General features: G+C 47.5%; 1 protein-coding gene across 2 annotated transcripts; it reads right to left on the bottom strand.

Annotated features, from left to right (window-relative positions):
• Positions 1-30994: 30994 nt before the first annotated feature.
• On the bottom strand, positions 30995-71638 carry C1QTNF12 (C1q and TNF related 12). 2 transcript variants are annotated; one of them, XM_005292899.4, is made up of 8 exons: positions 71335-71638; positions 54748-54867; positions 53120-53231; positions 51829-52010; positions 46368-46476; positions 44505-44595; positions 33068-33146; positions 30995-31361 (listed from the first exon to the last, which is right to left on the bottom strand). In XM_005292899.4, exons 1-8 carry the CDS (start codon positions 71503-71505, stop codon positions 31263-31265), a joined length of 963 nt encoding a protein of 320 aa, XP_005292956.2. In that variant the 5' UTR covers positions 71506-71638; the 3' UTR covers positions 30995-31262. The 2 variants fall into 2 exon arrangements, with proteins under 2 accessions (XP_005292956.2, XP_042708799.2); XM_042852865.2 differs by lacking the exon at positions 54748-54867 and having other exon boundaries at positions 31129-31361.
• Positions 71639-71882: the final 244 nt, after the last annotated feature.

Raw genomic sequence — 71882 nt, 5'->3', positions numbered from 1 at the left:
AGCTGTATCCTGGATGGATCCCTAGTGGGTTTTGCAAAGTATCTCAGGACGGGTGCAAGACGGCAGTTATAAGATGGTGATGAAAAGTGGCTCTAGTTGCTACGTTGCCCAACCTTGTTTCCATCTTTGTCCTGAAAGGCTTCTTCTCAGACACTGTGATTTGCTCTTGTCGGTTTGGAAAAGGGAATCTCTTTCCCTCCCCCACCCCATTCACCATCCCTCCTTCCCCTCCCTTCCCAACTGCTGCTAAAGAACACACACAAAGTAAGCCATGCTAGGTCCCCAGTTGGAGGAAATTGGTGGCGTTCCGTTGAATTCAATGGCACTGCGATGATGGCCGAGATTCCGTCCCAGTGATCACACAGAACAAACCCGTTGCTTGGAGCTGTCCCATTATAACCCTCTGCTCTTCTGGCTGCTGGTGGAACAGCCTCTGTGAGGCCCGGAACCCAGAGCAAGACAGATTCTTATACCTTGTGTCACAATTCAGACCTGTGCAAAATGCTCCCACTTCTGTAAGTGATTTGGCAGCATTCCACACCCCTGTTAGCCAGGTGAAATTGACTAGCTGGGGTGCCCTGCAATGGAGAATCAGGCCCCATGGTGTCTCTAGTCTGTGATCTGCTCTCAATCCCCATTATGGCTTGAACACTGAACTCATAAATTGCCCCTTTGCTGATCAGTGACAGATTTTCAGGGCCGTCCAAGTCAGTTTCCAGTAGGGTGACCAGATGTTCTGATTCTATAGGGACAGTCCTGGTTTTTGGGTCTTTTTCTTATATAGGCTCCTATTACCCCCCACCCCCACCCCCATCCCGATTTTTCACACTTGCTGTCTGGTCACCCTACTTTCCAGATCGGACCTGAAATCGGTGACACAGCATCGGGGTCCTTACTTGATGAAATATATCTAGTCACACATTTGCTTTCTGTTTTCTGCCCCAGGAGTGGTGATAAACAGCACACAGCCAAGCCCCTTTGGAAGAAACCTCAGGCACGGCACAGCAGCACTGCCCTGTCCCAAAACACAGCTCTGGTGCCCTTATCTCTCCGAGGGACCCACAAAGACCCAAGCCAAAACTGTCTGCTTCAGCTTCTCTCCCTCTTCTGCTGACTCACTCCAACTACTTCAACACACATGGAAACAGCCCCAAGTTTCCCTGGCCTGAGCCAGATACTACAGACCTATATTGATATAACTACATCGCTCAGGGGTGTGAAAAATCCACACTCCTGAGTAACATAGTTATATCAGCCTAGCATCCTGTGTAGACAGCGAGAGAGCCCGCTGACTTACCCACTGCCTCTCCGGGAGGTGGCTTAACCACACAGACAGGAGAGCTCCCTCCCGGTGGCGTAGGGCGTCTTCATTAATGCGCTGATGCAGGGTTTAAAATGTAGACGTGCCTCCACTTCCCAGCATTTGCATTCTGTCCAAATAGCTCAGCCCTGACCAGCCCGTGTGTGAGGCCTGTGTTTTCGTGACTGCTGTTGTTTCAGCTACCTCATTACTTCAGTGAGTTTAATAGCTTCTTATATTTATTCTGAGTGTTACGGCTACCAGGTTCCGCCCATCCCCCGCCATAACACTCCTAATCTATTCTGCTCTTTGGGAGTTGTATAAGCTTTTAAAAAGGTACTTAAGAAATCAGACTTCTGTTTTTATTGGAGCTCGGATAAGCCAAAAAGAGCCTCGTGAAATTTAGTTTTGAAAAAGTTCCTCCTTGTCTACTGTAGTTTCTGTCCAAAGTAAATGTGCCCCAGCTTTAAAGTTAAATAGAAGTCAAGGTAACAATCATGGTTTGCGGTGTTTTATTTTTTTCTGCATTAGTAATAAAACTTGAGATTATTAACACTGAGATGATTATTTTGACAAAAATATATAATTTGCTCCTTACATTTCAGCACGTGATGCTGCCACTGGCTGAACTGTTTACAGGCTTGGAGCCTTACTTCTGCATTTTGCTCGGTTTGCACAGTGACAATGCCTGAGCAAGCCGAGTACTGAAAACATTTGCAAATCTATTGGTGAATGAACAGCTCATGTTTGATTCACTGCCATTGTATCTCTCTCTGTGCTTTAGGGTTTTGTACTGCCACCCATCACCACAGGATCTCCTCACCATGCAGTGGCAATAGAGAAGTCCCTGTAGACTTCATGGAACCTCCGGTCCTTCTTTTTGGGGGTAAACACCCTGCTTGGGGCAGGATTTTAGATTTGGTTGGTTGGGATTTCAGGGTGGAAAGGGTTGTCAATACTCTGAGGGTCTCTCTTCACTGCAGAGTTAACTTGAGTTATACCCACTCGAATGATTCTTCTTAGAATCATAGAATCAGAGAATATCAGGGTTGGAAGGGACCTCAGGAGGTTCTAGTCCAACCCCCTGCTCAAAGCAGGACCAACACCAACTAAATCAACCAATCCCCAACTAAATCTTGAGTTAGTTTAGAGAATAACTCTCAAGCTGCTGTGTCCACACGGGTGCTGCATTTACCCATGTGTCACTAAGACGTCCAGAGGTACATCCCATGGTTCTTTGGACTGCAGTATGCAGAGCCGCTCTATGAATGCTTTCCCAGTGAAACGTGGGAGAACTTGTCTGTCCTTTCTGGGCACATGGGAAGGTGTTGGAGGACCAGCAGCACTCAAGAACATAATATTCTTATGAGTTAGGGGGCAACGCTCAAGCTATAACTCGAGGACACTTTTATAGTGGAAAGGCCTATTTCTAGAAGTGCTATGCTTAGCCTCATGTTAATCTTTATGTGCAGTTGGATTTCTTAAGTGCCTTTTTAAAAGCAATCAAAAGCAACACAGTAGATGAGACCCATTTTATTTTTGCTTATGTCAGCCGGGCTTGAGAGTCTGACAGCCAATAAAACACAGGCCTGAAAGAAAAAGGCACCAAACAGAGAGAAAATACAACACAAGGAGGAACCATTTTAGTTCTCCTGTTGTGCCTGGAGATTCCAAGGTTCTTATTCTGTATTCTGCTCCTTAGTCACCGTTTAAAAACAACTGGCTCTCGGGATTAGTAGTAAATAAAACTGAAGACTGAACAAGCCCTGCCAAAAAAAGAAGGACGTGTTTTGTTCAGAAACATCGTAACCCCGGGGCTTAACAGGAGTTTCTTTTATGCCTGTGCTCTCTCGTGTGACGTGTGTATCCAACTTGTGCACCGGGAGCCTGGTGCCTTGAATAATTGCCGAATGAGCAGCGTTTCGTTCTGGCGCTCAGAGGCAGAAAGAGTTCACCAGAGCAGGGTATTCAGAAGGGCCAACACTCACAGGAGGTGACCACCAGTGTGCCGCTTAGAGGGAGTGAGACCTCGACGAGGGCTCCGAGCTCAAAGGAGCTGAACTTTGGCATAAAAGGGAGAAGAGCTACGTTCCCCGACCCAGCCCAGCATCACAGGGGCCTCCTTGCATTTCCATCTCCCCACTGCAGCCAGCTCCTTGATACAGCCCTGGCCTGCAGCTCACCGTGCCCATCTGCCCCCATTCTCTGCTCCCCAGCTCAGTCCTGTGCTGCAGAATTGTAGACTCCAGATTCCAAGGCCAGAAGCGACTGCTGCGATCATCCAGGCTGAATTCCTGTCTAGCCGAAGCCATTCCCCCAGATAATTACAGCAGGCATCTCTTCTCTTTAGCGATGTCTCTCCTCTCACGTTGAATCTGAAATAAAAGGAGGGAGCCTGGGTCCTTCCTGCCTTTCAGACTCATCTTTCTTCAGCCCTGCTCCGGCGAATCGTTCTCATTCGCACCTCATCGGAAGAGCCCAGAACGAACTCTTGACAAACAGCAGACGGGAGATTTAGGGTGTTGCTTTGAAAGAACTCTCTTTTCGGGAGGGTTGGATTTGAGGGGGTACAAGGACGTCCCGCAGCAAAAGGGAAAAGCAGCTCTAGGCAAATATCAGGTTCGATAACGGGATTCCCCGGCTGTCCCCAACCCCCATTTTCAAGACCTCATCAAAGGACCTTGAGCAGAAGGGATCATTTTACCTATATTTCTCTCAGGTCAACCCCAAACCCTCCTAGGGTCAGCAATAACTTAGATATTAGCACTGAGAGATTACTTCCCTCTTGCCTCTGTTTCAGACACTCCCGTTGAGCTAGCTGGTCCCACTCACGGGACCCCAGCAGTCCCTCCTCCCTCCCCACCCCTTTTCAGGCCGCCAGAGCAAGCATCCTTTCAGACAAAGATTTACAGTGGCTAGTTGTTTGCCCCCCAAAGGGACAGGGCAATGTTCTCTCCAGCCTGGAAGTATCTTTGCCTCGATAAAATCAGGTCGTCTTCAGGCCCCCTTGCTCTTTATTGTGGCTCTGAGCCCCAGACGCCAGTGCCCACTGCGTGACCTTTTGGGGGATGTACAGTATCCTCTTTCAAGCTCTCACCTTATTCCCTATGAGGGAAGGCTCCGGGGTTTACACATGCCCCACTAATCTTCATGCTGCCAAGTTCAAAGATCAGGAAAGGTGTGATAAGCCTCTAGGCTCAGAGCTGGTTGAGTAATGATGCTTCACTTCCTCCCTTCAGTGGCTTTTCCTGGCAACTCCTTCGCTGGAGTCCTTCTTGGATTGCATCACCTAGTGTAGCTAGGTTCCCCTGCAGACAGACACCTGCATTTCTGTAGGTCCCCCCCACGCCAGCAAAATGTTCTTTCCTTCTCCTCTGCTGCTGCTCCAGCCCTCTTTGGGGACATGGGGACATATGAGGGCAGGGGACTGGACTAGATGACCTCTCAAGGTCCCTTCCAGTTCTATGAGTCTATGGCCGCCTTGCCCCTCTCCATCTGGCATGAAGCTAATACCATTGTGAGCTGTGATAATCCTATCAGAACGAAGCACCTCTGAGGGAACAGCCGGGCACTGCTGGAAGTGGTGGTGGAGATACATCAAGAGGGGCTGTTACCTCTAAATTATAAACCCTAGAGCTTTTGCAGAGCTGGGGCCTGCTGTGCTGCAGGAGGGGCCATGATTTGGCAGAAAGGTACAAAAGCATTTCTGACCTCTGCTGCTCATTAATGGCCCCATGGCACTTATTGTAAGAACAGCGGTGCTGACCCTGGGTCCTTGCCATACCCCAAACCAGCTAACTGCACTCTACTTCCCTACATTTCCTGGCAGTTTGAAGTGGATATAGTGCTCTCTTCACTTCCTCTTCTACCTTGCCTTGTAAGCTGTTACCAACTGGCTGTGTTACACCCCAAAGGTGGCTGCATTTTAGCGGTGAGTGAATGAATGAACCCAGAAAAACTGAGAGGGAGCTGGAATATCTGCTGAGGGGAGAGGAGGAGAGATGACGTATTGCAGATGATATCCTTGTCTTTAGCTCTGCGATGATACTAATGATAAATAACTAGTTCTCAATACTTTAAGGTTGGATATTCCTGGTATTTTCAGGGCACTGGGATTATTGTGGCTGTTTTCATAACAGTGTAAGTATTTTCACAGCACTGTGGATATTGTCGTGGAAATGTGAGTGTTTTTATGCCAGTGTGAATGTTTTGACAAGATAGGGAGTATTTTCACAACAGTGAGTGTTGTCACAGTAGCGTGAGTACTTTTAGAACAGGCGGAGTATTTGCACAATACTTTGAAGATTTTCCTGGTGCTGTATTTTCAAAATATGGTGAAGATGCTGTGGGAGTAATTCCATGGGGTATTTTTATGATACGATTGGTATTTTCACAGCACTATTTTTTCCATAGCCCTGTGGGTTCTTTTGTGGTTCTCGGAGTATGTTCCTGTTAGTGTATAACACCACGGGTATTTGGAACCATGGATATTTTTTTCTTCTATGCCAAACTCTTTCAGCGTATAGCTGTTGGAGTCTATTTCCTCTCCTTCAGTCCCCAGACACCAAAAACCTTTTCTGATTTTTCTGATCCATTTCTCCACTGATTGATTTCTCCATACCGTGACACAGGGGGCTTTACTCTGCAGCTCAGCATTCTGATTCCAGCACGTATTAAATTGCCCATTGAAGTGCTCACAAATTCCAAAAAGGATTTGCAAGTGTGTGTGTTGCAATAAAGTTGATGGAGAAAAAGGTACAGCCTCGGGACGCAGCCCAAGCGCTCATGGCGTATATCAAAAAGCAGCATTTCATTATGTAACAGCTTATTCCAGAAAGTGTCGACTTACTGCTAGAAAGCAAAAGAAAAGTGTCTGTGCACATGTATGTTTGCGCAATTTAGAGCACATGATGTCCCGCGTGTCTGATTGACATAGAAACACTTAACACTTGCATAGACGCATAGGTACACACATGCCTCTGCAGTACACACCGTGCCCTTGTGCAGTTAAACTTAGGCACTGTTATATGGCGTGCATTGGGGGCTGGTGGGACAGAAGTGAAGAACCAATTAAAACGCTAACTGAAGAGCCATGGGAAATGGTTTAGAACAAACAAACAAAATCGAGATTTGCAGAAATTGAGGGTGGTTTTCAGTGCTGGTGCACCTGCAAAATACACATACACCAGATGAACCAGCAGAACACCTGCAAGGCAATACGTGCGCATACAAAATGCGTAACTGAGTGTGCCCCACCACTTATTTGCATGCAGTACATTAGTTCCATGCCCACGTGCTGGACTGTGTGCAAATATGACACCCTGCAAGTATCCTAGGGAGAAATGCCCCATCTACTGTAAAAATAACTCTGTGTGTTCTAACAATCACCACTGATGGAAAGTAAAGCATCAGCCACTTTGAAGACTGCACGAAATCACAACGCCTGGAGGATTTCTTCTGTGCTCTAAGTGGATTACACTTTTCAGTGCCTGGGCCCGACCTGCAGAATAAAAGGTTTGATGCCCAGCACCCCCAACCTGTCAACCGCATCTTGGCTTGAAGTGAAACCAAGCAAACCCACGGGGATTGTCAGAGGCGTCACTGAGGAATGCATGAAAGAAAGTGATTGTGAAGAAAGGAATCGCGCTGGGGAAACATCGGCTTCTTAGACGTTGGGCAGGAATCGATATGTAGCCAAATGCCCAATTAACTGAAAAACGATAAGGGTTCTTAAAAAATACGCAGCCAGATTTGTCACATGCCAGAGTCCCAGGGCCACAAAATAAGCCACAAAATAAGAAGGTTGAAATATCGGAGAATGAACCCGGCAGTCATGTAGTAATAAGAGATGGGTCCTGACCCTGAGCTAGACACGGGGATTTTTCTCACCACTGGCCCTTTGGGGGAAGTTCAGAGCTGGCTCGGAGTGGCACAACTCAGGTCCCTCTCTGTGCAATGAGCCGGAAAGGGAATCCCAGATGCCGGACTTTGAGACAGGACAGATCTGGAGTTGGATTGCAAAATGTGTGTCTTGCTTGGGCCGGCTCTGCATAACTCAGGCCTGTTTCTGTGGCTATAATATGACCCTCTCTGTGGGCCTGTCTCTGATACCTTTGCTCATGAGTAACTGCACTGATTTCAGTGGGACAGCTTGTGAAGTCAGGCACTGGCCAACTGGAGGAACAGCACTGTATCCAGATCTGGCCCTGTGCTGAGAACTATATGGTATGGCCCTGAATGGTAGCGCTTTGCTACATCACTGTAGTTACTACTTTATAATCTTCTCCATCGTTGCTGGTAAACTGATAGCACAAATAAGTCTCGATCCACAGCTCCTTTCAACGGAGACTAAGCATTTCTAAAGGAAGATAACCATGGAATTCCCCTGATTTTTGATGGGGTTTTTCATAGGCATTTTTTACACGGAAGTCAATACGTCTGAGCGCCGAAACTCAGAGTTTGTGGATTTAATCCTCAGATTGGAAACCGAGTTTATGCCGCGTGACCTTGAGGCTAGAACTGGCCTGGGACTGGGGTGACCTTGGTTCCATTCCTGACTTGTCTACAGGGTGATCTTGGGCAAGTCAGTTCCCCCCGCCTGTGAAAATAGGGCTATTGATGCTGCCCTCCTTTGTAAAGTGCTTGGAGATCTGTGGCTGAAGAGTGCTGTATACAAGAGAGGTATTTCTATGCTCCGTACTGAGTCACAGCATGGTTTAGTGAATGCAGCGCTGGCCTGGCAATGCGAAATCGAGGGTGCAAGAGATAAGTCAAACTCCCTTTGGGCTGATGGGCTCTTCGCAATTTGATCAGTAAAGATCCTGGACCCATTATCAGGAGGTGATAGCCAGCATTCCTTCTCACTGAATGTTTTCACCTACCAGGCCTTCGGGATCTCTCTCCTCATCTGAGCTCTGGTCTCTTATTCCCCACACAGTTTCTTGCTACAACCCCACGCCACTCTGCTCACATTTAGTGCTGTTTTGGTCACCTCCTCTGCCTCTTGGCTATGTGCTTCCTCTCACAGAGCCCCCTACAATGCCTGCCTTCCTCATCCCCCACGTGGCTTCTCTCTCCTCCATCAACTCCCTTCTTAAAACACATCTGTTTAAGCCAGGCCTCACCCCTCCTACATACACACATCCCCTCTTTTCTCTCTCTCTTTCCCTCCGACTGGAAACTAGATCCTCGGCTGGTGTTATTTGCCGTAGCACCATTGAACTGAATGCACCTGCTCCTCCGCTGGGACAGATCTCCCCAGCTTAACTCCAGTAAGATCACTAGGCCAGCGCCTCACAGCTCCACTGACTGACGTGATTGGGCCAGATCTCTCGCTGGTGTTCATTGGAAAGCTAGGCTGATGAGCATCAGCTGAGGAGCTGGAATGCCGGGCAGAGCACGTGTCTCTTTTTATGTAGGCAAAGGGCTACGTATTCTCTCTTTATGCAGCATCTTACATTTAAAGACCAAACTGCTCGTGAACCCTGCTGAGAGCTGAGTGGTTGCTTCATTTGCCTGCACAGGCCCTGCTCTGCCAGCATCCAGTTCATTGCCCTTTGGTATTTGAGGCTGGAAGGTGCTGCAGAAAAGCACATTCCATTTGGTTGGTATTTTATTTCCACATATCTATGAGCCTCTCGCCTATGGCCAAGATTTGCTCCCACAGTCACCTCCCCCCCCCCACACACACACACAAGTGCTACAGAAACTGGCTAGGAAATGAAATGGAAGGTCAGGGTGCTTTGTTTGGCTGGTGGTTTGGAAGTGAGTGATGGCTCGTGCCAAGAAGCCAAGAGAGGTGGAGACACTCCACTCAAAATCAGATGGCTGATTGTCTCTCTCTCACACACACACACCCCGAGAGGCAGAGATATTCCTATGTCACACACACACACACACACACACACACACCCCGAGAGGCAGAGATATTCCTATGTCACACACACACACACACACACACCCCGAGAGGCAGAGATACTCCTATCTCTCTGCATCCTCAGAGTCATTTTACCTTTGAATAGTCTGGGAAGATTCTTTTCATCCTTTAGCCACCCCCATCAAGTCCAGGAGAGGATGAGGGAACTCATTATGTTAGGTAATAGCTGACTTGTTTGTATAATAGTTTTGGCCTAAGCTTTCATAGGTCAGTTCAGAGCCTGATCCAAACTCCATTGAAGTCAATGAGGAGTCTTTTCCTTTGAGTCTTTCCATCTTTACTTTGAATCAGGCCCTCAGTTCCCATGGAAGCAAAGAGTGCTAGCCCCTAGCAGGATCTGGGTTTCTAGATGTAGAATTCAAATAATTCCCTGGGGTCTGTGGGGCTTAATCATCTGAAAAGTATTTCATGGAGGCCAAAGACCATTTTACCCATCCACAGGCAATTCATATCCAGGAACAGAGATAAGAGACACCAAAGTCACCGGGGAGCATAAGGCAGAACTCGTTGGAAAATATTTTTTGTCCCACTGATATTTTAGACCAAATCCATTTTTTCCCCATTTTTGTTGAAAAAATTAAATGAATTTTTTAAAGTTTTCACACACACGCTCCCCCATTTTCCCATGAAAATGGACCCCTCCCCCCAATAAAACAATTGTTGAGTCAAAAAGTCATTTCTGGTCGTCCCCCCCCAAATAAAAGTTTTGACGCAAAACGTTCAGCCATTTAAAGGGTTTATTGACCCCATGAGAAGGTAAAAAGTCTTGCCCTGCCCCACAAACTAAGCCAGCTGGCTGGGAAAAGAACCCAGACATCCTGAGTCCAGATGAGGCTGAATATTTGAGGATTTTGTTGAATCCCCCAATGACTTACCTACATGCCTCCAGCTTTCATCCAGGACACACCACACGATCCATTGTCTACAGCCAAACTCTAAGATACAACCGCATTTGCTCCAATCCCTCAGACAGAGATAAACACCTACAAGATCTCTATCAAGCATTCTTAAAACTACAATACCCACCTGCTGAAGTGAAAAAACAGATTGACAGAGCCAGAAGAGTACCCAGAAGCCACTTACTACAGGACAGGCCCAACAAAGAAAATAACAGAACACCACTAGCTGCCACCTTCAGCCCCAAACTGAAACCTCTCCAGCGCATCATCAAAGATCTACAACCTATCCTGAAAGATGATCCCTCACTCTCACAGATCTTGGGAGACAGACCAGTCCTCGCTTACAGACAGCCTCCCAACCTTAAGCAAATACTCACCCGCAACAGCACACCATACAACAAAAACACTAACCCAGGAACCTATCCTTGCAACAAAGCCCGATGCCATCTCTGTCCACATATCTATTCAAGTGACACCATCATAGGACCTAACCACATCAGCCACACCATCAGGGGCTCGTTCACCTGCACATCTACCAACGTGATATATGCCATCATGTGCCAGCAATTCCCCTCTGCTATGTACATTGGCCAAACTGGACAATCTCTACGCAAAAGAATAAATGGACACAAATATGACATCAGGAATCATAACATTCAAAAACCAGTGGGAGAACACTTCAACCTCTCTAATCACTCAGTGACAGACTTGAAGGTGTCAGTTTTGCAATGAAAAAACTTCAAAAACAGACTCCAAAGAGAGACGGCTGAACTCAAATTAATATGCAAATTAGACACAATTAACTTAGGTCTAAACAGAGACTGGGAATGGTTGGGTCATTACACTAATTGACAGGTTTCAGAGTAGCAGCCGTGTTAGTCTGTATCCGCAAAAAGAACAGGAGTACTTGTGGCACCTTAGAGACTAACAAATTTATTAGAGCGTAAGCTTTCGTGGACTACAGCCCACATCTTCGGATGCATATGCATATGCTTATGCTCTAATAAATTTGTTAGTCTCTAAGGTGCCACAAGTACACTAATTGAATTTTTTCCCCCCCTGTTAAGTTCTCCTCACACCTTCTATGGAAGGTTTCAGAGTAGCAGCCGTGTTAGTCTGTATCCGCAAAAAGAAGAACAGGAGGACTTGTTATTAAAAAAATAAATTTGTTAGTCTCTAAGGTGCCACAAGTCCTCCTGTTCTTCTTTTTACCTTCTATGGGTCATCTCGATTATCACTTCAAAGTTTTTTCTTCTGCTGCTACTGATAACTCATCTCAATTGATTGGCCTCTTACAATTGGTATGTGTACTTCCACCTTTCCATGTTCTCTGTATGTATAAATATCTTCTGTCTGTGTGTTCCACTCTATGCGTCCGACAAAGTGGGCTGTAGCCCACGAAAGCTTATGCTGAAATAAATTTGTTAGTCTCTAAAGTGCCACAAGTCCTCCTGTTCTTTTTGCGGATACAGACTAAGGCCTTGGCTACACTGGCAATTCACAGCGATGCACTTGCTGCGCTCAGGGGTGTGAAAAAACACCCTCCCCCCCGAGCGCAGCGAGTGCAGCGCTGTAAAGTGCCAGTGTAATCAGCGCCTGCAGCACTGCACGCTCCCTCGCAGCACTGCAAGCTATTCCCCGCGGAGAGGTGAAGTACTTGCAGTGCTGGGAGAGAGCTCTCGCAGCACTGGCGGCGCGACTACACTCGGCAGCACTGTGAATCCGCGAGTGTAGCCAAGGCCTGACACAGCTGCTACTTTGAAACCAATTCAAGTGTTAACCCCACACAAAGTGAAATGGGAAAGCAGGCTTCCCGCAAACCCCACAGTGGACATCGGGGGCTCCTCTCCACAGAGCCACGCGCTCCATTTCCAGGGGAGAGAGTCACAGCAACGGAAGGGAGGGAACTCAAGGACTTTTTGCTCCCAAAGCTCAGGAGTCTGTCCCTTGAGCTAAAAAGAATCGCTGTTAGCTAGTAAGAGTACAGTGTCTATGACACACAGCTGAGGGATTTTGATTCAATCCAGTAAAGGGCAGTGACACACACACACACACACACACACACACACAAGCTAGTTCATCAGCATGATTAACCCTTGGTGGTGTTCACTGAGCCAGTCTGCAATCCAGGGATACCGCAAGCAGGAATCTGCTCATAATTGGAAACAGCAAATTTGTGGGTTTTTTTCCATTGACTTTTTTTTTTTTTTTTGGTTCTTGTACAACTTATGCTGAGAACTGTGATGCTGCGGCTTTAAAAAAGCTCCCGCAGTCATTCCCCCCTCCCTCCCACCCGCTATCAGAGTCAAAACAGAACATTCCTTGTGACCCCAAACGCCTGTGTGATTCCACTGGGCAATAAAGGAGGACTATGGGAGGAGGAGGGGGGAAGAGACTAATCCTTAAGGTTAGCTAGGACAGCTGATGGGAGGAAGTCATCTCGATAGTCCGCTGGAATCAGAACCAGTTTGGAACTCTCTGTCTTGGAGAAGATCCCGACAACAGCTTCCAACCTGTCAGTTCTGGAAACCACAATCCTGAGCCTTGCTTGTGTAGCACATGAAGTACAGTAGCTTCCTCTCACTGTCAACTGGCTGATTATGCCAGACAAGGGCTGGGGTTCCACCAGGAACCAATTCTTCCCCTTCCTCCATTTCTTCTAGGCACCACATGCGAATGTCTCGCGTGTTCATTCTTTAAACTTTGCAGATCAACCGGACTCAGCAAGGGGGTTGGTTTTTGGATGGCATCTTGTTTTCATAGGGGGGAGTTCATCGTGTCGTCTCGAGAAATGCTCGGCTCTCTGTTTTACCACTAGCGATGAAAGCGACAAGAAACAAAACAAATGTTTGGAGAGATTTAATCTGATTAGCAGTGGCTTGGAAAAGAGGGGAGGAGAGAGAGAGAAAGCAAAGGAGTGTTGGACCCTTTCGGAAGAATATGATAAACCAGCTGTGTAGTATCATCAAGACTGGGTAAGAGAAATGGTCTGTGAGGATTCCCATCTCTGCCTGAGGAGTCCATTCATTTCCATGTGGCAGACACTAGGAAGGAGTTTTTCAGTAGTCTGGAGTAGTTATTTTGGTACAACTCCCTCCCTTCCCCCCCGTGTGGACAATGATGCTGGAATAGCCATTTGGTAAATTTCCAAATGTGGACAAGCCCGAGTGCTGTTTGTAAGGGTGAGCCTGGGCAGCGATGAAGAAGGCTCCCATCACCACTGGTTGCACGTCTACCCACGCATAGCTTAGCAGCCTTTATCCACCCCCTTACTGGGATTGGCATGAGTGCACTAGACAGCTGGGTTTCCGGCTCCCCTCAGGGGTTCATGGAGTCGATGCTTCTGAGCAGGGTGCCAAAAAAAACCCCACCCCAACACTACAGCAAAGCCACAAAATCCAGGCTACCTGTTCAGATTGGCAGATACATCCCCTATATACACATGTTCAGGGAATGCCTACGGAGGAGACTGACAGAGGAAACGTACAGGAATAAACCATACCAATATAAGCCGGTCAATTCTGGTGTAACTGCATTGGTTGTCCTGATTGAACTATTTTGATTTCGAAGGCAAAATAATTAAAGCAGTATGAAAACTGTGCCTAGATCAGGTCTGCGCACCTCTGCTTCCCCAACTATGAACAGCGATAATACTGACCCACCTCCCACGGTTAGTCAGCCTCCATGCAGTTGTGAAAAGTGTTTTGAGCTACGGGAGCGAGAGGTGCCAGAGAAGTGCAAAGTAGTCGAGTATTTCAAATACAGTTGCAGGGTATAGGAACAGGGCAGCAGCCCTTTAAATAGCTTGTGAGTCTTCTTATAGCACTCACCATGCTCTCGGTTTTAGAAGCCACCAGAAGCCAACTGTAGCAACCTTGTGTGGTGTGTCTATTCAGGAAACATGGTTCTTTGGACCTAACCCTGCCTGGGTGGTTTCTTCAGCCTATTATTGTTGTGCAAGGGTGAGAGACATAAGAACAATCATATTTGTTTGAGCTCGGCCCAAGTACTACTCCATGACTACAGGGCCATTCGGTGTGTTTATTGTAAAGCTTTTTGAGAGGCGGCTATGAAATGCGCTCCCTAAAATAATGCACCGTTGTTCCCAGGTTTATTTTTAGGTGAGGTCGTGGGGCCTAGGGGTTGGGGCATTGTCCTGGGAGTGAAAGGACCTGGTTCTATTCCCAGCTGACTTGCTGGGACCTTGAACAAGTCACTTCCCCTTTTTGGGGCCCCGGTTTTCCCTCCCAACCTTTGTCTGTCTTGTCTAGCGTGTTAGCTCTTCGGGGCAGGGACTCCCTCCCACTATGTGTATGTACAGCACCTAGCACAGTGGGGCCCTGAGTGTGGTGGGGAGCTCCATGTATTACTGTAATGTAAATAATACTGAGAGCAGAGACAGATTCCTCTCTCCACCCACAAGGAAGAACGGGGGAAGGGGAGAATGGAGAACAGGAGGATCTAGCCAGGGCCCTGGCTGTGGGAAGGTTTGCATTGGCCACTTTTCTCAGAACGCCTAAAGGTGTCTACTGAAAAGCAGAAGGGGCAGGGGGGGGGGAATCCCCACCTGTTCGCTAAGTGAGCTCGTGCTTTTTAATTAGTCTGTAAGTCTCCCCTGACAACTCAAGCATGAACAAGCCTAATGAGGTTCCACCTTACATGAGAACCTTACACGCATTGGACTCTGGTGGGGTGAGAGACAGAGAGAGAGCGAGCGCAAGAGACACAGACACAGTTCGATGTGTGTTAAGAGCAAGCCACGCAACCATTCCAGCTGTCTCTCTCTCTCACACCCACAATGCTCACTTCACTGCAGAGTTAACACAAGTTTTCTACGCTTGAGTTAACACCCCTCACGTTAGCCTAGGCCAGGGGGTCGCGAGGTTATTACATGGGGAGTCGTGAGCTGTCAGCCTCCACCCTAAACCCCGCTTTGCCTCCAGCATTTATAATAGTTTTAAATATACAAAAAAGTGTTTTTAATGTATAAGGGGGGTTGCACTCAAAGACTTGCTGTGTGAAAGGGATCACCAGTACAAAGTTTGAGAACCACTGGCCTAGATCCAGGTGAGAGCACCTACACTGTGAAATAATCACACTTAGGGTGACCAGATGTCCCGATTTTATAGGGACAGTCCCGATTTTGGGGGCTTTTTCTTATATAGGTGCCTATTCCCCCCCACCCCCTGTCCTGATTTTTCACACTTGCCCTCTGGTCACCCTAATCACACTGCAGAGTGCTTACCTGAGCAGCTGATGAGCTGTGCTCCTTGGAGGGGTAGGGGCTAGCCCTGAGCATGTGTCTGCACTGCAGCTGGGAGGTAGGATTCCCAGGTAGACTTGTGCTAGTTTCACCCAAGCTAGTGTGCTAAAAATAGCCGTGTGGACATCAGAACCAGGGTGGCTAGACCTAGCCATTGCCACTGCCTGGTGGGACTCGCCCCTCCCAGCTGTGGCATGGACATAGCCCGACAGGCCAGCCAACTTGCATTAAAAGCACCCAGGCATTCAAGTCACAGGGCTTTGTGTGCGGCCAGGATTAGAGTTAGGGACCAGACTTGAGCTAATGCTGTAGCGAAGACAAGCCCTCAAAGTCCAACAGACGTTAGGGTGAGTGTCTCTCTGGTGCATGCGCACACCTGCTTCAGGCAGCTGCTGGCCACATGTTCTCCCTGCTGCCATCCCCTCATGCCCAGACCTGAGGGACCCCCTCGCTCTATGGGGCTTTGATGTGGAATGAATATCTGGACTGCTGCTTCCCATTCCCTGGCCCAGCTCTAAATCAACTCTTCTCTCCTCCCCCCATCCCTCCTGACCAATCCGATTTTGTTCATTGTGAGGTTTAAGCTAATGGCTTCCTCATGCAGAGCCCAGCACAGCATTATCAGCAAAGATCCCTATCGCTCCTTAATATACCTTAAGGCTCCAGCTCCTATTTGTTAAAATAGACGGGAAGGGGCAGAAGAATGTAAATCATTGAGACGGAGGGGAACAGCTGGAGATCCGGCACTGAGATGTCTAGCAGGACAGTGTCTCCCTGGCATTTTTCTTTAAAAAAAGAAAAGAAAAGAAACGGAGCTTGTGCCTAAGTACAAATCAATTCCACAAATACCTGCTCGCAGGGAGCCAGCCTGGCTGCAGTCCTTTCTTGCTGTTGGTCTTGGCCATCCACACTGGCTCTTCTGCTGCCAGAGGCCCAGTGATAATAAACAGCAGCAGCAGGTTTTCCGAGGGTAACAGTCACCCCATGCCCAGAGCCTGCACAAGGTGCAGGCCCCTCGGAAGTGGGGCTTACCTAGGCCCTTTGCACGGGAGTGAATCTCCCTGTCCCCCTTCTCAATATACCCGAGAGAAATCTTTTCCAAAAGCTCACCCGGCTCTATGGAGGGGAGTCCCAGTTTATTTCTGGTGCTTAGCTATTTACTTCAATTGAGATCCACCACTGTAGAAAGAGAAGACTCCAAAACACCTGCACTTCTGCTCTCTGGAGGAAGGCGGGGCTGGTGCGTCTGTCTAGTACAAAAACACACTGCCGAAGAATTCTCTGTAGCAGAAGAACTGAGCGGCAACTTCTGCTGTGAGATGAACAACTAGGATACATCTGCGAGTGTGGAATTAGCCCACAGAATTCTCTCCACAAGGCATTAGGCAGGTCAAGGCTTTAGCAAGCTTTAAAAAGATCAGTTGGACAGCTGCCACCTTAAATTAGCTATCTAGTTCAGCGGGCACTCCCCCTGTGAGGCAGGCAGACATGCTGTTCACACCTGTGATTCAATTAATGAGCCAGTGGGTATCAACATTGCATGAGGAAAAGGTAGAACCACATCCACCCTAGAGGAGACCAAAAACCCTTCCACTGAGAATCCCTTTAGTGGCTCTGGGTGTATCAGATAGACCCTCTTGTTCCCTGCCATCCACTTCAAGCACCCTCACTGGCCAGGGTAGATGCATAGTTTAGCAACAGTGATTAAGGTCAAAGGAACCTGAAGTTGTTACACCCAGAGGCAGATTAGGGGTTTGTGGGGCCCTGGGCCACAGCAAGTGGGGCCCCTCCCTACCCCTTCTGCCTGCAATTCCCACCCCCCATACTTCTGCCAAGCAGCAGGGGTACTGCTTCCCCTGCCCACCTGGCACTCCTGCTGGGGAGTGGGATTGGGGTGTGGGGCCTTCCCACGCTCCCCGGCAGGAGCAGGTCGGGGTGTGGGGTGCCCATTTTCAGGGGCCTCCCAAATGGTCAGGGCCCCTGAGCACAGGCCCCATTGGCCCAGTGGCTCATCCACCACTGATTACACCTGTGATCTCCCTCCTGCGAGCCTGAAGCCTGTCTCATAAGCTAAGTAACAACAGGTCAGGTCAATATATGGATGGGTCCCAGGCCAGTTTCTTAACCATAAGATATCCTTAGTTCTTCCTTGGCGGGGGCGGGTATAACACTGCACCACTTTTTAGGGAGTAGATAGGAGGCCCACTTGTAGAATTGGCTTGCTATTTTCTCTCTCATTCCAAATGAACTTCTTTGACAAATACTAGCCACACCTCGGGAGAGATAGGAGAGCTTTGAGGATATGGACAAATGCCAAAGGATTAAGGTTCTCCATGTAGGTTTTGCTGGTTTCTGCAGAACATCAGCATCTCTGTCAGTAAGTTCCTATATGCAAGACACCAATGCCCCATGGAGGCTACCAAGAGAAAGAAACAAAGAGCACCATCTTGTGAGTCTACCATGGAAAATTCAACAGGTTTCCTGCATTCACTTTGTCAAATAACTCCACTGCCCATCTCTCTTCACACCATGTTTGCAACTGGTTGCCCCTGTGAGAACACACTTTGAAGGGTGAAGACCTCACAGCTCATGGCTTTCTTTAGATAATTTCAGATATGGCCAACTCACACCCACCAAGCTGTGTGCTAAGAAGTTGAGACACTGGCTAATTAAGGTGCTTTAGTATTGCTGACTAGCCTCCAGAAAAATAACCTAAGATATTCAGTTACCATGAGATGGGATTTAATGTGCAGAATTCGGGTGTCACGCACTTTTTGTTCATGGAAGAAATTAAACTGATTGGTAAAACTAACTGCTTTCAAAATAGCATAAAATATTAACCCTCTTTGCCCCAGGCACTCGGACGTTCTGACAAAATTGGGTGACAATAAAACCATCCAGCCATCAGAGGGGAAGAAGAGGGAGAGAATAAGCAGCTATGCATGCCTCTCAGATTTCATTCGTCAGACACCATCACCTTTTTAAAGTAGCATTTGGCTTTAATCATGCAAATATAAAAGGGCAAAAATAAGATCATAAAAGACTCAGAGGTCAGAAGTCTGAAAATCCCGGTTTTGGATCTAGATTCATTGCAGTTAAAGGGGACGACAGGAGTAGAAATGAACGATAGGCCCAGCTGAACAGCGCACGGTTCAGAACTTCAGGCTAGATAAGCAGCTCACCCTTGTTTTTTGGCAGCGAGAGACCTTTGAGACACAAGGACTGATTCTGCTCTCAGCCCGGTGTCAGCGAGGAACTCCAGCTACGTGAACAGAGCGACACCGGTGTGAGCGAGACAAAACGATGCCCCAGAGCGACACTGAATTATGTGGTGGTTGTGTTAAGGTTTCATAAACTCCACCAACATTAGCATGAGCCTCTGCATGTCACACACACGGGCGCCTGGCTGTTATGGACACACATCTTGAACTGATTTCAATAATACCGAGACACCACAAGTGAGACTGTGGCTCCCTCATGTCAGGCCCTGCATGCAGACAGCCCCTGCCCCAAAGAGGCTAAGGACACAAGACAGACTGTCAGGGCCAGGGCATGAGTATTCCTGGACAAGGTGTTAGCATCAGGTATGGACCGAGGGCCAGTTACCAGGCCAGGTTGGAACATGAGATCAGAATCAAGACACAGACCAGAGGGCAGGAACCAGTTACCAAGTGTCAGGATATCAGAAGGCAGGACCAGGTTAGCACCAGACCAGCAAGGTGAAGCCCACTTGTAGAGACAACTTCTTCTGACCTCCTCTGGGTTAAATAGAGGCTGCAGCCCAATCAGGAGCCTTGGAGGCTCCTAGGCATAGGGGTGGGGCTTGTGCCCCAGATGGGCTTCATGGATCTAGGTCCCAGTGACAGTCTGGGAGCTGCTGTGTGGAGGACTGCTGTGTGCTGGCTTCAGAACCCCATAGGGCTGGGTTCAAGATCTAGGAGGCCTGATACAGACAAAGGGTGGGAGGGAAAACAGACATGACATGACTTTTAAGGTCCTACATCAGGTCAGCGGCAGAGCTGCAAACAGCACACTGGTCTCCTGGCTCCCAGTCCCGTGCCACTGAGCCCTGCTGCCGGGATTTCACCAAATCACCAGGGTGCCCTATAAGGATGTTCCATCCATGGCATTACCTCTGCCCTTTGGGCTTCCACCCCAAAAGGTCATAGCCCAGCCACCATCCCCCCTTCCCCCTCTCCCTCCAGCTGAAAACATCTCTAGAATTTCCATTACTCTTTGTAAAGATGCAAGACTAAAACCAGTTGGGGGATATTTATACCATTTGAGATCATTTCCCCGAGATTGACGGTTGCTCCTGGTTTTTAGATTACTGGCAGCGTGCCGCACCCTTTGCTGGGAAAGCAAGGCTTTGAGAATTACAACAGCCCACGAGAACTTTGATTAAAAAAAAAATGATTCCATCGGGCTGTACAATTTTATTAGATTCCAAGTCCAAAACGCACACCTCTCCACCAGCCCTGCCGTAGCCTGTCTGTCAAAGGAGACACCTGAGACAGTGTTAGGAGCCCGATCGTCAGCTCCTGTAACTTGGCCATTCTACCACGCAAGCCAATGGGGCTACACTGATTTACCCCAGATAAAGGATGTTCTCTCTTGTATTGAAACTTATAGCATGGCCCAGCCAAGGATCCTACAGAAAGTGCCCTACAAACATTAATTAATAAAGCCTCAAAACACTTCCATGAGGCAGGTGGGCATTGTTATACCCATTTTGCAGTGGGTAAACTGAGGCAGACATGTTCAGCCAGCAAGCTGATGGCACAGACGGCACTACAATCCTAGATAGAGTCCCAACGTTCAGATCCTTACTCTGAGCACTAGGCTATACTGCCTCAGTGTAAGAGGCCGGGAGCTTTCTCCCATCTGCTTTAGATGCAGGTAGATATGTTGGTTTGGCTGAATTGAGACATTTTCCTCAGTTTTCCTTGTACCTCTCAGATGGAGAGTGTCACAGCTGGGCCTTTAAGAAAAGTGCTAGAAGGTGTTACGATGCATTTATAAACAAATGGGGTGTCATTGGCCACGGAGTGAGAGACAGCGCCGTTACCAGGAATTTAGGACTGAGTTCTTCTCTTTCTTTCTTTCTTTCTTTCAGCCATGAGCACTGACTCAGCATCCCTGCCTCCCTGCTGAATGCTTCATTTATTTTATTACCTTCCAGTGTAGATCCAGCTCACCAGTGCTAGCGTCCTAAATGTTTCTTCTCGTCTCTTTCAGGAAAACTAGTTCCAAGAAAGGGAACTGCGAAGAACATCCATGAAAATGAGCAAGAGAGAGAGAGAGAGAGAGAGAGAATAATTTCTTGTCCTGATTTGTAAGGTCAGATTCTGCTCCGGTTATAAGCATCATGTATTTCCCAGTAAACCAGGGTCATCATAATGCTAATACGTTACCTTTTTATAGAACTTTTCTATCCAAAGAACTTTCCAGACTACATATGCTGCATGCAGCCACCTCTGGGGTGGAGAGCAAATGTCAGATGGACAAGGAACAAAGACAGAATGCTGGACCTGCTGTTACAAAAACAAAAACAAAGCCGCACATTTTATTTGCCAGAAACACGCTCCACAGTAATGAATTAAAATAAAAAATAAATGTGCCTAATAAATAAACAGGTGCCTTGTAAAAGAGTTTAACAGCCTGATTTATTGCCCAACAAAAGCAGCAAGAAAATGTGTGGCAATGCATGGAAATACAAGCCAATGCTCTGTGCTTGGCTGAAGACGTGGTGCTATTTTTTCCTTGTTTTCCACAGGAGTATGAGCTGAAGCCCAAGCTGATCTGAAGTTGGATTTCATTATTATTTATCTGTGCTACTGAGGTCAGGGCCCCGTCATGCAAGGCATTGCATCGCGACACAATGCGAGGCAGTCTTTATTATTTGCATTATGGCAGTGCCTAGGAGCTCTGGTCACAGACCAGGACCCCCTTTTGCTAGATGGTGTATGTACAAAGAACCAAAAGAGGGTTCTGGCCCCCAGAGACTTTACAATCCAAGTTTGCTACTCCTTGCTGCAAGGTCTCTTGCTTTTGAGGCTTTAAGTCACATCCATGTAGTTTAAATATCTATGATTTTTGTTCTTTCTTGCCTTCATGGTAGTTGACTATTTTCTAGGCTTTTGTGCTAACTTGAAGCTAAGCACACAAGTTATTTAGGCAAGCAAGAACCCCAGAAGGAAATAGCCAGGCTGGTCATCACAAAGACAAAAATATTCTTATGTTAAACCAAAACCCAGTAGTAGCTGGAATATTTTGTTTGTTTTACTAACATTTCCATTCATATCAATGCGGAGAAAAACGCAACAAGCTTCTAAAAGTACCTCCCTGGTAGGAGACTGGAGGCTCTCTTGGGGAGGCTGTCCGAACACCAAATGCACCCACTTCTGCACAAATATCTCCATGGCATTTTCTGGGTGTGGGGTGAGGGGTCCATTTAGGGTCATATTTAACTGAGGGAATGGGGAGATAATTCGTCTCACTGATATGTGGGAGGCACGAGTAGTTAGTTAAAACCCAGAGGCAGCACTGGGTTGGTAGTAACCAACTATTGTAACTTTAAGTTACAGGGCACAGCTAGTAACCTCAGAAAATCCATTGTGTACTCAAAGTATAGATGCTGTTACATCTGGGGAAGGAACCCTGCGTCCTTTATATGCACCCAAGTGATTAAATATCTGCCTTAAATGCAAAGCTCAATTCAGCCTTAACTATGGAATTGTCATTGGCACTTCCATAATGGTATCAGGCCAGACTGACTGTCAACATTGCACCCTGCGCCGGGGGTCTGACTCAGGTTTGGGCCCAAGCCCCCAGTCCGTCCACACACAGATCAGTCTGATTTGGATCAGCAAGCACTCAGGACCTGTGTCCTAAGACTCTGCTGGGGCGGGGGGGGTCAGAGCCTGAGTCCTGCTGAGACTGGGGTCCAAGCCCTGTCATTTTGCAGTGTGGACGCAGCTCAAGCCACAGACCTGAGTCAGAAGGTCTACATAGCGCAGTGTGAATGCATTAGCACGGCTGCACGCTGTGGGTCCAGCACCTGTATGCAGTGTGGACGCTCAAGTGAAGATTAAGGCTTGGAAAATCCAAATCCACAAGCACAGGTCCCACAGACCCAGGTTTACACTGCAGTGTAGAGAATCTCCCCCATGGAGCTCAATGCCTTAGCAAAAGGAGATCCCAATCGCCTCGGCTCACCGCATTGTCCCCTGGGACACACAAGAGCGTTGGGGAACTGAGGAAAAATAACGTCAAGCTTTTGGGATTCCTATCAAGTTTCAACCTGGTGAGCTCACATGCAAAATAGTTGATTCCAGTCACTGTCCAAATCTGCAGAGGCTGAGGAAAGGGGGTGAAGCTCAAGGGAGCTACTTGCGGGGGATTCATGTGCGGGAAGAAGAGAGTTAGGGAAGAACATATGACGTTGAAGCCTTTTAAAATGGAGAATGCATGGTGCTCGGGCAGACGTGTGGGACAGAGATAAATCCATCCTGGGCTTTGCTTCCACATTGTTTATCCCAGCATGTTCCAAATTGCCTTTTTGGTTGCTTTGTTCTGAGATTTATGCTGGTTTTAGTCTACTTATGTCAGGAATTTTCCTTTCCTTATAAACAGTAAGCGGGTGACTGCCTCCCCGCCCCCATGCACCCTCACAGTTACAGAGACCTGTGCAGCAGATACATGAAGTGATGCAGCCGCACATACCTGCAGGTGCTCACAGCCAGTCATGCAGAACCACACACATCCATGACACACACATAGTCCCCACAGTGACACAGAACCACATGCCTCTATGACACACACACAGTCACCTGCTCACCTAAAGCCACAGACAGACACCCACAGCAGGATCTCAGTTACACACACATGCCTGTACAAAAATGCATGCACACACATGTTCTTGTAGGCAGCCACACAGATGCACAAACACACTTACATCCATGGCATGCACACCCACCCACCCCCATACAGCCACACAAATATGTCAATTGGAATCTCTCCAGGGATTGTTACTTAACTAAACACTTACAGATATATTAGTTATTTATGGGGGCAGAACAAAGCCGTGTTCTGCCGTCCAGAGCAGAGGAGCTGGCTGGGTTGGCATAATTCATAAGGACAGCCAGATGAAAGGGCCTGGGTAAAAGTATTTTCACTCTGCAATCACACAGCAGCAAGAAGCTGGGGAGGGGACACTAGACAGAAATTGTTTCAGACACAGAAATAGTTTGACAAGCAGATTGGGTGACCCCACAAGGTTAATCTCTCAGCATTGCTAGCCTCCCGTTTCATGGACCTTGTGATGGGCTGCAGTAACTCTACATTTCCCCCCCCCCCCACCTCCCCTTTCCCCAGGATAATTGTCATCGTGGCTGGCCTGTCACAACCGGGAACGCGGTGCTGGCGCTAGGAGAAATAACCCTGTCTGAGCTCAAACCTCATCTAGGCCAAGATTTCCTAAAGTGACTCGTGTCTCTGGGGCCTAGATCTCAGGATGTGCTGAGCACCTGCCCGCTGAAAACCAGGCCTTTTCAAGGGGCCTCAGGCTGGGCTCCAAAAATCACTCTGCACTTTAGAAAAATCTTGCCCTTAGTGAACGAGGGCCAAAAATTGTTCACCCAGCTGGAAAACCTCCTCCTCTCCCGCAGCCAGCTCCCAGAGCCCCGGAGAAAGACAGACGGTAAAGAGAGGGCATTACCCCAGCTGGGGACTAGGGGTTCCCCCCCACCCCCTATAGGAATCTGAGCTTCTTTTAAAACAGAGCTTCCCAGGAAAGGCACAGGGGACGAGTCATTTCCGCCTCTCCCTGCCCTCTCTAGCTACCTGGGGGCACCTGTGCAGGTTATTTTACAACAGTTGGCTGCAGAGGAGAAAGGGAAAATGTTTTGCCCTTTTAAGGCCCTAACAAAGGCAGACCACTCATTGAGCCGCAGGAACAGAGCGGGGAGGGGGGGCGGGCTGGCTCCTTCAGACATCAAGCAGGCTGAAGGGGCATACACATTTCCCCGGGCCACCAGCACCCTGCAGATTTAAATACCCCTCCCCCAGAGCCTCCACTGCCCACTCCTGTTGGGAACCCCCTGCACAGCCAGCCAGTTGAGGACACTGGCTTATTGGGGAAGGATCTTGACCCCTTCCTTGCTGGAACTTGTCCAGGATCTGATTTTCCATTGAATTCTACGCCCCTGACTTGTGTTCTCCTTTCCATCCATGCTGCGTGAGTGTTTAACAAACAACAACACCACAATGCTACCAGCTTGGAATGGTAGCGCATTGCACTTCCTTTGGACAGGTGTAAAAGGATGGCACGAAGCAGCGCCCGCTAGGTTTTTAAGAGGTATTTGTATAGAATCCGTGCCCCGTCTCTAATGTCTATAGAGCCCTCTGAAATCCCATCCATCGGACTGGTCCATGAAGATAGTTACAATGCCGAAGTACATTCATTCTATTATCTTCCCCATGTCATTCTCAAATGTCGCACAAGAGAAGATGTCTAAAGCACATCTCGGGCTGATTCACCCCACTTTTTCATTCGCGTCTCAGACTCAGAAGAGCTTTCGTATTTCCCAAAAAGAAGAACAGGAGTACTTGTGGCACCTTAGAGACTCCCAACAGACTCCCTAGCTAACCCTTCCACTAACCATCTTTCCCTCCTTCTGTGTGCCGCCTTCCCCCACGGTATACACTCCATTTCTGTGCGATTTCATCATGGGTCCTGGGAGTGATTTATAGTCTGTCCCTATTTATAACAGAGTTTTATAAGACAAACGAATCATTTTGCTTGAAGGTTAATAGCACGCCATTCAAGGGGAGTTTACATACGCCGGGCTTTCTTCTATCCAGTGAGGAAAGGCAGGCAATCTGCTGCTAATCCAACATAAATACCCGTGGAGTCAGTCTGAAGTGTGGCATCAAAATCATTTACAAAACCTGAAATTTGAATAGGGCTTAAAACCCCATAACCTGTCAGCTCCCAGCCAGGGAAAATATTCACAGCCTGCCCGAAATTGGAGTCGTGTACTGTCTAGGTGCCAAGGAGATTGCTTTTTCCCCTTCTCCTTCTAAGCAGCTAGCAAGGGAGGGGGATGGGGACAGGACAGCCTACGGGTTACACTGCCGGTTCTAACACAGCTCAAGCTGGTGGGGTTACCATCCAAGGGCTGCTCTGTGTCAAATTAGGGGCTAGTGCAGCTCCCCCATTGCAAAAGGCCCGATTCAGCATTGCGGGCCCAATGCAAAGGGACAGCAAGGCAGGGGTTACCAGCCCCCCCATACACATCCGCTGGGGAGTACCCCTGCTGCAGGGAGCCACTGACTCACTTCTGCAGAAGATAGATAGAGCCATTGACTTCAGTGGATTTATGTATGCTGCCCCTTGGGTGTGTGACCCATTAGCATTGATATGTTAATTGTCTTTAGAGCACAATGCACGGTGCATTTTATTGCAAAGGCGGGGGCAGACGATTAGCCTTACAGGAAGGCATGAAAAAGAAAGAAAATCTCTTTAAGTAATAGCTAAACCAGGTAGGAGATAGGGGAGTCCTTTACGGAACATTTCTGAGACTAGTGTCTGGAGCCTAGATACTATCATGGTTGGTGCTGGGTAGAATAGATAGCTATATAGAGCATTTAATCTTCAAAACATTTTAAAAGCATCGACCGATTCATTCTCTCAAGCCCTTCTATGAAGCAAGTAAATAATCCCCCCCATTTTACAGATGGGGAAACTGAGGCACAGGCCATTCCGGTGACTTGACCAAGGCCATAGGGCGAGCCAGTGTCAGAGCTGGGATTGCGACCATGCCTGTCTCAAGGGACAGTACACCCTCAGGAGGCCTTGCTATTAGGAAAAGGTAAACTCATGCAGAAAAAGCACAAACATCCCCTGTCCCCTGCTGCTTCCCTGAAATTTTATCCAAAACTCAACCCAAGACTTTTCACAGGTTTCAAAATATACAATGAATGGTTCCCATCCTCCCTCATTCTGCTAATGCCTCCTAGCCGGGATGGTCATGCAACAAGCACATCTCTTTCAATCTGCCACAGCTTGAATGTAAAATATACAGAATATAGAGCAAAGCTACAGAAAAAGGAAGGGGCACAAGAAAAAGACCAGAGCAGGGAGCTTAAATAATAATATATCAGATTTTATATAGGGCCTCTCGTCTTGTAGGCTCCCATAGCGTCCAGCACCAGTGCAATGCAGTGTGGGGAAATGTTACCCACAGACATTAGGACAAATCCTTATTCATATGGCAAGTTTCAGGGGCTCTCTAATGACAGGATCTGGGATGTTCAGAGCTGGGCGCAATGACTTTAGCTGAAAAGACAAGTTTTTGCCCAATCGTCTGCTTATAACAACCCCACACCTCACACCCCCCTACACACATTAGAGTAACTTTTCAGTAATGCCCCCAAACACTGGTAACACAGCATGGCACGCTGCTAAATGCAGAATATGCTTTGCATAAAACGAGAGCAGCATTCAAACCAGCTGTGTGCAATATGCAGGTAAATGGATGTCTAAAATGAAGACCCTTTGAGAGGGATAGATGTGTGTGTCCTGGGAGTGTGGGGAGCAACTGCACAGCACATTGGCTGCTGTGGTGCCAGTGGTAGTGAGAGAGGAAAGCATTCACAGATGGGCTTGGGGCGAAGGGCCTGGGGCTTCCTGTGTGATGCTGGACAAATCACTTAATCTTGCTGTAGCTCAGATTCCCAGCTCTGAAATGGGGACGACGATTCCTTTGTCAGTCTCGTCTATTCAGACCGTGAGCTCTTCCGGTCCGTCTACACGGCCATGCAGCACCCAGCACAATGGGGCCAGGATCTGGCTTGGGGTCTCTGGGTGCTACCCTGATACAAAAAGCAGTAAGTGGCATCATTCACCGGTGAAGAGGAGGTTAGTGTCTCTGACTTTATGCCTAGCACAACGTTGCTCCACCATTCAACTGGCTGTCAAAGTGTCACTCTGAATAGGATGAGTCCATGGGGCTGCCTGCCATAGGAGGTCTCAATGACCTAGCAGCCCCCTTCCTGTCCTATGTTCCATCACTGGAATAAAGCTGTTCCTTTGCGTTGATAAATCCCACTTCCACTCAGTCCAGTGGTTTAAGCCTTTCCTCTCTAAGGACCCGTTAATGAGTCCTGCACATAAGGGACAGCCTGCAAATGTTGACATCTCCACAGGTCTGAGGAGAAAAACAAAGCCCTTTCCGTTGTGCCTGTTTCAGTTTTTCCTTCGGTCCTGCCATGATTCTCCTCCCCTGGGGGGCTGTTTGGGTGGGATTTACACTCTTGGCCATTAAACCAAAGGCTCAGGCGCTCGGGTTTTGTTATAAACAACGTCTCCTTCACACTGAACTCGGGTTCTCCCAAGCGCTCGTGTTTTTCCTTGGACTATAAATTTTGTGGCTACAGACAGAGAAGCACCGAGACTTTGCTTCTCACACCATCAATCTCCACAGCATCCAAACAGCGGTCAGGCCGTTCAACGCATTCATCCCCCCTCCACACTTCTCCCAAGCCATGTCCTGCTTTGGAGTCTTCTGTTTTCACTTCAGTGGCTATTATTCCAGAGCCTGGTACACACCCGGCTCACTGCTAGTCCCCTTGTGTATTGACTCTTTGCCACCAACATGCCTCACAGTCTGTCCCCTCTAGTCTTACCATTGGACTGACTATTTCTCTCTAATGTGTCTAATCAGATTGATGGCCAAGGCCCTTGAGGCACGGAGTAGCAGCCTTCCAGTGACATTCAGGGCTGACACACCAATAGGGCAATGCGTGGGGAAGCTTCCACCGTGGCTTGTCCTGTAGATATAGGACTTGATCCAAAGCCCATTGAAGTCAAGGAGAAAGGTTCCCATTGACTTCAGTGGCCATAGGGATCAGGCTCCTGGAGAGAACTTTAATCCCGCCGGGGCTGACAGCTGGAGCCATTTCACCAGCACTAAATTCATACCACACATTATTTACTTATTGGAGAGGCACTGTGGTCTAGTGCAGCATTTCTCAACGACCGGTCCGTGGATCGGCTCTGGTCCCGGAGATCTGCCTGACACAGTTTAGGAAGGCAGCAAGCAGGACCCTGGTACCAAAGAGGTTGAGAAACACTGGTCTAGCGGATGGCATGTCAGCCTGGGAGACAAGACCATGGCTCTATTCCTGGCTTTACTGCGAGACAAGTCACTTTCCTCACCCTTCACACTTCCAACCCTTTGTATATTTAGACTGTAAGCTCCTGGGGGACAGGGACCGTCTCTTACTATGTGTTTGTACAGCGCCCACTATAATGGGCCCAGATCTCAGCTAGGTCCTTTAGGTTTTGTCGTAATACCAATAAATAGGGGGTGGGGTGTTCCCTTCCAGGCACTGCAGGTAGGTAAAATCCAACCCAGGGTGAATATCGGGGGGAAACCACCAACCCAATAAAACAAACAAACAAAAAGCCAAGTCAAACAAGCATTTTAGTTCTACGACAAAATAAATATTTCAACTCCAATTTGCCAAGATCAGTGAGACGACGGTTCACGATTCATAGGTATAACACCACTTTGTACGGCACAACACTCAGTGAGTATGCTGCAGCATGAAAAAGCCCTGGTGAGTACAAGTATTCACACAATATAAAATATGGTCTAGGGATATATGCTGGCTTATAGGCTACTTGCCTGGGCTACCTGTACTCTGTAATCACGCAGTGTCAATAGTCTATCTTCACCGCTTGACTGATTCATTTCCATCAAGGCCTGAGCTGCCACCAGTTGCCTGATCCCAGGGACCAGGGTGCACTGAGAGGATAACCGTGTACAACACAGCTGATATCTGTCACAGAGATTGTCTCATATGGGACAGACTCCTCCCCGCATGGAACTCTGCCGACTACAGGGATGAATAGGGCCTGTGTTTAAAGGACCCGGGTTTTCCAATTCTTTATTGCTTTTTAATATACTCCTAGCAAACCGAAAATACTATCTCCCCCCTCCCCGCCGCCTCTGCGCTGGATATTTTTCTCCCTGGGTTTAGAAAGTAGCTGATACAAAAGAACCCATTTCTGTTCTACTGCAACTTTTCCCACAGTGCCTTAAATCGATCAGCTGTGTGCTGCAGTGTCACTGGAGCATGGAGGCTCATTGATTATCTCCTCCCAGCAGAGGGAGGGGGCAGCGTTTCTGTGGGTATCACAAAAATGGCATCGGTGGGTTCATTGCTTGGTGAGGAGGGTGGTAGATTAGACAAGTACAAGACCCCTAAACTAGGTATTTGGATTCTCTCATTTATTTTCTTATCAGTTTAGATCAATGTTAAAAGCCCCATCGATCCCATTCTTTGCCTTGCCTGTGTCTCTTTAGAGTCATCTGACAGGGTCATTTTTCTATGGAGTTTGCATTAGCAAAACATCCAAGTCCCATCTACTGATGCTGGAATCAACACCCAGGTGCATCCAATGAGCTTTTATGTGCCTCAGAGGTTATCTGAGTCTCCAGATCATGGGTGAAATCCTGGCCCCACTGAAGTCAAAACTCCTATTGATTTCACGTGCGTCAGGGTTTCACACCTTAGCACCAGGGAACACCGGAATTTGGGAGGTGCAGGACCTATTAAGGCACCTACCTTTGCAAACTGGGGTCTGGACAAGCCCCAATCCTGTGACCTTCTCGTTTGGTACCTTCCTACCGATCCTGTGACCTTCTCGTTTGGTACCTTGGACCTCCCATTTACAAGGCCTTTGAAGCACTTAACACCTAAAAGTAGGGAATAGGTGGGTCCTAAACGATGCCTTCTATAGGGAGGGGAGTTGCAATCCTTGTTGCTCAGATATTTTCATCAATTCCACCACCAAATTAGCACCATACAAAAAGACAACTTTCACATTGCCAGTCTGGGGCCTCCAGTCCCCAGCCTTTTCCAGGCCTGTTTGCAACCAGCAACTGTACTCCTGCCATGTTTACAACTTAATATGTGGGGCCCAGGGGATGCTGCTTATATGGATGTGACTAAAAATACATATATATCTTACTAAAACATAAGAATATAAGGGAAGCAGAGAGTTGGCTAGAACTGTTACCCTTGCTTGTTTGTCTTACCCTAACATAAAAAAGTAATCACGCAGCCAACATGAAATGCTCAGCTTTGTCAAGAGATTAAGGAACTATTTGGAAATAAAGTAACAATGTCGCTTCAGTCCTTGGGCCTCCAGAATTACACTGGGCAACACTCAGACTTGATGTTAGATAAAGCACTCAGCATGCTGTGTATCAGTCATCCAGGAGGCAGGCCGGAAAGTGGGGGCTTTCAACTTGTCCAGAGCGTGACATCAGCAGAGTTTGCTGGCAAATCCCTATCTTCTTCCTCCCAAATACAGAGAATCCATCCATATATATATATATATATATATATATTTTTTTTTTTTGCTTTGTTAGCTAGTTTGCAAAGAAACTCAAACGAAACCCATCGATCCCCAAGACACGCCGGATACAGCTCAATCGTGTTATACAGATAGTTACAATGTAACCCTTCCAGACCTTGGTATATTGCGCTGTGAGCTTTTGGTGAAGCACAGACAATTTAAATAATATACACTTTTTTTTTAATTATTATTATTATTTAAAATATATTTGTAGGCAGAACTGATGTAGACATTTAAAAGCAGCAGCCTTTGAAAAGCAAGTTGAGTGTCTGCAAAAGGAAAGGCTCTTTACTTCACTGTATTAAAAATAGACGCCAATGGGTAACGGAGCAGTCCTCTAGGGTCAGAGTAAAGGGTTGTTCAGTCAGATGTATGTTGCAAGGCTCCTTGAGTCATGTCCTTCCCCACCCAACCTGTGGTGGGGATCCAGGTTAGACGCCCATAAACATGCCCATGAAATCCGATCCATTCTGAATGGTGATGGGGGCTCCTGCGCTGTTGTCGACAAATATAGAGGTGTATTGCCCAGCCTGTATGTTCAAAACAAAAAGGGGGAAAGGAATCGGATACGGCTATCCAGTGTGTAAGGGAAAACGAAAAGCAGCAAAGGCTATCGTGAGGGTGGACTCGGGACACCAGAATGTGGTGTTTTCAGGGAGCTGCTCAAATATTTTCACTGCAGCATTGTGTTTCTAGCTTGTTACTATTCAGTTCTATTTACATCCGTGTCTGGGCTTGACATGATTAGAGTGTGGAAGCAGTGCGGTCTAGTGGTTAGAGCAGCCAACGAGGGATAGCTCAGTGTTTGGGGGGAGGGATAGCTCAGTGGTTTGAGCACTGACCTGCTAAACCCAGGGTTCTGAGCTCAATCCTTGAGGGGGCCACTTAGGGATCTGGGGCAAAATCAGTACTTGGTCCTGCTAGTGAAGGCAGGGGGCTGGACTTGACCTTTCGGGGTCTCTTCCAGTTCTATGAGATAGGTGTATATATATATAAAAATCAGATGACTATTCCTTACTCTGCCACTGTCTTGCTGGGTGACCTGGGGTAATTGGTGCTCTCTGCCTCAGTCTCCCTTCTATGAAATTGGGATGATACTTACCCACTTTGGTAAAGCCCTGGGAGATGGCTGGATGAAGAGTTTATGTATTTACTATTATTAATATCACAGTTTTGTAGGAGGAAGATTAATTGTGTGGTTAAAGTTGGGAACTTGGACCCAGGAGATCAGGTTTCTGTTTCTAGCCCTGACACAGACTCCCTGGGTGACCATTTAATTTCATGGTACCTTAATCCTAAAATGAAGTTAAGAACACTTCCCTACTACATAGGGGGTGGAAGGGAGGGGAAGGGAGCTGGGCTGAGAATCTTAATTCAATAATGCCTATAAAGCATAGGTGCCGACTCCGTGGGTGCTCCAGGACTGGAGCACCCATGGGGGGGGGGGGGGAATTACTGGGTGCTTAGCACCCACTGTCAACCAAGCTCCCCCCACCTCCTCTCAGCACCTCTCACCTGACACCAGCCCCGCTGATCAACTCCTCCCCCTCCCTGTTCCGCAGCATGCAGGAGGAGCTGGGAGGGAGGAGGAGGAGCGGGGACGGTGCACGCTCAGAGGAGGGGACAGAACTGGGTGGGAAGAGGCGAGGTGGGGGTGGGGACTTGGGGGAAGGGGTGGGGCCAGGGCTGGGGGAGGAGAGGGGGCAGGAATAGGCAGGGTGAGGGTGGGGACCTGGGGGAAGGGGTGGAGGGGGCTGGGCCTGGGGCAGAACCGGGGCGGGAAGAGGTGGGGAGGAAGCGGGCGCTTGGAGGAAGGGGTGGAGTGGAGATGAGCCTGGGGCGGGCGAGGGGTGTGTGTGTCAAACACCCCCATCCGCCCCCGGGTAGAGACGAAGCCAGTGCCTACGCTATAAAGCACTCTTGCCCAACTCCACAAAGGAAGCTAGGAGCCTCAATACCTTTGTGGATTTGGGTCTCTGTGATCCCACCACACTCTGTGAGAGAGAAAAGTGTGTGTGTGTGTGTGTGTGTGTGTGTGTGTGTGTGTGTGTGTGTGTGTGTGAAATAAGCTCCATGTAAGCTTGAAAGCTTATCGCTCTCACCAACAGAAGTTGGCCCAGTAAAAGATATCACCTCCCCCACCTTGTCCCTCTAATATCCTGGGACCAACACAACTACAACTGCACTGGGCACTGAATGAGTGCAGACTGTATCATCATGTTCCATGCCCCCTTACCTGTAGCTGTAGCAACCCATGCACATAAACAGTGAAGATCTTGCTGTTACTTTCCAGACCAGCAATAACTTCCAAAGATCTAAACAGCAGCCAGAGAAGAACAGAATATGCACATTAACTCAGCCAGCTAGTCACATCAGCTAAACACCTAAGCAGAAACAAAGACATCCAGATTAAGTCACAGTTCTCCCCTTCTCAAAGAGCTTCCACACTCCCGGAGGGAAAAGGGGGGAAACCAGTGTTGGTGTAGGCATTGCTATGTTGGATCAAACCAGTGGTCCCCATCTAGTCCAGGTGCGTCAGAGGGAGGTGCAAGAAACCCTGGAGTGACAGTTAGGTGATAACCTGCTCCCAGGGAAATCGCCTCCAACCCCCTTCTTCCCCCCATTAGTTAGTGGCAGACATCTACAACAGGCCACTTGAGGAGTCCTACACAGGTGTGAAAAGTAGCAGCAGGAGAAGAGGAACTGATTAGCTACCTCCCAGCTGAGACCTACCAAGCCATTATAAAAGCCAGCAAGGGGCTCAGTGTGGGGAGCAGATAACTGCCTTTCTGGACACTGAAAAAGCATATGATCTGGTGTGCAGGGAGGGTTTGTTCTATATGTCGGCCAAGATAGAGGTAAAAGGAAAAATGTGTGAGTAGAAAAGAGATTTTTTTGAGGACTAAACAGGTTAGAGTAGGGAAAGTCTTAACAGATATCTATAATATCGCCTATGGCACTCCACAGGGAAGTGTTATCAGCCCAACCACATTTAATATTATGATAAACAATCACTCAAAAAGTGTCAGGGCAGGAATAGGTATCACCTTAGTTGCAATATGGATCAAACGCAGGAGAATGAAAGTGGCTGGAGAAAGAAGCAATGAAGCATTCAGGGAGGTCTCACACTGGGGAGCTGATTGAGGATCTAAAACAAATGGAGTGATCTTCACCAGGAAAAAGACGAAAGAGGAGTGTAATTGATTTCTTTATGGAGAACAGGCATGTGTAGTTAATAGTTTTACATTTCTGGGTGTAGTGTTTGATAATAAACTCACTTGGAAGGCTATATAAAAAGTATTACAAACAAATGTAAAAGGTAGGATTCATCTGCTTAAAAGTATTGCTGGGATTAATTGGGGAGCAGGAGCGCCGCCAGCTTTTCTGCCGCCCTAGGAGGCGGAAGGTCCCGCCCTGAAATGCCACCCCCCACAGAGGCGGCGGAAGGTCCCACCGCCAAAATATTGCTGCGGTCGCCGCCCCCCAAATTGTAGTGCCCTAGGCGACCACCTAGATCACCTAATGGGTTGCGCCGGCCCTGTTGGGGAGCAGATAAGAAAGTGGAAATGGTGCTACATAGAGCGTTAATAAGATCAGTCATAGATTATGGTGTCAAGCCTTTAGTTCTGTGACCAGATCGGAGCTTAAAAAGTTAGTCAATTCAGGCTCAAATGCTACAAATTGCATGTGGTGCGTTTCTTATGACACCACTATGTGCAATGCAGGTAGCTACTGGAGAAATGCCTATTAATTTGAGAATGAAAAAGTTAGATCTGATATTTTGGGCTCAAGTTAAGGGAAACGGTGCAGATAAGAATATTGGACAAATATATGAGGAATGTTGGGAATAAAGCAGATGAAATGTAGCCTAACACAGTAAACTCCTTCATGCTCAGAGGGTTAAAATGTAGGTAAAAGAGTTATGTGAAAAGGAAGGACTAGAAGAGATTCAAATCTATAATTATGGGGCAGTAAATTATACCTGGAAAATTGTCTTTCCGGACGTGAGTTTAGAATTATATAATATAATAAAGGGAAAGAAAGAGTCATTCTATATGACAGATAAAGTTTATCCATTTATATACGGTAAATGAAGTCACCATTGCAAAATATTATATATATAGGCGAATCTTAAGTTGAAAAAAATAAGTTGAATGGGAGCAGCCTTTTGCATCCCTGAGATTGGAGTTAAGAAATCTAAAAGAATATCTAATTTTGTAGCCATTATGATAGCTGACTTGGTGGGACTAATGTTAGCACTGAACTAGATAAGAGGTGTACAGCCTACCACGGCTGTTATCTTTCCAGATTCATTATCAGGAATTCTGGCCATTCCCAGGATACCTCAAATCTAATCAATGAAATATTGTTTTTGACAACAGAGTTAGGATGTTTGGACATTGAAATCATGCAAACTGGGTGAACATATTACTACCAAGGATTCCAGCACGTGTAGGGATACCTGGCAAAAAAGCGGCAGATAAAGAAGTGAAAAATGCTTTAAAACATGGAAACACTGATATAAAAAGATTCCTTTGACTACGCAGGAATTTAGAAGTTTAGTTTAAAAAACAAAAACAAAACAAACAAACATTAAGAAGGAATTACATGAATTGAGGACCAAGGAGGAGAGAGGAAGAAGATTCCCCGAAACAGAGGATAATGTGCAACTCCAAAGTTCGGAAAGGATCGGTGAAGTGCTCATATTTAGACTAACTGGTCACTATGGTCTGAATGATCATTTATATTTATCGACTAGACACAAAGTTGGGTGATGGAACATGTGTAAGGTTAAGAAGCAGCTGATCCCCTGAATGCAGGGAGTGTTTCCAGGAAAGCCTCTTTAGGAACAATGGAGACACTTTTAAGGTGACAGAACATACTGTCTGAGGCTACAGAAGAGTATCGGGAAAGTGAGGTAATATTAGAAAGCTGGACTACGGTGTTTTTAAGGGTGTAGAGGAGGGTAAGAGTGCAGTGGCATGAATGTCTGAGGAATATATTATTTGGTGGCAGTTACATACTTAGTAGATGAGTCTGCTTCACCCTGGGGCATGAGAAGTAGAAAACAACATTTGGGGAGCGGGAGTTGGGAAGCTGGTATCTGTAGCTGGCCCTGGAGCAGTGGGGAAGGGCCTCTGGGCCCTGCAGCTTGCTTTGCTCAGGGGAATAGCTTTGCTTTGTGAGTTCTGTGTTTAAAGAATCCAACTGTGCCCTGATGGAAATGCCTGAACAGACTTGGGGCACAGCGTTCCTTCTTCCTGGGCTGGGGAGTCAGGTCAGCAGCCCTACACAGGCTCTTGCTCTACAATTGCCAAGCAAATGGATTGAAATCACTATTTCTGGCCCTCTAAATGACTCTCAAGAAAGTCCAATTCTGCCCTACAGGGGGCACTCTGCAACAGTCAGTACGATAGCTACTCTCTCAATAGCCATGCCTACATGACTCCTTGCACTAAGTGCACATTTGTTTTCAGGGTGTAAAAAAATTATTTGAACGTTTCACAAACGACACAAGAATTCTGACTGCTGTAGGTAGCGAGGGAAAATCTACCCCTGGCTATGGGAGACATTGCTAGTACTGTTCTAGTATTCACATACTCATGGAGGTCCACTGATCTCACAGCAAGTAGCTGTTTTATAGTTGAGGAAAGTGAGGCCCGGAGAAGGAAAGTGACTTGCTCAAGGTCACTCAGCAGGTTAGTGGCAGTGCTAGGAACAGACCCCGATCTCCAGAGTCCTACTTCCATGCCCTACCACCTGACCAAATGCTCCATGGAAGTGATGACTCAGAAATAACAACGACTAGCTCCTATATAGCCTTTTTCAGCTGTACAGCTCAAAGTGCTTTCCAAACGAGGTAAGTATTATTCTCTCCATTGTAAAGGGCGTTATTTGTTCAAGATTACAAAGCAGGTCAGCACCACAGCCAGGAATAAACAACCCAGCTCTCCTGAATCCCTGTCCAGGACTGCACTGTCTCCCCCAGTTCAGAGCTGAACCAATAACTAAGTATAGTGTTAGAGCAGCAGAGAAAGAGGTGAGCTGCAGGTGCTGTCCTCCAGATGAAATCTGAAAACACCCCCTGTGGTTTCCACTGGAAACACTATTGTTCCTCTCTCTTGAACCGTCATGCAGTGTTGCTGTTTGCTCTTAAACCGCTGCCTCCTTCCGCCCAAGAACCAGCTGCATTTCAGTGATGAGTGAAATGACCCTGCTTCCGATCAGCTTGTCAAGTTTGCCAAGCACTATAGCATCCTTTTATTGCTCATTGTTTATTGCTTTGTAGGTGTGATGGTCACAAAGAAAGTATGTTTATGGAAAAGACAGGGCTCTGTATGGGAGCCTGCTCTTTGGATGGGAGGAGTGTGTTGGCCTGGGGTTTTTAATCAGGCCCATACGTAATGGACAGAAAATCATTTTCAAGGGCCAGATCATCCTCTGAGTGCCAATAAGTCAGAGTCTGTTTGGAAAGCTCTGTATCACCTAGCCAGCATTGTCCCTCCATGTCACCCTGCGTGCTCTAAAACTCTCCCTGAGGGGAGGTTACAGGGATAACAGGTCAACCCATGGGAGCACAGCTCCATCCCAACGGCATGTCACGGAGGTAGGAAGCAGGACAGAGGCACATGGCCTCTGCCTGGCTGGATCCTCCCAGATCTGCCCTGTTCAGTGGGTAGCACCTCTGGCTTCTTCCCCCAGGAGGCCAACGCCACCCCGTTCCTTTCCACAGTGAGGTAAAGAAACACAGTGAGTGCCAACACATGGCATTTCCAGCCCCCCGGCATGGAGATAACCTGTGTAGGGGGGACTATTTGGCCCAGAAAGCACAAATCGCTTGGCACCAAGAGCCAACTAGGGAGTTACTTGTGTGTGTCATATACTACCAAATGCCAAACCTGGGCGGGAACTATCCTTCATTCATCTCTCTCACACTCCCTCTCTCCTTCCCTCCAAGCGTCTGCCTCCCTCTCTCTCCCAGTCACAGCTGGAAGCCTCGAGGCTCTTTCAGCTCCCTAAAACAAATGACTGTATAAGCAGACATCCCTAGCAAATTCCACCGTCTGGCTCCGGTAGCAGTACACCCAGTGCCAGCAGAATGCTCGTCCGAACAGGTCTCATAATGACAGAAAAGTTCCCGTGCCCCTCCTCCCATTCTCTCACCACTCCAAGGGACAATCAGGTCCTCCCCCATTGTCAGAGAGCGAGAACAGCCTCTGCTAGAACCTGGCACTTGCCAGGCTTTGTCACCATGGCTGTAGAACTACCCTGACGGGACAATAGTTTTCAACACCATTTGAAGAGGGCCATGGTAGACACCCAGCGGAAACACAACTCTGTCTCCTAGTTACAGGAGCTTAATCTAATCTACTGAGTGGTGATTAAGCCTTCGATCAGCTCTGACTAAGCAAGAGCAAGGCAGGGGTCCTGGCAGCTGCTCCTCAGAGCCAAAGGCCCTCACCATGTTATGGCTCCAGTCTTGTAAAAAGGACCCTTATATGCTAAGCAAGGCATCCCACCAGCCTGAGTGGGAGTGGGAGTGTGGCTCCCCTTTGCAGAATCAGGGCTTGTGGCCATAAATTACAGCGGAAGACAGCTGCGATATATCCTAGAAGGTTGCAGTGCTCTCGATGACATCTGGCCTAGCTTCCTAGCTGAGGGAAGGATTAGTCTGTGGCATGGTTGGGCTAAGTTCTCAGAAAAAAAAACACCCACGAAAACAAGGTAGCTATGCACCAGCCTTGCTAGCTACAGCCATGTCAGAAGAGATCTGCTGTTGACAGACATTTTCAATACCTGATTGCTCCTCCGCATCGCTGACGCTGGAGTGTGGAGAGACAGACAGACAAGGTCCTTGAGGGAGGTGAGTAAGCCTCCCCGATGAAAAACACTTTGTTTTCCCTCAAGACAAGTGCCTTCATCAAAGCAGTCAGGAGTATGGAGAACCTGATAAGGGAGGAGAGCTCCCCACCCCTCTTTATTTTTACAAATGGTTATCTGTCTTCCCCTCTCTAAAAGGCATTAAGTGACAATCAGGCCCAAGTGCCCATGGCTCTGAAACTATCAAGCCTTTTAAATAAACAAGGATAATTGCCTCATGGGCCTAATAAATCCGAAAGGGACATTGAGTAAGGAGAGCTCAGTTTAAAATAGGGTGACCAGAGGTCCTGATTTTATAGGGACAGTCCCGATATTTGGGACTTTGTCTTATATAGGCGCCTAATACCCCCCACCCCCTGTCCCGATTTTTCACACTTGCTGTCTGGTCACTCTAGTTTAAAAACAACTGAATACATGACTGGGGAAATCCAGGACAGCCCCCTGTGCACTAGGAATTGGAACTCAGCTGTTCCAAGACAGGCAGGATGGTCCAGCAGTCAGGGTGCTGATGTGGGGCTCAGGAGACATGGGTTCAATTTCCTGCCCCACTACAGATGTCCTGCACGACCTAGAGCAAGCCACTGCGCCAGAGATGAAAAGATGGAGATAGTACTATTTCCATACCTTACCGAGGTACTGTGAGGATAAACACAAGAAAAATTACGAGGCTCAGATACCATGAAAACGGGGCGCCAGATAAAGTCCTTAGATCCATATTCTGCAACACTATTAAGAAAGCAACTGGCACCCCAGCATTGTAGTGGTAGTAAAAATAGCTTTTCACCCTCAGAGAGCAACACAAATAGGCTAAGAGTTTCAAATCTCTGAAATCTCCATTGAAAAATACCTTGGTCACCACTCTGGTTCGTCCATCAGGGACATTTTCCCACCTAATATGTGAGATACAGCATGATGGGCAGTCTCTGCTCAAAAGAGTTTCAGGGCTAAGGGGATCAGTCCTGCTTCCAATATGATCAGTAGGGAGGGGACTGTAATAAGACAGCAAGGAGAGGCCAGGCTGCAGGCCGGGAGAGAGATGCACTTAGCAGAGCTGTATGAAGGAAGCTTGCTCAGATGCCTGATTCTAGCTGGTACCAGTCACACAATCACATACAAAAAGGTGTGGGATGTGGGTCCAGGAGTGGGAGGCTCCGAGTCCTGCAGCTGGCCAGAGTGGGCCAGTAAAACATTTGGGAGAGACATTTCTTCTCATCCCTCATTTAGGCCCCGTCAGCTCCTCACTTTTCTGAGCCCTGAAAGCATAAAGGACCACTCTAAAGCAGACTGCAGAACAACGCTGCCCTGGTTAGCAAGATCCTCACCTTCCCAACAGGCCAGCGGGTGTTCTGCACTCATCGTTACCTTGGTTACTAATGGGTACTTGGGCACCAACCGAGTCTTTTCCACAAACCAATGAAACACAAGAGTGAGACCTGGTATTTATGGTACGAGGCTTCATTTCAATTTAATTCTCTAATAAAGCTGAGGTGAGGTCGATCCCATTTACGACCATCCCAGGCACAGGGCAGGGAAAGTGGAGGTTCCACCTCGGCAACACATTTAACGGCATTAGTGACTTTAAGTCACGCCCGTAAAGTTGTTTTATTGACACATTTTCAGTGCTCTAATTGCTCAAGTCTCACTACAATTTGGGCGAATAGCGGGGGTGAGCCGGGGTGGGTCTCTTGACCTTAGAGACGACCAGAGCGAGCCTTGAAGGGGACTGGCTGCCCTGGGGAGAAGCACTGCCCTCTGCTGGGCGAAATGCCAGGCCTGCCCGTATGTTTGTCAAGTCCCTCTGCCCAGCTCCCTAGGGAGAAGCCTGCCTTTTCAGAGACAAAGGTTGTCAGGGCCTTGGTGACTCGTTAAGCTGGTAAGAGCGGTGCATGCGTCTGTGCACATGCTTTGGGTGCCCTTCCTTAAGGCCCTGATCCTGCAAAGAGAACAGTGCAGATACACTTCTCCCCACCCCCAAGAATCTATTAATTGTTTTTCCGATGCTCTTCATTAGGGGCGATGTAGGCCTACTAGCGATGTAGGCTCTTAGGAGTCCATTGACTTTCTGAGAGACGTGGGCTCCTAAGTCACTTTTGACAATGGGACTTGGACTCCTCAATCACTCAGGCACGTTAGAAAATTCTACCCCCAAGTCTTTTTATTGTATGGCTTTTTATTTCCGTCGCTGAGGAACAGTATGACATCTCTCCTAAGTCCTCCCTAGTCTAGCATATACTAAGGGGCCGCTGAATGTAACAATCCTTGGCACCACACCAAGACTCAATGCTCACCCTGAATTATGGGTGGTGGGGTTCAATATGCAAAACGGGGTCTCTCTGTGTCTTTATCCCTGGGGGGGGAGGGAGGGAGGGGCACGACATGCTTGTATATAGGTCCTGGCACATTTAGCCTCAGGAACTATCTACACTCACCCACCCTCCTGATCGGTCCAGCATTTTGAAAGACAGCATCAGTGAGATGCTAAGCTCTATCCAGATGGGATGCAGGTGAAATAACAAAAACATAGCTACCATAGTCTCCCCTGACCCTGAATTAACATGCTAGCACCACTAGGCACGTGTGCAGTGAAGTCTGAGGGATGGGTTTGTGGGAGGCTTTCCTCGGGAAGATTGATGGGCCCGTGGGTCGGGTCGGTTACCATAATGACAACTTGTACATCCCGAGGGTTTAGCAGGGCACTTACGTGATTACATTTAGGAAGCCGTTCGTGGGTGTGGGTTGTCTGATGGCAGGGCAGGGAAGGAACGCTGTTCACAGCTAATAAAACTTGTAAAAGCCACAGCAATGCCTGTATTTCAGACCCAGAATCTCATTCCTGCCTCCTGGAACCACAGTGTCTTTCTGACACTTTTATATCATTCTCTCTACTCAGCACCCTCAGCCAAATTCAATTCTAGCCCATTTTGTCTATGATGCTTTGAATAGTTACTTAGGTATACACCGTGGTTAGCGCCATCCATTGACAAGCAGGGAGAGCTCATGGGAAAATTTACACAAAACTCAAGAGCCTGACCAAGTTTCTGTTCAAAGACGGATCCTGTTTCCCAGGGGGTTCTTTGGGCACAGAATTCATCCCTGGTGAAGTCTAGTTCACAAGGATTTCCAGACCAGGTCAGATCATTAGTCCATCAAATCCATTATCCTGCCTCCAGGAGTGTCCCGTGCCCAAGGACACAGATGAAGATGAATGGACCTCTCCGTGTGCATGGCAGGGAAAGAGGAAACATGCTTTCATGTCAGCTAATCACCCAGGATTCATCGATTTTAAGGCCAGAAGGAAACATGTTGATCATCTAGTCTGACATCCAGTGATTCCTACATCAAGGGCATGGCTTCTGGTTGAACTAGAGCATCTCTAATTCATATGAAATGTACCCCTGTGCAGAGGATCAGTCCTCAAAATAGGACTTAAGTGGGGCATAGCCCTTGTGCTGACCTGCCCAGGGATGAATTTCACCCCAAGCGATTAGTCTTAAAGATCAAAGCCACTTTTTCTCGGCTGAAGATCACAAGCTTCTGATTGGTGCCGGGCACCTCAATCCAATAGGAAAAAAGTTTATTTGAGGTTTTTTTGGGGTAAGGATCTCTCATAGGGTGGAGCATGCATTTTTTCAGCAATTATGGAATGGCAAAAAGCCTTCCTGTAGCTAGCAAAGCTGGGGATCACTGGGAAAAGGCACCAGCCCAGTAATTCTCTCTCAGTTCTGAGGAAACAAAAACCAGCTCTATCTCTGTCACAACAAACAACGCCCATGAATGTACTGACTGGGGCATATTTAGACGTATGTGCTTATATAACCCACACTAGAAGATCACGGATCTTTGTCCTTTAGTGACTAGTCCACAGAAGAAGAAAAGAGTCTACTAGCGCTGCCAGCTAGTGGCTCAAGTGGCAGAAAATCATGTTTTTAAAGCCGAAGGGGGAAGCTCCTCTACTGGATGGACTTAGTACTGCATGCCTGTGCTTCAGCCCTTATGCTACTAACAGAGGTTCTCTGCAGGGGCGGCTCCAGGCACCAGCGCAGCAAGTGCCTGCCTGATGCGGCAAGCCGCGGGGGGGCGGCCTGCCGGTTGCTGTGGGGCAGCAGGCAGGCTGCCTTCTGCGGTGTTTCTGCGGGAGGTTTGTGAGGTTCGCCGTCAGCGGCGGCTCCAGGCACCAGCGCTCCAAGCACGTGCCTGGGGCGGCAAGCCGCGGGGGGCACCCTGCCGGTCCCTGCAAGGGTGGCAGTCAGGCAGCTTTCGGCGGCATGCCTGCGGGAGGTCCGCCAGTCCTGCGGCTTCAGCGGCGGGTACGCCGAAGCCACGGGACTGGCGGACCTCCCGCAGGCAAGCCGCCAAATCTGCGGGACCAGGGACCTCCCACAGGCAGGCTGCCAAAGGCAGCCTGCCTGCCGTGCTTGGGGCAGCAAATAACATAGAGCCGTCCCTGATTCTCTGCTTGTTCATGTAGTAGGGGACTCGATATTTGGAGCAGGAGGATCTGAGTTCTAGCTGTGCTGATAAGTTCTGAGAGACTATAATGTACAGCCTAGAGATACTCATGAATTCCTAGGTGACCTTGGATTCAGAGCTTTCATAGAAGGGCAACCATAGCATTATAAAATTACCAGTGATCTTGCTTTGCATAGCAGGGTTCTGCAGCCCCAGGTCGCTGCTGGAATGCTGCCTTTCTGTCTGAGTGAGAGGTTGGTGAGCAGTATCCCACGGCTTTAACAACACACCCCTCAGCCATCCCAAGAGAGAGTGCCATTTAGTAACAGAGGCAACATGTTATATCTATGAGCTCATCTGGTAGGGCACCAAGGCTGCTGGTCCTTACAGGCAAGCACAAAATATATTACGGTGTCCACCTGCCAAGTTTACCTGGGCCGAAGTTCCCCGTTAAATTTCCTGTCACTGTTTTTATTAGGGCCAATTCAAGAAACCCATCTCACACTCTTTTTGATCAAAGTCTGAAATGTCTTTTGGTGAATTTCTTGAGGGCTTGTAAAGGTCCCACATGGGCAGTGATGAAAAGCAAAGGCCTCTATTGTCTAACGTGCAGATCAGGTAATAAGTCAGGCCGCTCCAGTGAAAACTGCCACATGGATGGATTCACCCCAGCCCTGAAGAGAAGCTAAAAGCTCTAGGGCTAAGGAGAAGGTCAATTTCCTTTGTCTCATCTCACTCAGCAGCAATATGGAAACCCTGGCCCCATTGCCATGGCAAAACTCCCACCGACTTCAAAATCCTGGCCCCATTGCTCATAGAGTCCATGCATCCAAATTCATTAACTAGCCCACAAAGGTTCCCAGGGTTGCTGTGAGGAAAGGAAAGATAGTTACTCCCTTCTGGGCACAGGGAACTGGAGTGACTTGCCCAGGGCCAGGTAGCACATCAGTGGCATACCCAGGAGAAAAGCCAGGGATTAAATTCAACCCAGGTGTGATTCTATTGACTTCAACAGTGTTACACTAGGGATGAATTTGACCTCAGGAATCCAGCTTTGAAGACCCCTCTCCCTGCCACTAGACAACACTGCCATAGCTCAGGATAGCCTTGAACCCTGACAGCACCGAGGACGGATGAGTGCTTTATTCGCTAGGAGATCCAGGGGTAATAGCCATTCTGTTTATTGAATTTGAAAGGATGAACACCCGGGGCCTTTCGAGATGCTTGGTCCAGTAGGCTTTTGAGTTGTCCCTCATTCACAGAGGGTATCCGTGGCATTTGTCAAAAGTAGCTGAGAAAGGAGCCGTTTGTGACAGGTTAAGAACCGCATTGCGGTGACTCACGTGTATCGATGACAGAGGGATTCGATGCAGATCAGCACACGGACATTGTCTCTGGCCCGGAGCTGCACTTTGCTCTTCAGCTCGCTGTGATCTTGGAAAGAAGCAAACCATGAAAATAAAGAAAGAAGGAAATTCCCTCTACCACAGGACAAATCATCAACCACATTAGGCTGTAAGCAGCACGTCATGGCTCCATTAGAGAAGTACCCCGCTGGTTTCTCATTGAAATGCCCTTTACCACTGTTGAGTGAATAGGAGGAAAAAGCATCAGTGAACATTGTGGTGGGTTCTGAATGTCCTTTCAATTTAGCCGTGTTTGCCTCCGTTTCCACATGCCCACCCCAGGCTTTTCATAATCATTCGTGGAGGGAAAGTTTTCTTCATACGAAAGTGAATTTAGGGCCCATAGCAGAGATTTGGCTGCTTAAGAAACAAGATTTACTTTGGCCAGCAGCAGGACAGCTGATAAAGAATCAGAGCCACCCAGGCCGAGAAAGTACTGTGCCGTTCAGACAGTGAATTCACACAGCTATTCTCAGAGAAGAGTTCTCAAGGGCAAAACACATTAATACCAAAGCCCTGCCAGCAAATTCCAACTGGCAAACAAATGAGTCAAAGTCGTGATCTGCTGTCCATGGACATTGTGCTTTCTGGAGAGTCAGCTGGGAAATCTGACGAAGTGGGTTTTGACCCACGAAAGCTTATGCGCCAATACATCTGTTAGTCTATAAGGTGCCATAGGACTCTTTGTCACTCTTAACTGGGAAATTGTTCACTATGAATAATTCATCCAGCTCTAGCCAGCACCAAAACCCACGTAAAGGTCTGATGCACTGTTATCTATAGACAGGCAGGAAAAGCAATGAAATGTCTGTAGAGTTATAAAATGCCATCCCTTTATCAGACTGCACCATCCTATGGTAGCAGAGAGGACTGTCTGTAACCCTGGGTAATACAGTGGCAAAGTGGATGCCATGCCTCCATTAATGGCTGGTCTGGTAGAGCAGAGGTGGCAAACTACAGCCCGCAGGACCATCCTGCCCGGCCCTTGAGCTCCCAGCCAGGGAGGCTAGCCCCTGGCCCCTCCCCTGCTGCCCCCCTCCCCTGCAGCCTCAGCTCACCGTGCCGCCAGTGCTCTGGGCGGTGGAGCTGCGAGCTCCTGCCAGGCAGCGCACTCCTGCCAAGCAGGGCACCGGCGTGGCTGGCTCCAGCCAGGCGACACAGCTGCCAGTCCTGGTGCTCTGAGCGGCATGGTAAGGGGATGGGGAGCGGGGGGGTTGGATAAGGGGCAGGTGGTCCCGGGGGTCAGGCAGGGGACAGGGAGCAGGGGGGATTGGATAGGGGGTGGGGTCCCGGGGGGCAGTTAGGGGCGGGGGTTCCCGGGAGGGGGCAATCAGGGGACAAGGAGCAGGGGGGGTTGGATAGGGGGTGGGGTCCCGGGGGGGGCAGTTAGGGGCGGGGGTTCCCGGGAGGGGGCAGTCAGGGGACAAGGAGCAGGGGGAGTTGGATGGGTTGGGGGTTCTGAGGGGGGCAGTCAGGGGGCAGGAAGTGGGAGGGGACGGATAGGGGCGGGGGCCAGGCTGTTTTGGGAGGCACAGCCTTCCCTACCCGGCCCTCCATATAGTTTCAGAACCCTGATGTTTGCCCACCCCTGCGCTAGCGGATAACAACCTACTGCTGCTGCCACTTAATGGAGTTACTCTGCTAGGTCAAGTGGTAGAGACCTGTATGATACTGACGACTCATGCCAATGGGTGGTCGTTACACATGTTTCCGATGGAATAGCCTCCATAAGGCAGTCAGTGGAGTTCCAGAGTCCCTCACCATGCTAACCTGGAATAGGCTCCAGTGGACAACACTCACCGATGTGGACGTTGGCTGAAAACTGGTAGATGCCAGACACAGTTGCGGTGAAGCGCCCAGTCACCAGGTTCAAGCCTGATCCCCGGAGGAAAGCTCCTTTGGCCAAAGGCTATGGGGAGGGGGGGGAAAGAGAACAGCAAACCTTGAATTGTTGAACAACCCCCTCAGCAATCTGAACCATCGTTATCTCTACCCATCGCAGGGAGAAAAAGAGTGTGTGAGCGAGGAGCAGATGACTGTGAAGGTTGGGAAGAGTTTGCCAGGCCTCTCCTTCCCTAGAAACTTATCCTATCCTGGGCAGGGCTCTCCCTCGGTGTGGCTTTAACGCCCAGGAAAGGGGAGGATTTAACAAAACCAGTCAGTATCAGGTTTAGGGCGGCTGAGCTCTGTGCAGGTTTCCCCCATGCAGCTCTGTTAATGCACCTTGGTCTGGACTCTCAAAACGCCTGCTATTCTAGTACTGTATCCCGCCTTCCAACACCAGCTTTGCCAATGCATCTCAGTCCTTACCTACTGCCACCCCCTCTTCCAGTCCTTGGGGCCCCTTGGCTCTGCCAAGGACTAACGTCTTGAACTTGTAGCGCCCCCTACTGTTCCAGTCCTGGGACTCCCTAGTTCTCCCAAGTCTCCTGACCAGCCTTACCCCCGCTACGGCAGTCCTGGGTCTCTGCAGTGCCAAGCTGTGTGTGTGGGTTTTGTGATGCAGACACAGAGGAGACAATAACACAGGGCCTCCAGAGGTTTCCTACCACTCTAGGCTTTGATAAGACAGGACTGATTCTCTTGTGCCAGCAGCGCTGCACAGCCTTGCTGAGTTCTTACGGAATCTATATTTAGCTTCATTTTCTTCTGAGTTTGGATCAGAGAGGAAAATCGCGGGCAAAACGCGAGCAAAGCACAGCGTCTCCCGGTACAAGGAAGTGGTCTCAAGTCAGACTCACAGCGGATTATCTGATTTAAGCTAAAATAAACTCAATGCGACGTGTTTATTGTTAGTTTTGGCCCTCTCAAGATCGGTTTGGCTGGAGTCAGGGAGAATCAGAAACAGCTTTGATGGGCCAACAAAGCAAATTACTCAGAGACTCTGCCTCCACCACAAGGGCATTATGTGAAACTTAAATGCGTCGGGACAAGCGCTATCACCATTGCCCCTGCAAGGTTTCTATAGCACCATTCTAGCTGGCAGAACAGCTGCTGGAGTGTCCTGGTGCTTATATACGTAAATACATGCACCACATCTAAGTTATCTGTACACACATCCGGACCCAGAGAACTAAGGAACCCTGACAGAACTGAATTGCCTGGTATTTGTGCTTATGACTTTACACTAGTAGCCCTCCGTTAGAGAAAGTCTCTCTCCCTGTGATACACTGCCAGAGTTGCCGTCACAGCGCTGATTCTAGATCCCCTTCTGTGTAACAAGGAAGAGCTGTCCAACAGAGGATGTTCTGTAAACACCCCAGGGACCTCAAATGCCCTCCCGCCCTCCCGCCCCCAACCAAAACAGCCAGGAAAGGAACGCCAGCTTTCTCAGTGCACTACAAGGCCTGTTTGTTTGGCCTTATCTTTGAGGCGACATAGCAGTGGCAAATGTATGGGCATGCTGGTATTTGTATGAAGAGCTGCTGTGTGGTAGAAGGGTTGACCCGATTGAAACATGCATTGGAGTTGGTCATTTTAAATCCCTGGCGGAGCATACAGAGCCTGCGAGGTCTTCTTATTGTTTCTAAACAGAAAGGAAATAAAAACCGATTGAAATAAAAATCATTCACCGCATTTCTCTAGTGCGAGTCACTTGTATTTCCTAGATCTCAAAGCACTTTACTCTCTCGGATGCTGGTTTTATATCAACGTTGCCCTGTAGTCTTTGACAGAGTGACGCCTGAACTATACTGCTGTAAGTGAGAGGAGAGTCAGCCCCCGTGTGTGTAGGTAGAACTCTGCCTGGGAGTTTCTCCATTCCTTTCTCATTAAAGCAATTAAACGAACAGAAGAAGCAACTTAATTCCAAAACCAATGGCTGAATTTGGAAGGCAATTGCAGGCACCAGTAAATTACTGCTGTTAAAACATTCCTGTTTTTTCATGTCCTCTGCGGCTTTGTTACTCTTTGTGGGGGGAAACAGACAATATGGAATGTTGGGAAGGAAGAGGACTCATTGGACAGTATGCTTCAGCAAACGCCACACCAATTATAACTCCCTGCTGAGTTCGCTGCCTGACATTAGCACGACTCATTTCACAGCTGCCGTAATTGCTGCCAGGAGTAATCCGCGAGAAACTTGCAACTTGCTCTCAGTTAATTTCAACAAGCAGCCCCAAAGCATGTAAATAACAAGCTAGTGCCAGCCCTCCTCTGCAATCCAAGCTCAGGTTCTCTTTCCCCCTGTCCACACCCACTGTGTAATTTACTTGCTGGTGGGAACAGGGAATCAAGCATCGTAGGATTAAGGCGTGGGCTGGGTGCTGCCCGATGGAAAGATTTTATTTTTAAAAATTAAATTGACAGAGACTTAGAATAAGAACAAGAAACTAGTGTGTGAAGCCATCACAGCAAAGCACTGCGAGCCCTCTGACCGCCTAGCCAGTGTTAAGATTCAGCTGTCAGAATGAGTTTAGCCTGACCGCAAAACATGAGAGATACCAGGATTCCTCCTGGATCTACCCAAGGCTTCTCATCACAGGGAGCACCCTCTTAGCCTTGGTGAGTCTGGCATCACTCCAGCGACGTTCCCTGGACCTCAGTCAAACCAGATGTAAAGCCGGAATTTCACTGCACACTACAAGCTGTGCCTGATCTAAGCTTCCCCTGTGCAAAATACATTACCCAGCAACGCATCCAGAGGAGGCAATGGTCTTGGGAGAGCAGAGTGCTTGGAGCATTGTAGACAGGATGCTCAGAGGGAGGGGAAGAAAAACCACCCGCTCATCTAGGACTGAGGGCACTGTAAGAGCACCAGCAGGTGTGTGTGTGTGTGTGTGAGGGGAGAGGATATAGTAAGACCGGGGAATATCACTGGGGAATAACTATAGCACAGAGGGATGGGACTTATGAAGTCTCTGCCTCGGGGAGAAGAAAGCTCTGCTGCCCTTTGAACATACCCCAGGTCAGGAGAATGGAGGCTCCAGTCTCGGAGACTTTAGAACAGCTAGGTCCTGATCCAACGCCCAGTGAAACCAATGGGAGTCTTTCCATGACCTTCAAAGGGCTTTGGGTCAGGAGCGGAGTTGCTACCTCCCCACTTTAATTGGGGAAGCATCAAACCCTTGAGATCTTAGCTCTATGAAATCAGTGACAACGGGCTTCCTTCCTCTCACCCCGATTGAGAGATGATGCTCTCCTCACAGCAGGAGTGTCCGCCACCACCAAGAGCCGTACCTTAGAGCCGTGGCTCTCAGCCTTTCCAGACAGCTGTACCCCTTTCAGGCATCTGATTTGTCTTGCATACCCCCAAGTTTCATCGAACTTAAAAACCACTTGCTTACAAAAATCAGACATCAAAATACAAAAAGTGTCACAGCCACACTGTTCCTGACAAATTGCTCCTTTTCTCATTTGACCATAGAATTTAAAATAAATCCATTGGAATATAACTATTGTACTTACATTTCAGTGTCTAGTCTATACAGCCGTATAAACAAGACATTGTCTGTATAAAATTTTAGTTTGTACTGACTTCGCTAGTGCTTTTTATGTAGCCTGTTGTAAAACTAGGCAAATATCTACACGAGTTGATGTACCCCCATCTGCGTACCTCAGGGGTGCATGTACCCCTGGTTGAGAGACACAGCCTTGGAGCACAAGCTAAAACCAGGCACTTCTTGTCCAGAAGCTGAAATGAAGCGTTGGCACACAGAGGCCCATCTGACCTGCCAGCCCTCCCACATCAGCTCTGGGGCCAGGAGTAATCAGACTTGATGATAATAAGGCTTGGGAAACCCCAGCCCACACACTGATTGCTAAGAGGTCTATTCACATTCTCACTCCTAATTAACGAGGCAGCACATCTCTCTCACTGCTTCAAGTACAACCTTGCTCCTGTGCCAGCACCTGCAGAAAATCTGGGCAGCTGTCTCACCCTGCCTCAGAAATCACCACTGCAGGTCTGCAAACTGTGTCCCTAACCCTGAAGCCTTGAAGAGTCTCATTAGCTATGGGACTACTCAACTGAATAAGATCTGTTGGATAGGCCCCTTCATAGACAGAAGTCTGTACAGCTGCCATGGAAATGCAGCCACTTCTGGGGTGCAGCACAGTCGCTAATTAACAGCATGAACACACCTGACTGTTGACTGAGTAACTGATGGCAACCAGCAGCCCTACGTGGTGCCGGTTAAGACACTTTAAGATCTCGGTCGGGCTCTGGAAAATGACTCTAAAAATGGCGTCATGGAACTGCATGTCCATTGTGCCTGCATCAAGTTTGCCCAATAGTTATAATGAGAATAATTAGCACTCACTCCCCGCTTTGCAGCTAACACGCACGCTTTACATTACCCTTCCATTTACAAATAATTTATAAAGGATTCATAGATGTTTTAATACATGGGTAATCATTGCCAACAGGTTGCTTATAACCATGGTTTAAAACCATTAATAGCACCTCCTACTGACATCGATAACATGCTGCTCATATCGGTACTATCCTTATAACACTGATTAACCCTTTAGTGACCCTTTCTAAGTTATTTATAAATGGGAGCTTAGTCTAAAGCGTGACCCATCTAACAGACAACGTCAAATGCTGATTTTTGTAACTGCTGGAGCCATATATTCACACCAGGGGCCTGGAAGGCCCAGGAGGGTTCTTGCTGCCATTTTGGGCTTGCCTACACAAGAAAATTATTCCAGGATAGGGTAAAATGTGAATGTAAAATGGAACAGATATTCCTGATTAACTAATTTGGAAAAAGGCACTTTCATTCTGGAATAAGAGTGTCCACACATGGAGTTAGTCTGGAATAGCTAGTCTTAAATAACTCCATGTGCAGACAAACTCTTATAACAACTACTGGAAGGCAATCAAAGACTACAGTGATGAGCAGGGTATAAGAACCTAGATACAATAGAACAGAACAGAATTAACTGTAATAAAGATTAGCTACAATGGGGACCTAACTGATAACTGTTTGGACGTAGGAGGTGAGGAAGGGGAGGAGTTTTAGGATCAAAGTAGGCACTCGGGAAGCAGATATAGTGCTCGCTCTTGTTCGCTATGAAGTCAATGACAAAACTCCCCATTAATTTCAATAGGGGTAGAATTGGCCATGGTGGGTGAGAAGATGCCACTTCTCCCAACCGTGACCAGCTGTTAATAAGGCAAGTGCTCACTTCCAGCAGCCAGGCCGGAGACGGGTTCCTGGGATCAGTTCTCCCTTTCCCCTTAAGAGCCCTATGGGTGAAAGGCATCCCAGAAGAGCTCAGCAGGACAGGGCAAGTGCAGGCTGTGACATTGGCTCACCGACTGGAAGTTCTGAAGTTCGACCAGGGTCTTCTTGTCCACAATGACCTGCCCTTTCAGTTTGCAGTGGAACGCTTCCTCCACCCGTTTGTAGGGCGAGGTCTCCTCCAGTGACAGCAGGAGCGGGGGCAGTTGGCTGGGATGGGCTGAGCTAGCCAGAGATGCCCGCCGTTCAATGGTTTCTGAAGAGAGAAGAGATCGCATGGGATTTGGACAGAGCAATCCAAGCAGCAGCGGGGGAGCATTTTTCTAATTTGCACCATTTTAATAAAAACTTGTTTTTTTAATATTTATTTACACTGAAGCACTTTTATGCTGGCAGCCAATGATATTGGGACATATCTGCAAAGCCATCTCATTGTCCCTCCTTCAAATCCCCCCTTAAAACTCTCCTTTATCATGATGCCTACAAAAAAAAATTGACAACGGCTAGGAAGCTGGTTTGCTGAGACCACTGCCAGGCATGGTCTTATTTCCTTGTGCTCCCCCACCAATCCTGTCTTATACGTCGATTATAAACTCTTTGGAGCAGGACCATCTTTTTGTTCTGTACAGCATCTACCACAATGGGGTCCTAGGTGTTACTGCAATACAAATAATAAGTAAGAAGAAGAGGCCCTAACGTGGCCAGTATAAACAGACCTGCTACATCCTCTAGTCCATACATTGTTCCCTACGCATGTTCTCCAAAACTTTCTCCAGTCCTAATTTAAATGACCCAGTTAAAGGAACTCCCACCACTCTCCGTGGAACAGACCATTTCAGTCTAAAAGATCTCACTCGGGAACTTTATTGCAGTTGCTCTGCCTAAAAAGGTACATACTTAGCTCTGTGTTGCCAACTCTCATGAGTCTATCGCCAATCTCGCAATGTTTGGGGTTGTTCCTGAAGCGCCAGTTCCTGGCCTTCTTGGAATCATGGGGAAATCTGCGCCTTCCTTTTTGATAAACAAGTATGTTTCTAGCCCTCATGGTTGCAGGGATAAAACTTGAAAATGTGACCCCACTGCACCCTGATGCTTCCAAATCCAGAAGGTGAATAAAAGAGGGGGGAAAGGTTGACCGACTTAGGCCCAGATCCTGCAACCTTCTGCACACAAACTGAGCCGGGCACCTGCCCAGAGCCCCATTGGCTTCGTGAACTCAAATCAATGGGATTTAAGCACATGCTTAAGCACTGTGCTGAAACGGGGCCTTAACGAGAGGAGAGCCCTCTAACCTGGGACTCGGCTGTAGGTGCCACATTTGTGAGCAAGAAGGAGAGACAGACATGCGGCTCCAAGCGCCTTTACCTTTTAGTATCTCCTTGAACTCCTGCAGCAGGACTTCCTGGGTGACTTCGCCCCCTGGTGCTCCTGGAGGTCCCTGGGGGCCCGGCGGCCCTGGGGGCCCAACAAGGCCACGCTAAGGAAGGAGCCAAAAGAAGACAATGGGAATCCGATCCAGGCAGTAACTCAGCAACACACCAAAGGCCCCCTTGAAATGAAGGGCTGCATCCTGCAAAGCTATCAGTCACCTGAGTAGACCTTCACCACAGGTTCAACAAAAGGTCTGGTGTGGCACCTCGGACTCGTGCTGGCTTTCTGCCCAGCAGGTAATGCCACCCAGGGGTCTATTCACCTGAGTAGCAATGTGAGTAAGAGGTTGCAAGGCCAGGCCCTTACTTTGGGTCTTTGGGGACCGGGGGGAACTTGGGTTTGCTGCTTCTGTTTTACCTTCCGGCATCACTGATGGTAGCATGTCACCAGCCTTTTGGGGGCTGGGTTTGTTAATTTCCATGTGCGCCACCTGCTGGCTCCCCGGAGCAGCAGCAGAGCCACCCTATTACATAGTTTAATAAAATCAACGAGGCTTGGCAGAATTTTTAATCTATTTCAATTTTTGCAGTTGTGGGAAATTATGGAGAGGGTCCGACCATAATTATTTAATGGCAGGAGATGTTGAGATCAAAAAGTCAAAGCTACCTAGCGGGCACCCCTGCTCCACTAACACCAGCACTACGATACGTTTCATACACGTTAAGGTGGGGCTGGTTCTCAAGTAGCATTTTTCTGACGGTGCCTATTTTGGTCACTAGCGATGGAAATATTTTTTTCCTCGATCTGTGTGTGGATGGTGAAATGGACGTTTACCGGCATTTACTGATAAAAATCAAATCCTTCCAAGCCTAAGACTATTGCAATGACGTAAGGATGGCATAAGTATGTGAGGCTGTGCATTTGGTGTGACTGTTGAGGATGTCAACTAGGGCTTCTGTACCCCGGAAGTGGGTCTCCATGTGAGACGTGGGTCCTAAACTGATTAACACATCAACCTTCCGAAATAATAAGAATACCCATCTCTTATCCAGCGCTTTTCATCAGTAGATCTCAAAACACTTTACCAAGGAGGGTCAGTATTGTTATCCCCGTTTTACAGATGGGGAAACTGAGGCACTGAACAGTAAAGAGACTTGCCCAAGCTCCCAAGAAGAGCAGTGGCCAAACCAGGAATAGAACCTAGGTCTCCTGACTGCCAGTCCAGTGATCTATCCACTAGGTCATACTGCTATATCTTGTGCCTGTGGAGGCTAAAACACTTCGTTATGGATCCTTAATACCCGTCAGTTAAAGGGAAAGTCTCAGCACAAGAAATAGGTGATTTTAAAAGATTTGTTGAGAATAGCAGAACACATATATGGATACATAAACACACGCTCATGCATACAGACACAACTTTCACTTTACATTTATATAGCACATTTTGTCCTAGTTTCCCAAAATGCTTTACAAACTATAAATACATATAGCACCACTAAAATGCAGCCATCTCTGGGGTGGGAAGGCACACAGAAGCACCTTTTACAACAGCCGTATGAGGGGAAATTTTGGCCCAGGACACAGATATTTGTGATCCGGTGTTATATCTAGCGGTAACCTACTAATTTCTTGTCTCTCCCTTTGCATTTCCTTTTGGAGTTGTTGCCATCGTCCGGGCGATGTACAAATGAGATCCAGGTGCGCCGCGGATCTGTGATTCGAGGATCTGGAGATTCTAGAATCTAAAGAGAAACGAGAACAAAGATTGGATGTCATTGTGTGTCTTCATCCACTGACAAGAATCCTAAACTCAGACTGCGCGACTGTCTGGTATCCAACTGGAGCCCTAACGAATAAAGGGGGCCTGAACCAACACCCTGGATCCAAACACCCTGAACTTTGTGGGACATTTATTTCAGAGATGGAGCTGAACTTGGCAGTTCAAGGCCTAGCCCCAATAAAGAGCAAGTCAGAACTTGAAGCTGGGATGGGTGAGGGGGCAGTTTTCGTTGTGGAAGGATGTAGGGGGGGCTGCAGAGGTCAAGAGGAAGGGTGGGGAAATGACTCCAGACCAGATCATAAGAGCAGAGAGGGAGCCTGCAGGCTGCAGCTTGCAGAAGCTGCGTTACAAAATGTTGGAATAAAAAAAAAAAATGTTAAACACAAGAAATTCCATTGCTTTAATGCAAAGAACAACGTGGGAGGAAGGTACAGAGTGTTGAGAGGCAGTGTGGTCCAGTGGTTAGGGCTGGACTGAGTCTCCAGAACCCTGGGTTAGCAGGAGAGGGTGCTGACCTTGGCTGGGTCCTTCTAGGATGGAGATAATAAGAAGAGTCCATTGGGACAACTGAAATAATTCTGACCACCAAGGCATGAATATTTCCTACTGAACTAGCACTTGTGGGGACTCCATGTGGTATAGTGAATCTCTAACATTGGCTTCTCTCTTAACCTCTGGAGACGGGGCTTCTCTGCTGTCTATCCCTCACACCCACTGCACAATGAAGCAACTCGGGGAAGGCCCATTGCCACAAAAGCAACGTCAGGAGCAAAGTGTATTGGCAGAGCTGGAAATGAGGAGCACAGTCTGCATAGCACCGGCCTGCAAGACACTCTCCCTTCTAGTCCTGGCTCAACATCCCTTTACATTCATGCACATCCACTGTGGAATCCGCATAGAGTTTCCCATATCAGGATCAAATCCCCCTGAGCCATAATGTGTCTAAAAGTCAACACTGGACATCAGAAAAGATAAAATCCCAGAGCGGAGCCCCTTGCTATTTAAAATAGCAACGATAGTTTGGGTTCATAAAGGGCATTTCCCCCATCAGTCTCCAAACACTGGGAGAGAGAGGTGACGTGACCTGACGAAAGTCACCCACCAGTCAGTGATGGCAATGGAACAACAACATCCTTCTGCCCCACAGTAACTGCGAGAAATCAAACACTCACTGCCAAGCCCATAGTGACCCACACCTAAGTAATCCACGTGTGCATAGATACAAAAGCCATGTCGCCTGTTCACATGTATACATGCACACATGCACAAGTGTACATACATGCATGTGATATATATGAAAGGAGACTCGAGGAGCTCGGGTTGTTTAGCCTAACCAAATGAAGGCTGAGGGGGGATATGATTGCTCTCTTTAAATATATTAGAGGAATAAATACCAGGGAAGGAGAGGAATTATTCCAGCTCAGTACTAATGTGGACACGAGAACGAATGGATATAAACTGGCCGTGGGAAAGTTTAGGCTTGAAATTAGACGAAGGTTTCTGACCGTCAGAGGGGTGAAATATTGGAACAGCCTTCCGAGGGAAACCGTGGGGGCGAAGGACCTGTCTGGTTTTAAGATTAAGCTAGATAAGTTTATGGAGGGAATGGTTTAATAGGATAACATGATTTTAGTCAAATGAACAGTGTGCCATTGCTGGTAAATAGTATCAATGGCCAATGAGGGTCTGGCTGGAGAATCTTGCCTACATGCTCGGGGTTCTACTGATCGCCATATTTGGGGTCGGGAAGGAATTTTCCTCCAGGGTAGATTGGCAGAGGCCCTGGAGGTTTTTCGCCTTCCTCCACAGCATGGGGCAGGGGTCGCTAGCTGGAGGATTCTCTGCTACTTGAAGTCTCTAAACCACAGGATTTGGGGTCTTCAACAGCAGAGTCAAGGGAAAGGGTTGGGACGGCTTTGTGGCCTGCGACATGCGGGAGGTCAGACTAGATGATCATAATGGTCCCTTCTGACCTTAAAGTCTATGAGTCTATATGCCTGCACAAATATGTATATGCACACACGTATGCAGAGGAATATGCATATACATGTAATGCGCACACACGCAATACAATACAAATGACATTTCACATTCTGATTGAATTTTCACTGGTGCCGTCACAGGATCTGCTCCCTAAACTTTCCAACCAGCAATAGAGCTGGCTAGACCTGACCCCTTGCCAGTCAAGCAGCCAGATAGGAGTCCAATAAAAGCCCACAGATTTATTCAAGAATGACTGACCTGACCCCAATTTCCACCCATGTTTTACCAGTCCGTTGGTTTTGCTTTATGTCACGGAGTCAAAGATGGCCTCGATGGATTGGCTTCAAAGAAACACAACAGCACATGGGGCCATGTACAGCCACTGTGTCACTTTCCCCCCCTCTCGTCTGGCTGGGAAGCTGTGGCACTGCGGGAACACCAGAGATTTCAGCAACATGCAAATCATTTGTACTTGGCACCAAGTGACAAAGCTGAATGTTTATGGCTTTACCTGGTGCTGATAAGTAAATGGGCTTGGGGAAAATCACTGCTACGATCCACCCCCAGGCAAGCCCAATTACACATGTGCATTCTTTTAGTGCTAACAAGGCTGAATTTAAAGAGACAGGGTCAGGCCTACAAAACTGTCCTGGTGCAGAATGTCTTCTGGATTCCAAATAGCGCGTGCGTGTGTATATATGTGTATATTTATCAGTCTGTCACTGGGAAATTTTGTCAACCGTGCCACTGTTCAGACAGGAGCTACACTGAAACAATGTTTTGTGCTACCTCTGCAGCAAGCAGTTAATAATCCTGGGCATCTGATCCTCCACTGCCATCCGCCTTGTGTCATCATTGACACCTGCACCAAGTGAGCGTGTGAAATGCTACCGCTCTGATTTAGCGGCCACTTTGCCCAGGTGCAAATGTCGACACAAGGGGCCAAGTGGGGAAAATAAGGCCGTTAGCGTTTATATAGGGCTTTGTTGCAACCGTTTGCTAATTAATTCTCAGAAGACTTCTGTGAGATAGGCAGGTGGGGAAACAGGTTCATATTCTAGCCCCTGATTTATACCTGCCTCCGGAAATTTCCATTACTTGCATCTGAAGAAGTGAGGTTCTTACCCAGGAAAGCTTATGCTCCCAATACTTCTGTTAGTCTTAAAGGTGCCACAGGACCCTCTGTTGCTTTTTACAGATTCAGACTAACACGGCTACCCCTCTGATTCTAGCCCCTGTTCTCCAGACTAAAACAAACACTAATCCCTCCTAAACACTAGTGCCCATGCCATGTTCTTTCTGGGATGTGCTAGAATGCAGTGTCAAAAAGGAGAGGGCAAATTGATTGGGATGTGTTAATGTCTAGGTCCCTTACTAATCTGGGCTGGAGTGGGGAAGGGGACTCACCCCATTGTTTGGGACAGAAAGCTAACAGCAGGCTTCCAAGAACACACACAACATTTTTGAGAGTCCAATACAAATAAAAAGCAATCAAAGACCTACCTGACAATCTCATTCTAGCCATATCACTAGAGGATTCATTGATGTCCGACATGTCAGTAGCATTACAGGAGTGGCTCTGTATCTGTACATAGGTATATAATTAGTTAACAGATACAGTGCCAGTAGATGGTGCTCAAGAACAAGTAGAAAAACAATGAGGAGTCCGGTGGCACCTTAAAGACTAACAGATTTATTTGGGCATAAGCTTTCATGGGTAAAAAACCCACTTCTTCAGATGCATGGAGAAGAAGAAGATGCAGACTAACACGGCTACCCCTCTGATACTAAGAACATTTAGCTTAGTTCCTGGGTTTTATAGGACCAATAGAATAAGTTGTGCATTGCAAATTGAGTTCCACCAAGCAGCTGTTTGCATGGCGCTCTTAACAAGCAGCGGATACAGTTTCCACCTTCTGGGCCACGGTTGGCATTTTGATCCTGGGCTAAAAATCACCCTCACAAGCCATAAATGTCATGCTGATGAGGATGAGGTTACTATGTGAAAGTTCTGAGGAGCACCCCAGGATGGTTGTTCTGTGTGCTATGGTCCCGAGCCCCAGGATGGTATCCTACTCGGCCTTCCTATGGCAGGATATGACATTCTGGTGGGAGTGGTTGGTTCCATGCAGAGTTACGGAGAGGTAGAGTCTATGGCCTCATTTGAAATGGTCCATCATCTTTTTTAACTTAAAAAACCCCCAGCAATGGTGTTTTGTAAGGAAAGATGCCAGGACTGACAGCCATGAACAATGAAGCCCGTTTATACGGCACAGAACATATACACTATGGGAAGTGACATAAGACTTCTCAGCAACATAATACTCCCTGCCAACATGCCTCAGTCATGAATGGGAGGGATCACTTGGAGAGGCTAAAAGGGATCTTATCCATTGCCAGTTCCAATCCTGGATCCTCTTTATTCTAGGAAATGGGGTCTATCCTGGGGGAGGGTTTTGCAATTTGGCCCCTTGTCTCCTGGGAGCTAGAGTAAGACTTCCGCGTTCATCTTGCAAAGGCTGCCTGCCCAACAGCCCTCAGATGGCCTCACCTGTTGGTTGACATTCAGCTGACTTGGGATTGAACTTTTAGCTGCATTGTGAAAGGCTGGCCCGGTGGCCCATTTGTTACCAGTTTTCTAAGCTGTCCAATCCCCCATCAAGAACAACTGGACGTTGACTTTCGAGGTCCCAATCCCTTCGCCTATCAGTCTGGCAAATTTCCATCACTGCGAGGAGGAGAAAATACAAGTCCATCTCGAGCCCCAATATTCTCAGCCCCCCTCAGAGCAAACTGACAGCCCAGAGATTAATGAGTCATGCCTTGGCATTTAGACTTGTTAATGAAAGAGCTGAAGAGAGGAAGTACTGGAAAGAATGCATCAAATCTGAAAAAAGTGCCTACTGTCGATCCTGGGAATTCATCCAAGAAGCGAGTGGTTTTGCGCTTTGCTTCCCCCTTCCAACGAGGTGGAAGCCGGGGTGTGGACAAGGAAACCAGTAAAACACAGCAGTGAATTTAAAAGATATTAGACAGGACTCCTAGACCTGTAAGGGTCCATTTGAGTTTGAAACAAGTAAATAGCTATTTACTGTATCTAGTAGCAGATCGGACAACATAATGGAGAGTGGGAAAGGGACAAATGGGAACTGGGAACAGGGGGTGCGGGGAGAGGAAAGCAGAAGTGTCTCAATGTTTCAGAGTTAAAATCTTCCATTCAGGAAATGTTGCTTAGGGCAGGTCTACACTAGAAATGTACATCAGCAGAGTTGCACCAATGCAGCTGCGCCACTGTATTTGTCTGGTGTAGACGCTCTAAGCTGATGGGAGACAATTCTCCCATTGGCTTAACAACTCCACCTCCATCAGAGGCAGTAGCGATGTCGCTGGGAAACGCTCTCCCGCCAATACAGCGCTGTCTACGTGGGTGTGTAGGTCAGTATAGTATTGATTATTCACACCCCTGAGCGACATAGTTACACTGAAATAATTTTGTAGTGTAGATCAGGCCTCAGTCTGTGTCTGTTAAGCACTGTGTACATTTGCAATGCTATATGCAGGGGTGGTACTGATCAAACATGCCAGCTTTACCCAGGGTAAATAGATATGGCTGCTTCAGTATCTGCAGTGTTCTTGCTCCCTATAGGAAATAGCTTGACCTTGGCAAAACATCCAGGTTTGCTCACTTCACCATCTCATTTAGCTGCCTAAAACCCAAAGAAGAGCTCGGTGGAGCTCGAAACTTTGTCTCTTTCACCAACAGATGTTGGTGCAATAAAAGATATTACCTCACCCGCCTTGTCTAATGCAACAAGCACTTTCTGAGTACTAGCCCTGTGCATTCTTTTTAATAAGACTGTACATAACTGTCTTACATGTACCGATTGTTTTTCATCCTGAAGAATCCAGAAACACATTGCCAAGAATGCAGCCACCTCTGAGGAGGACAGCATTAGATGATTGGAATCCAGCACGCTGCACAACAGCAGTAGAAGAGGGAAGCAGGGGATGGAAATTTTTGACTAAAGACATCAAGGCAAATCCTATCTTTATGTCCACCCTGAGAGAAGACCACATTTTGTAAGGTCTCATCTGAAAGACCCCTGAAAAGTAAACTGTCTGGAACTCAATTCATCTCCTTCGGAAGGATGACAGGTTGAGTCGAGTCTGATGGAATTCCATCTTGTGGTTATTAAGACTGGTGTTTCAAAACTGATGCATATCCAGAAAGCTATTCCCTCCAGGCATGAATCCTGGCACCCGGGTGCATCCATCCATTGATCAGAGGGATGATGTCACCACCACTCTTTTTATTTCAACATCCTGAGTCAATAGAAGATTTACAAACTGCTAGACAGCCATCAATCAGAAAGTGACAAATGTTTTGTGGAATTGAGTGGGGGGGGGCAGTTTCTCAGAAAACCTTGGCACCAAATCTGTGTTTCTATCTTCTTAACGAACGATTGCAGGTGATTGTCTGCTGGGGCAAGATCCACAGACAGAATTCACTCCCACGGAATTGCTATATTCCGGCAGCCCACCTTCCCTCCAGGTAGACACTTGTAAAATAGCTGGTGTCTGTATTGTCAGCCAAAGTGTGGGCATCCGGCATCATTTTTCCATATTGTTCATGCATTCCACTGTCATCAGGTAATTAGTGTGAGAGTCACGGCTGCCAGGTACACTCCCCGGCATACTCAGGTTTAGCAGCCATCTTTGAAATGAGAGCAGGACTAACTATTCATAAGAGCTTGTTTATTCAGTGAACTTAGTCCTTTTCTCTGTTCGCAAATTATATATGAGCAGACTCTGATTTTTCAACCTGGCTTGCAGTTCAGTGGCATGCTGTATTTTAAGCCTATTAGCTCCTAGCAAACTGTTCATTCCAGCTACGCCTTCCACTATTTGCTATCGTGGCTGGAATGTTCAAAGAAGCCCAAGGGATTTAGGCACCAATAGGCCACCGAAAGTCAATGGGAGCTGGGTAGTCCCTTTTGAAACAGGAGGAAGGAAAGCAGAGAGGCCCCGTGAAAACTTCTGGTCCATATCTTTTCACCAACTTCTATCTGCACAATTATTTGCCAAATTTTAACTTTCCGAGACCATGACCAAACAAACAATTTGCAGTTGTACAAATGAGCAGCTGCACTTTCCACTGACTTTGCTGGGTATTGCGGGCTCTTGGCCGGTGCTCAGCTCTTTTCAAGAACGAATCAGGCCCACTAAAACCACGGGTCAGCCCAAGCAGCAATGAACCAGATGCAAATTTCCCTAATGTTTGGGGGCAGTGTTTAGAATGGAGCTTGTGCTTCCATCTCGTCTAAGAATAGGGACAAAGGTTGTATCTGAACTTCATGGCGTGGAAGGGGGTTCAGAGCTGAGATTCCAGTTCGAGCCCATCTCAGACACTGAGTGGAGGCAGCATCTCTGAATCTTACTCTAGGCCGTGCCCAGCTGTTTGTGTGTTTATTAATTTTCTAGAGGTTAAAGTTTCCCAATGAAAGGGCTGGCAAGTGTCTGCCTGACATTCGGCCAAGGGAAACTGGTGCCTTTCTTCCCCCAGTGAGTGGGATTTGTGGGTCTGTGGTGCAGCTCATGCAGCAGAAGGAAATGGCCTATTAATAATTGTGCCTGGCTCAGGTGGTGTGGTACATTCCCTCAAGCCCGCATCAGAATAAAACAAGAGAGCGCCTGGATTCCAGCGGAAAGGAAGGCAGGATTATTTGGTCCCTGGTGGAAAGGGCCGGCTCATGTGGCAGAAGCTCAACAGTGTCACCTACCGGCTGGATCCTTAGGGATCAGAATACACTGGGCCATGCTAGCAAATAAGGGACCGACCCAAGGACGCCCATTGACTTCGTTGGGCTGCAGATCAGGTGCAAAGCCCTCTCCCTTCTGCTTAAATAATCAGCAGTCAGGCAGATGGTCCTGGGCTGACCCATCCATTGACAGTGAAGATGGATGACTGTCTTCAGCCCTCCACGTGCTGAACGGAAGTCAGCCAGAAAGCAGACACCCCACTGGAAAAAAAGCCCAGATGGCACATCCCAGTGAAAGAAACGACAAAGAAACCCTCCTGAAGTAAAAAACCATCGCGCCAGCAGCTTCCTTGAATTACAAATCCCTCTGTAAGGCAGCCATGGCACTCCCCAATTTCTCCAGCGCGAGGGTGATTGACGGTTAAAATGAATGTTCCATCCTTGTGGTATTATTATTTAATTACTATGGCATGCATGAGCAATCCTCAGAATAAGCATGCAAGCCTCTTTATTTTTCTTGGCAGAGGCAGGCTCCAGCAGCCAGAAAGAGCTTGCAGCCAACTCAGGTATCGCCCAGGACTGAGAGCGCTCTCTCTCAAAATCCAGGCAAAGCAAAGGCTGCTGCAGGAGATGGGTCCTGCATCATGGTTTGCTGTTTATAGGCCCAAAGCTGCCCCACTGGAGGTGGTGGGAGTTTTCTCCTTGACTTGGATGAAAATCGGATCCTAGGGGCCTGATCCAAAAGGTCTATGGAAGTGTTTAGTGGACTTTGGATCAGACCTTTTGACATTACCTTGCAACCCAGATACAAAAGCATTTCTGCTAGTGCATGAGAACCAGACTGTGAAACAGACAAGAAAGTAAAGCTCTGTTGTGGCCCTCATGGTAGATAAGAAACAGACTGGGCTGTAATTGGGTGATGGGATTCCCGCTGGCTCTCTACCTCTGGGACTGACTAATATAACCTGAGTAGCCCACTGTCACCACACAGGCCTTAAACTCTGGCCAGGCCTCACCCATCATGGAATGAACTGTCGTTAGCACTATAGGTTGAGTCACAGAATCACAGAAATGTAGGACTAGAAGGGACCTCAAAGCGGCAAAGGTTGTATCCTGAGCAAGATATGAACTTCCTGGAAGCTAAAGTGCATTTGGGATCCAGCTGGTTGGTGCAATTCTAAATGAAACCGACGAGTGTCGTTTCGGCATCCGTGCTGAGTGAGTGAAATGAAAAAAGTAAACCAACCACTTTACACAGTAGACAAGTAAACGGCATTAAATACATTCCCGCTCTGTTAATAACTTCACGTATCATTAGTAGCACAGGAAAGGATTGTGAGGGGCGGGAGAGACAATGTTTGTACAGTGGCAGTTCCCCTTTACTTTTGAACAGGCTAATGAATTTATATCCCACCAGGAATCACAGTGGTCAAAATTCTTCACTCCTTTGTCCCACTCGTCACTGCAGTCAAGTGTTTTACTCAATGAAGAACCACAGTATCATAGACTATCAGGGTTGGGAGGGACCTCAGGAGGTCATCTAGTCCAACCCCCTGCTCAAAGCAGGACCAATCCCCAGACAGATTTTTACATCAGATCCCTAAATGGCCCCCTCAAGGATTGAACTCACAACCCTGGGGTTAGCAGGCCAATGCTCAAACCACTGAGCTATCCCTCCCCCTGTATCTATGTAGCTATCCTGCACACTCCCCTCTATCTATGGTTTGTCTCACTCTTGTGATAAACTGAAGTACATTGAACATTCTTGGCTTAGGAAAACAACCCCTGCTCTCTTAATAAATTAACTAACCTTTGACTAGCCACAAATTGGGCCTGATCCTGCTATTGATGACACCAGTTTTACAGCAGTGTGAAGCCCCTGGGTTACTCCTGATTTACACTAGCAAGAGCATAATCAGGCCCATTGTATAATTAGTAACAAATGACTTACCCCAGTAACGTATTTTGTTTGGAACTAGTTAAAAATGACAGATTGCTATTTTTTAGCCTGAAAAATCCCACGGCAGCTACTAATAACTCATGGTTACACACACTCTTGGTTATTAACGAGACGTAAAACCAAGGACCTGACCACATGTGGTTTTTAAGGATCTCATGAGAATTTTCACTACAGCAGAGGTGTTAAGCTCAGCCTCCTAGCCAAATCCCAACTGGAATTCCTCTCTAAAATGGCCCTCTCTTTTAATTGGAGGAATTCGTCTTCATTCCCCCACTCCAAAACTGTTGTGTTGCTCAGAAAGTTGCCTTAATCCACTTTGAGGGCATGCACCTGTCACCGTTACTCCCACAAGGAATCCCACTGAAGTCAGTAGGCCTACGCGCAGGAGTAAGTGCTACTCCAGGTGAAAAAAGGTGGCAGAGTTGGACTCTGAGCTAACTGTATTGAAGTGGCAGGTGACGCAATCCCTGAACTTGCAGGCGGAGCACGCGTTGGGAAAGGCGCTGTAGAAAGGGAAGAATTAGACAGTTTTGACAGAGCTGTACTACACTGTGCTCATAGGATTCCAGCTCCTGAACAGAAATCCAAGTGAGGTCCTTTGGGAAATAAATCATATTAGCTCAAGAAAACCTTGCAGGCCGAAAGACCAAGTAAATCGAACTATTGCGTTGCTCTGAATTACTTGCTGAGGGCTGGGCTACGTTGGTAACACCATTCTAAGCGGACCTCGACTGGGTGAAGAACAACATGTATCCTCTTCTCTGTCACAGCTCCCAGCACACTGGGTCAGGCCTGGACAGTAATGAGTGGGTTCTACCCATGTCTGACAGACAGCTTTGGTTATACCCATAGAGCTTGTCATGCCAATAAAGTCCCCTTGAATTGAGTGCACAATCTCCCAAGTGAGGCCAACATGCAGATCTCATAACCAGAGGTGGTATGTGCTTTGTGCTACCCCAATGGACTGGCTATATGGAAGGACTGTTGGTTTTTGGACAGGATTCAAACAGAAAGGAAAGTAGCATAGAAGAAGTTTGGAGGCGGAGATTAAAGGAGGTAAAGCCCAGGTAGACCTGGCCCTAGTTATTTTTCAGGAATGGGTGAATCTGTTCAGCTAAGACAAGAACTGAAGCAAACCTTCAACCAGAAACATTTAAAAAAAAAATTGGTGAGTCTAGCGCCGGAAATCCGAAGTTCAGACCCTGCTAGCGGCCCCATGATGTCGGTCGCTACATTTGCTTTTGCTGGCTGCTGGGAAAGCTTGACTTGGGTTCTGCAATCACAAGGTTCCCCTGGATTCTTTTCTTCAGGTGGATCAAAATGAGGCTCCAGTAGCTAACAGTGTCCATGGGAAGGATCAAGGTCTAGTTTCTCATAGACCTACTGCCTGGAGCAGACTTGACATAGTTCATGAACCAATGGGTTCACTGGTTGTTCAGGGGATGGGGAAGAATGACCCATTACCCACAAACCCCTCAGACCTTTGGAATTACCATCCATGTGAATCTTATTAAATTTGCCATGGACAATCTAGGCTCCAAAAACTACTAGGAAGCTGGACAGAGTAACACACCTGCCCTTCAGCTTACATCTGCCCGTTCACCTTAGGCTGCAGCCAGTCCCGATTCCTATGGCTGATGGAAGAAAAACTCCATTAGCTCCAGCCTCCATCCTTTTCCCACTCTTGGCTTCCCAAACATCCTTTAAGGGGAGCTGAGTGCAATGATAATTCGCTTTCTGCCTGCAGCACTGATCTTATCAGTTCCCACAAGATAAGCAGGTTCACGCCTAGGCGCTACCTCATTGGGGGACTGCCAAGGAAAGACCAAAGTGGTGAAGGAAGTGGTGCTGGTGGTGTTGAATGAGTGCCCAAAATAGCACTCAGGGGAGATGCAAAACCAGGTACCTCCTGCGCACTTCGTGACTATTAAAAAGATACACGGACACTTCTGGTACAGACTCCAACCAGGGTAAAAGTCTGCTTACCTCAAATCCTTCTCACAATGTCAGTGGGATACACAATATTCTCCTCATCCTACACTGCTGCTGCTGAACAGCAGAGGTGTTCAACCCCAGAGGTGGCTGCATCACGGTGATGAGCAGAATGTGACTCCTGCATGGGCCAAATCTGTAAGCGCTCCCATCTGAAAGGCCCTATTAGAAACAACCCCTTTCCTAGCCAGCTTGCTTCATGCACGCAGGGCAGTGCTTTAGCTGAATGCCAATGAGGGCAAAAAGAAGATGACTGATTGAACACTAACCTCTGTCAGGTAACATGCAGCCCAATGTCATTATTATTCACATGCATTGTGTGTGAAAATAACCTAGTCTGCTTTTAGTATAACCTGTTATTCTTGAGGTGGTCAGAATAGGCAGAAATTAGCTCACAAAAGGCTTCCGTTGCACCAAGCCCAATTGCCCAAGGAGATTTTTAAAACCATCAGACGGGACAACACGCCTAGCCAGGAGGTTGTGGTTTCAAGCCCAGTCATACCCGAGTGCTGCAATATATCTACAATTCTTGTTTCCAGCAGTTGAATCTAAATTACAGAACCAGCTGCGTTCAGGTATTTTTTTTAAAACCTTTTACAATAGATCCTGCCTGGAATAAAGGATTTAATAACAGATTCCTTCTGGGGGAAAAAATAGATCCGTTATTTGTTCTAATGTAAAGCCGTTATCTTGGGACAGGAGTTAGGAGAGGGGCACTAGAAGTTTCAATGGCTTGGTAACAGGATAAAAAGCATTAACTTCCCTTGGCACCCAGTTCAGATCCAGCCCAGAGCAGCACTGGTCAATAAACTACCCCTTGATGTCTGTTTTGGCATTGGCAGGCTAGCTTCCCATCAGACACATGACTATTCCTGAACCCCTTCATTGCTGGACTTGGGTGGATCAACAGTAGGGATTGAACTTGGGGCCCTCTGGGGATCTTAAAGCATGAGCCTCTTCTAGCTGAGCTGAAAGAGCCAGTTTTGTTAGCCAAAGCTCCTTGATCTCAGGCCCAGCCTTCCCTAGAAGGGGACAGAGCACCATACTGAGTGGGTCGGGAAACTCAACAGTGAAGCTAAGGGCTGAATGGGCTGTGGAGACAGAATTCCCCTTCTGTTCCTGGAGGTGATCCCTGCACATCAGGGTGAAGGAGCCTTGCACTGCCTTTGGAAAGGAGGATATAAGCCTGGCTGGTGGACGAAGTGGAGGTGGCCGAAGCACCAAACCAAACTGAAACGGGACTGCCTTGCAGACAAGTTTCCCCAACCATCTCTATCAATTTATCATGCCCTTGGCTTGGAAAGTCCATCCTTGGCTAAAGACAAGAGCTCTTTGCATGTGCTTAGCAAGACAACAAGGAGTCCAGTAGCATCTTAAAGACTAACAGATTTATTTGGGCATAAGCTTTCGTGGGTAAAAAACCTCACTTCTTCAAATTCATGGAGTGAAAATTACAGATGCAGGCATTATATAATGACACATGAAGAGACAGGAGTTCTCGCAAGTGGAGAACCAGTGTTGACAGGACCAATTCAATCAGGGTGGATGTAGTTCACTCCCAATAATAGATGAGGAGGTTTCAATTCCAGGAGAGCAAGACAATCACTTTAAAAATGACCCAGCAAGGGGGGAAAAAATGGGATTTTGCCTTTTAGTATAATGGGTATGATCAAGTGTCTGATGTGTTCGGTCTTTTGGCCCGGAGATGAAAACCTTGTCTGTGTCTCTGAGACCATGAAGCACAAACATTTCCTCCTCAGGAATATCAGAAGTATCAAGTGCTCCACTTCCCAGTTTTAGTTAGAGGTCTCCTTGGATGACTCAAGAGAGCTGTGTATGTTCAGAAGCCATGTAGGTTCAGGGGCTCTCTCAGCCCCTAATTGAAAAGGCCAGGGTGTGGCCTCACCACAAAGATGGACCTCCCAGATATCTAGTTAAACACATGAAAACACACACTTGAGTTTTAAGCAGCCTAGATAAAAATCACTTCCCCTCTCAGCTAATCAGATTTCACTTCCTTGAGCCTTCTCCAGGTGATCACAGAGTCTTCAAGGGTAAACACGATCTTAATTTGTATGGTAGAAGACCACAGATTTTCAAAACACAACAACAAAAACAAACGGTTAAGCATTTTTTATGCACAATACTAAAGGAAAAAGCACACTGTCAGATTTTTTTCTTTTCTTTGGCAGGTCACCTTTACCAAATGAGACTCCTCAGAGGTAATATCTTCAAATCCTAGTGGTAGCCAGAGAGGCTAAGTCAATCTTCATGGAAAAGCAACTCCCAGCAAGTGATCAAGCTAAATGAGTGAGATCTGGAAGCTTTGATTTCTGACACCCCACTTTTGGAGGAAGGGATATCATCACACAGCATACGAGAAGGGATACCATACACCTCATGCAGCAAGCTGTGCACTGGTTGGCTAGAGCCTTCCACTCCAGAGGTGGAGAAACTCATTTCAATGACACTGCACACACAGTGCACCTTGTAAAGCATTTTGTGATCTCGAGATCAGGTATGAAACCTCTAGACTCCTTGGGCCCACAGATTCAAAGCCTGACAGGGTCAGCTTCAGAAGTAGATATGTAAAGTTCAAACTGTTTATTGTGTTGGGGTCTTTCAGATAAGACCTTAAAAACTCAGCTCCTGCGTGGCCCTGTGGCCATTTACTTAATTGATTGCCCTGGTGTCCCCGATCAAAGCGCTCATTGTTATAGATGGCAGTTGACATTCACCCCAGAGGTGGCTGCAGCTCAGTGGTGCTCTATATTTATTTATAGTTTGTCTAGAACCCCTTGGCTCGGAAGGTGCTATATAAATGTAAAGACAATACACTCTAGCCACAGTCTGGATATATTTCGAAACAATCCTTAACTGATAACTGAGCATTCTTCACCTTATAAGATCTCACCATATGAGAAGTTCAAGTTGCAAACTTTGGATCTGGGGATCAAACAAGGTCAGGAGCGTTTGAATTAGCGTTATTTCAGAGGGTCTGTCTTCATTGCACCACCAACCTGTTCTAGTAGCCAAAAGGTTTGCCATGGAAGCAGCAAGGTAGTTCAGCTTCAGAAGCTGCAGCTTCTAAACAATGTACATTACTATGTATGTGTGATGCCTCGAAACAGCTACACTACTTCCAGCAATAATGCATACGTTGCTATATCCATTTCAACCCGGACTAGATTTTGTTTAAGTTTGAAATTAAGACACACGCTGCTAACGGTCTGATAAATTACTCAGCAGGCCCAATTCATTCCTGAATGGACTGCTGCAGTTACACCAGGGATGAATTTGGCCCAGCATGCAGAAAGAGGACACTTTTAAGGAGGTGACAGGGAGAAGTGACCGAGATCAGGAGCATGAGCCGGCCAAGAATTAACAGTCACACAGTTTGTGATGACAAAGTCTGCAATAAGCAGTGCAAGGTTAACAGAAGAAATACAGCCTATATTCCCCTAATGATCACTTAAGAGCAGCCGCCAGCTTTTTAATATAGAAGACAGTTTCCCAGACTTGCCCAACCTTAACCAATTATTCTCACAATGGCTTTGAATGGGATATTTAGAATGTCAGCCCGATTGTTCTAATTCACCCTCCCAGCCATCCCCCAGTTTTTGACAGGTTTGTTCCTCCATTGCTATAGTGACTGCCGCCCCTAATGCTTGTGATCAAAGAAGTCACATTTTCGAGGTCATCTACATTTGAAACGAGGGACATTTTTGTGTGTGTCCGAGAGAAAGGGACTGCGTGATGGAGGAGGTTACTCCCTCCTTTCTCACCGCTGCAGTTTCCTTTCATTCTGTCCTGCTCCTAATCCCAGGCCCTGCTTTTAATTCCACCCCCACCCCCATCACTCAATGCGAATTCTCAGTGGTTTCTGGGATCCCTGAACAATTGACCTGCAACTTTTTGCAGCCTTCAGACTGGAATGATTCTCACTGACACTTCCTGGAAAGGGTCTACCCTGCAGGACTGGTTCACTTCCTATGCCTGGTAATACAGCATTAGTAGGCATTAATGTATTAGACATAGTCTATGCTGTTCTTTTACACAAGGATCCTACTACATACATCTGCCTTCAGGCATTATTACTACAGTCTCAAATCCTTCCCGACAACACACACAGCTATTCCTGACAGAGATTGTCTAGCTACACTAGGACTTTTCTGACCTGTAATTCCCAATGTGTGCAGTTTCCCCAGTGGAAGCTGTAGTGCAGATAGGGCTCACACATACTCAGGTGCTAAGACCACTGTGTCATCTAAGCCTGCTTTGGCATCGTATCCCACGCTCAAAAAGTGTGCGTGCAACAGACGCACACTAATGATATTGGAATGTTCGTATCAGGATGGCGAATTGACTCGGGGCTACCCGGATATCCCTTTGGAAGCTAACAGCTGTTTTTGAGCAAGGATATTTTGTACACTTAAAATAAACTTCCTGCCAACCAGGTGCCTTAATAAATGTTCAGAGGCTACCAGGATGGGCACATTAGTAATGCAAGTAAATAAAACAAACAATCAGTCAACATCATACCTAGTATTCTGGTCATTTGAGGGGGTGGGAGGATGAGAAATCATGCCACAGAAAGAAGATTTTAACACCTCGCTCTTGCAAGAGGAAGGGAATTTGTTAAAAGACTGGTTGGATCAATGAAAAAATAATCCAACCACACATATCCAGAAACTACTCAGTGCAATGACTACACATGGGTTACTTTAATACATACCTTGGGATGCCCGTGCAGTTCTTCACTGTTGGACAGGGTTGCATTGAAGGGCTCTGTATATTGATTGGGCTCTTTCATCTTCTTTCTCTCTCTCTTTGCTGCCATCACTCGAAAGAGAGAGAGCTGCTGGCACAGTAAAGTTGCCACAAGTAGCCAGATCCAGCCCCTCATTTTGGCTTCTTTTTAGAAGGGGGTGTTGAGTCGAGGCTGAATACTCTCCAGGAGCAAAACGAAGTAATAAATATGGATGTCTCTTCCCCCACCCCCCTTCTCTTTCTTTCTTATTGAAGTTACTTCTGTTGAAGATGATCCACTCTGGTAGACGATGTCAAATCATCAGCACGCGCCAACGCGCTTGTCTCTGGAGAGATCCTCTGTTCAAGTTGGATACCTTGAACCGACATGGATCTATTTGTTTGCGAATTCTGATCCACAGTCGCAGTTTGATCAGGCAAAGCGGGGGAAGAGGGAAGTCAGTCTGCTCAGCCCCACAGAGCTTTCAGAAATGGAAACTGACTAGGAGATTTCCCCCCAACTCTGCCTTTAAA

The sequence above is a fragment of the Chrysemys picta genome, chromosome 21, assembly GCF_011386835.1.
Source record: "Chrysemys picta bellii isolate R12L10 chromosome 21, ASM1138683v2, whole genome shotgun sequence".
NCBI lineage: Eukaryota > Metazoa > Chordata > Testudines > Emydidae > Chrysemys > Chrysemys picta.
This window is presented reverse-complemented; position numbering and strand designations above follow the sequence as displayed.

Excerpts from the sequence above, each read along its gene's own strand:
- C1QTNF12 (XM_005292899.4), bottom strand. The coding sequence starts at position 71,505 with ATGAGGGGCTGGATCTGGCTACTTGTGGCAACTTTACTGTGCCAGCAG. Across the intron at positions 52,011-53,119 it reads GTTCAAGGAGATACTAAAAG|AAACCATTGAACGGCGGGCA; the intron begins GTAAAGGCGCTT and ends TTCTCTCTTCAG. Across the intron at positions 44,596-46,367 it reads TTCAGCCAACGTCCACATCG|ATCACAGCGAGCTGAAGAGC; the intron begins GTGAGTGTTGTC and ends CTTCTTTCCAAG.